Source organism: Anolis sagrei, chromosome 2 (assembly GCF_037176765.1).
Source record: "Anolis sagrei isolate rAnoSag1 chromosome 2, rAnoSag1.mat, whole genome shotgun sequence".
Lineage (NCBI taxonomy): Eukaryota > Metazoa > Chordata > Lepidosauria > Squamata > Dactyloidae > Anolis > Anolis sagrei.
In genome coordinates, this window is record NC_090022.1 from 298,098,506 (window position 1) to 298,152,568 (window position 54,063).

Below are 54,063 nucleotides of genomic sequence, written 5' to 3' on the forward strand. Positions count from 1 at the left end.
CATAAAGAAGGCTAGTGTTGCCTTAGTTCAGAATATAATTCAGACAAGAGTGTGTAAAGCAAGTAACATGTTTGTGAATATGAAACATTGATAGTTTATTCAGAAAAGCTAACCAAGTAAATGACACTGAATGTAAGCCTCAAGATTGCAACAAAATACAAATGTAACCACAAGCGTTAGAGCCAGAAGTTATAAATAAACTGTGTTACTTTGTTATACACAAGAGTGTCTAATTGCCTGTGAAATAAAGTACAAAGGTTTGACAGCACACAGAAAGTCCCAGCCATTATAAAAGAAGAAACTGAATCAGTGTAAGGCAGCAAAGAGTTTTTTAAAAAAAGGAAATAGTCTCTCTCTCTCGCCTCAGCAAGCTATTTAACCTCAGCAGACTTAAAGCCAAAACCAAGGTCACAACAATGTCTGTTATAGAACTCCAGTATGCTGATGAGAACGTAGTCTGTGCGCACTCAGAATAAAACCTACAAGCCACCCTAAATACCTTCACAGTAGCATATGAGAAGCTTGGCCTTTCATTAAACATCGAGAAAACCAAAGTGCTCTTCCAGCAGTCACCAATCAATCCCTCTCCAATGCGAGAAATACAGCTTAATGGTGTAACATTAGAAAATGTTGACCAATTACGCTCCCTTGGCAGCCACGTCTCCACAGAAGTCAACATTGACACTGGGATACAACAATGCCTGAGCTCTGTGAGATTAAATAGAGTATAACATAATAGTATACTATATACTATTTATTTATCGTGTCATCAGCAACCATACCATTGTATTACATTTCTAACAGAACAAATTAACAAACAGATTTAAAAAAACACAGATTTTGCAATCTTGGTAGTTGATTAAATATCCTTTGACCAGTATCTGGCCACCTGGAGTGCCTCTGGTGTTGCCGCAAGAAGGTCCTCCATTGTGCATGTGGCAGGGCTCAGGGTGCATTGCAGCAGGTGGTTAATGGTTTGCTCTTCTCCACACTCGCATGTCGTGGACTCCACTTTGTGGCCCCATTTCTGAAGGTTGGCTCTGCATCTCGTGGTGCCAGAGCGCAGTCTGTTCAGCGCCTTTCAAGTCGCCCAGTCTTCAGTGTGCCCAGGGGGGAGTCTCTCATTTGGTATCAGCCATTGGTTGAGGTTCTGGGTTTGATCCTGCCACTTTTGGACTCTTGCTTGCTGAGGTGTTCCAGCGAGTGTCTCTAGATCTTAGAAAACTATTTCTTGATTTAAGTCGTTGATATGCTGGCTGATACCCAAACAGGGGATGAGCTGGAGATGTCTCTGCCTTGGTCCTTTCACTATTGGCTGCAACTTCCTGGCGGATGTCAGGTGGTGCAATACCGGCTAAGCAGTGTAATTTCTCCAGTGATCCCTAATCCATCTAAAACACAGGCATGTGCCTTTCACCTTAAGAACAGACAAGCATCCTGAGCTTTGAGGATTACCTGGGAAGGGAACCCACTGGAGCATTGCAACACACCCAATTACCTGGGAGTCACTTTGGACCGTGCTCTTACCTACAAGAAGCACTGCCTGAATATCAAGCAAAAAGTGGGTGCTAGAAACAATATATACGAAAGCCCGAGCGCAGCCTGTTCAGCGCCTTCCAAGTTGCCCAGTCTTCTGTGTGCCCAGGGGGGAGTCTCTCATCTGGTATCACCCATGGATTGAGGTGCTGGGTTTGAGCCTGCCACTTTTGGACTCTTGCTTGCTGAGGTGTTCTTGGAAGGCGCTGAACAGACTGCATTCTGGCACCACGAGATGCAGAGCCAACCTTAAGAAATGGGGCCACAAAGTGGAATCCACGACATGCGAGTGCGGAGAAGAGCAAACCACTGACCACCTGCTGCAATGCACCCTGAGCCCTGCCACATGCACAAGGGAGGATCTTCTTGCAGCAACACCAGAAGCACTCCAAGTGTCCAGATACTGGTAAAAGGACATTTAACTAACTACCAAATTTGCAAATTTTGTATTTTGTCTGTTTGTTTGCTTTCTGTTAGAAATGTAATATAATTGACTGTTTGCCCTGACCCGACAAATAAATAAATAAGTTGTATGTATAATATTACAATATTATTACTATTATGGCTGGATGGCCATCTATCAGGGGCTCTGTGAGAGGCGTTCAGCAGTGGACTGACTGTGAGAGCTGTTCAGCAGTGGAACTCTCTGCCCCGGAGTGTGGTGGAGGCTCCTTCTTTGGAAGCTTTTAAACAGAGGCTGGATGGCCATCTGTCAGGGGTGATTTGAATGCAATATTCCTGCTTCTTGGCAGAATGGGGTTGGACTGGATGGCCCATGAGGTCTCTTTGATTCTATGATTCTTTGATTGTGCTTTTCCTGCATGGTAGGGATTGTCGACTAGGTTTCTTCCAACTCTAGAATTCTATGGTTCTAAGTGGAAGCAAAAGGGAACCCGGAAGTCGTGCTTGGTAAGCATGTGGACTGGGCCTCTTTGGGCCTTTGGGGGGCGTGTCCGGCGTGATGACGCAAGACGCCGCCTTCGCCTGAGGAGGGGAGAGAGAGGCGGACAAGATGGCGTCGCCCCGCTGCCGAGGCGGGTCTGGAGTTGGGAAGCGGCCGGTCGCCATGGAAAGCCGCCTGTAGCCCGGCGGAGGACGCGGAGAAGGAGGAGCGGCGGGAGCGGAGGAGAAGGAAGAGCCGCCGGGACGGAAGAGCGGGGCCGCCGCCAGCCGGGTGAGCCAGGAGCGGGGAAGCCAGGCTTTGGAGGCCTGAAGGCCCTCCGCGGCAGGGAGGGGCGTGCCGGTGTGCGCATGCGCAGAGCCTCCTGGGAGAGGAATGCAATAGGAATAATAAGATTCATTAAGAGCCCCCCGGGATTTAGAAACTGAACTGAAGGGGTGGCTCCCCACTTATTTCAAGACCCTAATCCCACATTAATCCCAGTTTCAAAGAGGTATCAATACAACAACAACTGGAATCATAATCTATATAAATACAAATACAGCGTTCGTTTGTGGGATTAACATAACACAAAAACCACTGGGCGAATTGACACCAAATTTGGACACAAGACACCTGACAACCCAATGTATGTCTTTCACTAAAAAAAATATGATTTTTCCATTTGGGAGTAGTAGTTGCTGGGATTTATAGTTCACCTACAATCAAAGATGTAATGGTCGTTTGTGGGATTAACAGAACTCAAAAACCTCTGGGTGAATTGACACCAAATTTGGACACAATACACCTAACCACCCAATGTATGTCCTTCACTCAAAAAATTGATTTTGTCATTTGGGAGTTGTAGCTGCTGGGATTTATAGTTCACCTACAATCAGGGGCGGCTCAACCCATTACTCAAAGTAAACATTTGCAGTATAGTTGATTTTGCCCAGGGGCTCTCTTGAGGTGCTCTTGGGGGAAAATAGACCTTGACAAATGCGAGTTGTAGTTACTGGGATGTATAGTTCACCTACAATCAAAGACTATTCTGTACTCCACCAACGATGGAATTGAACCAAATATGGCACACAGAACTCCCACGACGAACAGAAAATATATATCAGTGATTGGTTGGTGGTGGTGGTGGGGGCACAAATACTCAATACCATTAGGTGGGACCCCAAGGGCCATCTAGACCAACCCCCATGTTCATATTAATATCTATGTATATATCTCTGTCTTATCAGTTTGCTATGCCTGTCTGTCTATCTATCTAAAGTAGAATCCTACAATTAGAGGGGACCCCAAGGGCCATCCAGACCAGCCTATCTCTGTCTATCAATTTTCTATCTATCTATCTATCTATCTATCATAGAATCCTACAATTAGAGGGGACTTCAAGGGCCATCCAGACCAACTCTCATATTCATATTAATATCTATGTATATATCTCTGTCTATCAGTTTGCTATGTCTGTCTATCTATCTAAAGTAGAATCCTACAATTAGAGGGGACCCCAAGGGCCATCCAGACCAGCCTATCTCTGTCTATCAATTTGCTATCTATCTATCAATCAATCAATCAATCTATCATAGGATCCTACAATTAGAGGGGACTCCAAGGGCCATCCAGACCAACTCTCATATTCATATTAATATCTATGTATATATCTCTATCAATTTGCTATCTGTCTGTCTATCTATCTAAAATAGAATCCTACAATTAGAGGGGACCCCAAGGGCCATCCAGACCAGCCCTCATATGTATGTTTTGATCTATGTATGTATGAATCTATCTCTATCAATTTACTATCTATCTATCTATCTATCTATCAATCTATCTATCATAGAATCCTACAATTAGAGGGGACCCCAAGGGTCATCCAGACCAACCCCCATATGTATGTTTATATCTAAGTATGTATCTATCTGTCTACCAGTTTGCTATCTAGCTACTATTTTTTTTGATTATGTGATTTTAATGTTCACATGAATATGTTTTTAACTCCAGTTTTAATTTCCAAATGTTACGTTTTCATGATAACTAATTGATAGTTATATGTTATTGTTGTTTTATGTTAGGTTTCATATGTATGTGAGACATTAAATTTTGGCATAAATATGTTGGAAACCGCTTTGAGTCCCCCCTGGGGTGAGAAAAGCAGTATGCAAGTGAAGTAAATAACTAAATAAACAACAACAAAAATCACAATTAATAATAATGGCCAATAATACTTCCGTTTCCTAAGATACTAGAGTTGAAAGAGATCCCAAAGGCCACTCAGTTTCTGACATAGGCCCCATCTACACTACTACTACAATCAGTGTAGATCAAGCATGAGCAAACTTCAACCTCCTTGCTCCAGGTGTCTTGGACTTCAACTCCCACAATTCCCAGAAGAAACTGGGAGTTGCAGAACACTTGGAGGCCAAAGATGGCCCATGGCTGGTTTAGAGTTATATAAAATAGTTCAGTTGGGTTGAACTGTATTATTTGAGCCCCTACATTGACCATATAAGATAATTCAGACTTCACTTTAATGGCAGTGTAGATGAGACCATACTGGAATACACAATCCAATCCCTCCTGACAGATGACCATCCAACCTCTACTTAAAAACCTTCAGTGAAGGAGACGACCAAGGAAGCATATTTTACTAACAGTGAGTTCTTCCTAATGCTCAGTTGTAGTCTCTTTTCCTGCAGTTTGAATTCATGACTCCGTTGTGTCTTCAGAGCAGTGGAACCTTGCCTTCCTTTCAATGGGACATCTTTTCAAATGTTTAAACCTGGTTCTCATGTCCCCTCCTCTCACGCCCTTTCTACACTGGCCTTATATCCCAGGATCTTCCGGGGATATAAGCACCAGAAGCAACTTGACACGGAAAAAAAATCTGCTAATCCCAGATTATATGGCAATGGAGACTTGGGCCCCTCCCAGACAGGCCCTAGATCCCAGGATCTGATCCCAGGTTTTCTGTTTATCCCAGGCTGTCTGTCAGTGCGAACTCACATAATCCAGTTTAAAGCAGAAAATCTGGGATAAGATCCTGGGATATAGGGCCTCTCTGGAAGGACCCTCTTATAATCCAGTTGAAAGCAGATAACCTGGGATATAAGGATAGTGTAGAAGGGGCCTCAGCCTTCTCTTATCCAGGGTCACATCCTCAGCCACTCCCCATAGGCCTTGGCCTCGAGACCTTTGATCATTTTAGTCGCCCTTCTTTGGACATGTTGTAGCTTGTCCGTATCTATATCTTGGATTGCTTCGCCCAGAACTCTACACACCATTATTCCAGAAAGCAGAACAGAACCTTCGGTTGGGTTGCTGGGAGTGAAAGGCATTCAGGGGCTGTGAGGAAGGCCAAGCTCTGCGGAAAAGCAGCTTCCAGGTTCGTGTCTTAACCTGCCATCCTGCTATTTCCCCTTTTCTGTCTCTTATCTCAGTTTCAGGTGGGAAACGACTCTATACACCAGGCATGGTCCAACTTTGTCCCTCCCTCCTGGTGCCCCAGAATTCCTAATAGCCGCTGTTAGGAATGGTGGGAGTTGAAATCCAAAACACCTGAAGGGCCAAAATTTGCCCATGCCTGCTGTACACCATAGAGGTGTCACTGTTTTAATTTGAGGTGTGAATGGTTTTCTAAGTACACTTACCTGTTTAAATGTGAAGAGTAGGGTTGTCTGCCTTGAGGGGGAATGCAACACAGTTAAAATACAGAGGTAAAACTAAAGACCATAACAATACTTATACTAGCCAACATAGAACAAAGATTAAAACACCAGTTCTAGTGAAATGTAAAGTTAGAATTCATAGTTTTAAAATGACTAGTCAGACCTACAGGAAGAGATACTGGTAAGTTTTACATTTTATCTTATTTCCAAGGGCTTATTTATCTGTCAGATCTCTTCTGGCAAGTCATTCCACAGTCTTTGGTAAGGTGATCTTAAGAAAGTTTCTACATGTGGCGGAAAAGTGATAATGCAGATCTGCTATAGTTGGGGGTGATCATGAAGGTCTGCCTTGCAGGTTTATTCAGTATATTATATCTACTGGGGCTGATAAAGCCAGTTGTGCAACTGGGTGCGCAAGAGTGCTTACAAGGAATTGGGAGGTAATTTCCTTCAGATGATGGACAACAGGCTCCTGCTAGAAAATAAGTATTTGTCACTCTTATATCCAACTCAGAGCAGTGTTTCAGCTTGACAGATAACCGTATGAAATCAGAAAGCAAAAGTAAAAATAATCTTGTATTTTTGAAAGAATGGAAACTTTTTCTCAGTATCTTTTGACTGCTTTTGTTTGGAAAGGATCTATAGAGCCTGTGTTTCTTTGGGGTCCAAAAACTCAACAGTCATCTATATAAATAAAAACGTAATGTTAATTGTGGGATTAACATAACTCAAAAACTACTGTAGTAATTAATAATAATAATAATAACAACAGCACTTTATTTATACCTCGCTACCATCTCCCCAGGGGACTCGGTGTGGCTTACATGAGGCCGAGCCCAAAATACAACAATACAAGCAATAACAACAACAATACAAGCAATTTAAAAACAATAAAACAATAACATAAGCATTATCAATAGGACAACACACTTTAAAATCTATGGGTAGGCCAAATGTAGTTAAAATTAAAAATAATGCTGGACATGGGCGAAAAAGTGATGGGGCGTTTGTGGAAACATACAAGCAGACCTAAAACAATATAAAGTGCTTTGGAGGTCAAAGTGCTATGGGATCATTATTCTGGGAAGGCACACTGGAACAACCACGTCTTCAAGCTCCTCCTAAAGACTGCCAAAGTTGGGGCATGCCTGATGTCCTTAGGGAGTGAGTATCAGAGTCAAGGGGCCACCACTGAAAAGGCCCTCTCTCGTCCCCACCAAATGCGCTTGCGATGCAGGTGGGAGAGTGAGCAGGGCCTCTCCAGATGATCGAAGAGACATCAAATTGACACCAAATTTGGACAAAATACACCTATCAGATCAACAAGTGACCATCACTCATAAAAACACCAAAAATTACAGCGGGAGAGACTTAAAAAGCCAAAAAATTAAAAATACATTACAACACATGTGCAAAACCACATATATACACATACACAAATATATAAACACACACACACACACATATATATACACACACACGTATATACACACACAAAACACATATACACAGACTGGGCCACAGCAACGCATGGCAGGGGACAGCTAGTATATAAACCTCTTGTCAGAATGTGGAATGCTTTTTCATGCTTTGAAAGTCATGCATATCTAATCTGGAGCCTCTCGTGTCATAAATCTCCCAGTTCACTTTATTTATAGGAGGGAAAGCTTGGTTTTTCTGCTTTCTGAAAACAATAATGAAGTGTTTGTGTGTGAACTGAAGCAGAACAGGCTGTGTTTTGGGTTGGGTGGCTGCCCTTCATTCTTTAATGAGGTCTTTCTTTTAGTATCTTTGGTTGTCACATGTCAACTGATCTGATAGCACATTCCCTTCTATGCTTAGGAGTCAAGCAGTGAAGTCAGTGAGATTTATTTCCAAGTAAATATGCCAGGGATCGTGCTTGTACTGATTTTAGTTTTCTGCTCCTCTGGGAATGGGGAGTACTGCTTGACTGGCAAATGTTTGTAGATTTTCCATCCCTCTGCAAAATGTAGACTCCTATTCTCTAGTCTCTATAGCAATTTCCATAGTGTGTAATAATAGATATAGTGACAAGGAAGATCTTCATAGAATGATTGCTTTTCCCATAAGGGAAGTAGAAAACATGTACCTTTCTAGCCTGTGTAGAAAGGTACATGTTTCCTAATCCATATATTTGAATAAAGGGAGGAATTTTGTGTTGTGACTTGCTTCAATGCATTAGCCTGTGCGCCTGTTTGTGTTTAACTTTTGGGCTGGGCCGCTGGTAGGAACTCTGGACTCAGTCAGTGAGGAAGCTGCTGAATAATGTTAGTTTAAAAATTCCTCCTACTGAGTCACAATTAGGTCATTTGTTGTATTGATTTCCAAGTGCTTGTTCATACAGCACAACATTAAAAAAATGTTCTCTGTTCAGTTTTCCAGCAGTCAGCTGATGAATATGAGTTTGCTTGATTCCATTAATGCCTGTGGCAGCTCCATGCTGTGTTGTCTGAGAACTCCCACCACCCCCAGCTAGTTTGGGAAAGGTATACCTGTGGTAATATTTAATAGAAAGGTAGTAGTTACTTTGGAGTATAATGAAGGTGATAAAGTCTGAAATTAAGCCTCTTTAATCTTGCATCTTTTTATACTTCACAATGACAGCATTTTGAAGCTGCTTTCAGTGCCATGTTTATTTATTTATTTATTTATTTATTGTGTCATCGGCAACCATACCATTGTATTACATTTCTAACAGAACAAAACAAACACACAGATCAAAAAGAAAACACAGGTTTAGCAAACTTGGTAGTTGGTTAAATGTCCTTTGACCAGTATCTGGCCACTTGGAGTGCCTCTGGTGTTGCCTCAAGAAGGTCCTCCATTGTGCATGTGGCAGGGCTCAGGGTGCATTGCAGCAGGTGGTCAGTTCTTCTCCGCACTCGCATGCCGTGGATTCCACCCTGTATCCCCATTTCTTAAGATTGGCTCTGGATCTCGTGGTGCCAGAGCGCAGTCTGTTCAGCACCCTCCAAGTTGCCCAGTCTTCTGTGTGCCCAGGGGGGAGTCTCTCATCTGGTATCACCCATGGATTGAGGTGCTGAGTTTGGGCTTGCCACTTTTGGACTCTCGCTTGCTGGGGTGTTCCAGTGAGTGTCTCTGTAGATCTAAGAAAACTATTTATAGATTTAAGTCGTCGACGTGCTGGCTGATACCCAAACAGGGGATGAGCTGGAGATGTCTCTGCCTTGGTCCTTTCACTGTTGGCTGCTACTTCCCGGCAGATGTCAGGTGGTGCAATACCGGCTAAGCAGTGTAATTTCTCCAGTGGTGTGGGGCGCAGACACCCTGTGATAATGCGACATGTCAGGAAGAGCCACATCTACTGTTTTAGTGTGGTGAGATGTGTTCCACACTGGGCATGCACACTCAGCAGCAGAGTAGCATAGCGCAAGGGCAGATGTCTTCACTGTGTCTGGTTGTGATCCCCAGGTTGTGCCAGTCAGCTTTCGTATGATGTTGTTTCTAGCGCCCACTTTTTGCTGTGTGCTTGTCCATTGTGCCATGTTGAATCTTGTTGACACTTGGAATTTGTAGTTTTGTGACGTATTTCCAGTTCTCAAGTTTAGTGCCTCTGGAAACAGCAAACTCCAGGGTTTCATAAGACACAATTATGGCATTTAAAGTGATATCTAAGTGCTCCAATTGTGCAGCGTGAAAGAGACCTTACTCCATAGACCATAAAAGTCAATCCATGGCCTGAAGAATTTTTCAGTTCAGATTTATATAGTCAGCCAGGCGGATAAATAGAGTTTTCACTGTTCTTATGCATGGATTCTTGCAAACTAAGCAATATGCACTGTTTTCAGGGCAGTCACAGTGTGGCCTTTTGTGCAAAGCTAGAGGAATGCGGGATATTTTGGCTTTCTCCCTAGGGCTGGCATGGGGATGGTGTGACATAGTAATCTTAGGCTGTGAATGTTCTTTAACTTCAAATGTCTGCTACCTTGTGACAGATTCTAAAAGAAATGGCATAGTGAGATTTTCAAATGGGGAGAAATGCTGTCACTATTCATCTGCGGGATGACACTTTTAAAGGCACTTATGTGCTACCGAACAGCTCAGGGCATTAAAAATCTTATTTGAAAGTACATCGCGATACTTTTCAGCGAAGCACACTTCATATAAATGTGTTGAGCATTGGATAAGTAAATCTCTTCATAACAGGTACATTCGGCTTAATAGGATACAATGGCAATAGATGTTACTCGGGGGTATGCAGGAAGAAGTTGGAAATAGAGATACAAAATACTTTCTGAACATTAAATCCATGGCACAGTTAAGAAATACTGTATTGATTAAATGAGGTGGAATATATTGGAGTCGAAATGAGATTATAGTAGTTAAGCGAAGTATATTTTTATTATGTTTCCTCCCTATTATAGGAATGGAGAAAAACAAGCTTCTGCAAATGTAGACAAAAGGAAGACATTGCAATAAGTGGAAGCTGTAGTTAAATACCAGTATATCTCAGGTGATGAAATTGATGTGTTCCTGGAAATGAAGCAAGGCACTTTGCAACCTTGAGTAAAGCTGGGACTTGCAGTTCATGGACTACTATGAGGGAAGGAATCTGGTTGTGTTGTTAAAGTGTGAAGTATGGAACCCTGCGCAGATGGTCAGTCAATGCGACTTAAGCAACGTGCAGTCATTGAATTCTTGACAGCAGAAGGTGTCACTCCAAAGGAGATTCCATCTGAACATGAGAACTTCAGATGAACTTCCTGACTGTGAGAGCTGTTCAGCAGTGGAACTCTCTGCCCCAGAGTGTGGTGGAGGCTCCTTCTTAGGAAGCTTTTAAACAGAGGCTGGATGGCCATCTGTCAGGGGTGCTTTGAATGCAATATTCCTGCTTCTTGGCAGAATGGGGTTGGACTGGATGGCCCATGAGGTCTCTTCCAACTCTATGATTCTATGATCAGAGGCTTGTCTGCTAAAGAGCAACATGGTGCCATTTAGGGAAGAGGAGGATAGAGGAGACCAGAAATAGGGGTTTGGAGAGCTGAAAATGTGGAGGGAGGCCAAAGAGAAGGGTTGCTTTGTTTGAAACCAAAGTTTTACAGTGTCCAGACTAGCATAAAGCCAGCTGCTTGTTTTATATGCTTTTACAATAAATCTTGACTGTTTTCATTTTCTGTATCTCTCTCTGTATGTCTTAATTTAATAAATAACCAGAAAACAAGGCTTTGCTGCCTTGAACCTGCTGATCATCACAGCCACTGGTCCAGGAACATGGTCAGCTTGAGGCTGGAGTACCAGATCAAGGATCCTAAAGAGCTAAAGGTGATTGATAGAGGTTCAAGTGTTAGGACAGAGGGGCCAACCTGCAGAGGGATCTGTTACACTGGACATTGCTTCTTCAACACAAAATTTGATACCAGAGGTAGAATTCCATACCTTGTGTGACTGTGGAGCAGAACAGACAACTCTGCATCTGTATGCTTGACCATTGTGCCCTGCCTCATGTACAGAGAAGGAATTGTTGGGGGCTATGGACAATGCTGTTGCAGTTGCAATGCTGTTGCTGTTGCCCGTTTTTGGTGAAAGGATATTTAGCTGCCTGCACACCTTCTATTTTGTCAGTTTTATACTAATTTATGCAATGCTTTTGATACAAAATAAATAATAGAATCATAGAATCAAAGAGTTGGAAGAGACCTCATGGGCCATCCAGTCCAACCCCATTCTGCCAAGAAGCAGGAACATTGCATTCAAATCACCCCTGACAGATGGCCATCCAGCCCCTGTTTAAAAGCTTCCAGAGAAGGAATCATAGAATCATAGAATCAAAGAGTTGGAAGAGACCTCATGGACCATCCAGTCCAACCCCATTCTGCCAAGAAGCAGGAATATTGCATTCAAATCACCCCTGACAGATGGCCATCTAGCCTCTGCTTAAAAGCTTCCAAAGAAGGAGCCTCCACCACACTCCGGGGCAGAGAGTTCCACTGCTGAACGGCTCTCACAGTCAGGAAGTTCTTCCTAATGTTCAGATGGAATCTCCTCTCTTGTAGTTTGAAGCCAGTGTTCCGCGTCCTAGTCTCCAAGGAAGCAGAAAACAAGCTTGCTCCCTCCTCCCTGTGGCTTCCACCACACTCCGGGGCAGAGAGTTCCATTTCTGAACGGCTCTCACAGTTCTTCCTCATGTTCAGATGGAATCTCCTCTCTTGTAGTTTGAAGCCATTGTTCCCTTGCGTCCTAGTCTCCAGAGAAGCAGAAAACAAGCTTGCTCCCTCCTCCCTGTGGCTTCCTCTCACATATTTATACATGGCTATCATATCTCCTCTCAGCCTTCTCTTCTTCAGGCTAAACATGCCCAGCTCCTTAAGCCGCTCCTCATAGGGCTTGTTCTCCAGACCAGACCAATAAATAACCAGAGGTAGAAATAATGTGAAAAGGATAAACATAAGGCCACAAAACTGAAGAACACTTTAGCAAGTCTCATCCAATGTTTTGTTCAAAACTAATCATATGCATACGTAAAATAAAACAGGCAAGTCAAGAAATATTGCTTAAGTAAATAAAACATATTTTAACCGTCAGAGATCACTTTAAGGCTTTTATCAAAATGCATCCCAATATGACCATTGTTCACCAGTTCCTGCTCTAATGATTTCCAGTTTAGGGACCTATGCTCTCTGGATCTATTCTTTCTTTAATGTGCTGAAGGGAGTTCGTGAGACAGGTTTATCTACTTCCCCTTTTTCTCTTTGTTTTACTGTTTGTATATTCCCAGTAAGAGATTATGGAGGGGGCCTACTTGTTTGTCTTGCTGCCTATTGTATGGAAACGCACAGCTCCAGAGGGTCACGTAGAGTAAAATCCAGCTCTTTCCCAACTCAAGCTTTCATTGCATTGTTTACTACAGACAGATTGCTGCAATCTGACACTGAAATTTTGTATTTCTCCACCACTCTTTCACTAATTTCCCATGGCTGATTTGGACAGAGGACATGAAAGAAAAGAGGGGCAAGATAGGCATGGAAAATTATTGTAAAAAGGACCTTCATTGTCAGAGGCTTTTTAAAATTGCAATATGTCTGTTGAAGAAATTAAAAGTCTCTTAAACCATTATGGACATACAAAGCATTTTGTGGAAACTTAGAATAGTTTTTTTTAACTTTTACTTTTGCTTACACAGGTACAGGAGTTATTTTTATAGATTGAAATTTCAATTTTTATATTTTTATTTATTTATTTATTTATGTATTTATTTCCTTCATTTGTATACCGCTCTTCTCAGCCCTCAGGCGACTCAGAGCGGTTAACAACCAATTCGGCAGTACAATGCAGATCATTAGTCAATTAAAACAGCAATATAATTAATTAACATCAAAACAACAATACAACAAAATAACAATCCATCACGTCTCATCGAGACCTTCATCACTGCAGTTCCAAAGGTTACCTTCTAGATTTAATATAGGTGTTGCTGTAAATCTTGAAATATCAACAGCTATTTTATGATTTGTTTATGTTTATGTACCGTAATATATATCCTGCATTTCTCCAGAGTAGAAACAAAGACAGCTTCAAAAAAATTTACAATACAAATTTTAAATCATCACAATAGTTTCCTAATACATTTTAAAATCAAGTATTTTTGCTAGACTTTTATGTAGTTAGTAAAATGGCCTCTCTTAAATTTTACAATATGCTGTTTCTAGCAAAAATATATAGTGAAAATAAGTCTGCATTTCAAATCTCGTTGGCCTTGCTGTTTCAAGTTCTCTAGCCACCCAACTCAAACATGTGTGCATAATTTGTTCATGCATCTCACAAAGTGGAATGTGTTCATCAAAGCCTATGAGCCTGTTAGTTTTTTTAAGATGCCACAGTAAATATTCACTGATTTGTTGAGAGTAGTCTTTGCCCTGTCAGATGGAGAGCCATTTTCCAGTGGCTGTGAACCTAAAAGGGAATTTAGAACAAGGGCATTTGTTAAAGCTTTTTATATACTCTTCATGGATTCCTTCTCAGATTCTGGGGTAAGCCTCTTTGCCCAGAAGCTATACCTGCAATTGAGAGAGCAAAATGATAGCCTGGTGACTGGTCACCATGGGAGCAGAGATGACCAGGAGGTGGCCATAAGAGGTGACTCATCTGAAGTCTGGGCCTCCTCCCTTAGTCTAGTTATTTGTGAAAAAGGAAGACATACTGCAATTTGACAGATAAAGAGCTGAATCTAAGCTATGTAAACATGATAGGGTGGTGACTCTAAGTAAATACTTTTGTGTTCTTTTAGGTTAAGCTGCTACATAATGTAGAGATAATTTGATTGATCATTTTATGTGACAAGGACCTTGCTCTGATATCATTATTTGAATGTAAAATGATCAATCAGGTTAATTCTAAGTGGAGCATACCAATGATGGTAGCTCAGCATAGCAGAAGTCAGTGATAATACAGGTCTGAGAGATCACAAAAAGTTTCTGCTTCATTAGAACATGCTTTTTCAGTATTAAAACTATTCCTTTTCTTTTAAATTACATCGTAGCCTTCACCTCATTACCTCTGAGGATGCTTGCCATAGATGCAGGCAAAATGTCAGGAGAGAATGCCTCTAGAACATGGACATATAGCCCGAAAAAACCTACATCAACCCATCTTAGCCTTGTTCTATGGGATGAGGAAACGGTCAAGTCATCTTTATTTATACCTGGCCGAGTAGGATAGTCTTCCAGGATCAGTGTGCTGGTGGGGCCGTAGGTGACTCTGGAGCCCAGTCTTGATATGCATCTTCTCCCACAGTGAGGGCATTGGTTTCCAGGTGGAAGGCGGTCTCGGTCGGGGTTGGCTTGATGTGCCTTCCTTTTCGCACATTTCTCTCTTTTGCCCTCCATTCGTGCCTCTTCAAATTCTGCAGCACTGCTGGTCACAGCTGACCTCCAGCTGGAGCGCTCACAGGCCAGGGCTTCCCAGTTCTCAGTGTCTATGCCAGAGTTTTTAAGGTTGGCTTTGAGCCCATTTTAGTGTCACATACATAAGAATACTGTCAGTCCTGAGCTACCTCTTTCGATTTAAAGCAGTATTCAAAGGATGGCGTTTTCTGGAACTGCCTCATATCCTTTTTGGGAAGAATCAAGTGTTCAAATGGATTAGATTTTAAGAACTCTGCTTCACACTTTGCCTATTATTCCTGCATTTTCTTTTCCTTAATTCAAAATAGGTTAAGAGAATGTTACTATAATGTCATATGAATTGCTGTGTCTTAAATTGTTTACCTGAAAGGTATAAATTGGACTCCATCTCTCGCTTGCGATAAAGCTACGAATTTCCAGTTGTATTTGTCTCCAGATTTGATCAATCTCATATTCTTTCTCACATCTGTTGTGAAAGTAATTTGGATTGCAGAAAGAAGTCATTGAAAATGTGTTGGTTCTTATTGTTACAAGAGCACATGCATACACTTGGCTGGCAAGAAAGTATATTTCAGGGGTGATCAACTGATTAGCAGTGAAGATTAGTTAAAACGAAGTTGCAGTGTCATGAGTTGTAAATGAGGGACTGTCTAGAAGCACTTCTGCTGACAGATCTAGACTCATCCTTCTTGCCTGTTGTAATGGTGCTGGTTTGCTCATCATAGGTTTTTGTTTTTCAGAAAATAGTGCTGTGAATATGGAGTGCGCCACTGTTAACAAGGTTGTCTTCTGTTACTGCCTGATCCAATAATAAAGTAACTGATCTGAAAAGAAATCTATATTAAGAGAAGATGTCTTCCTGTCCCCTCCTTTTTTGGCCTTTTTGCGCTTGATGGAAGACACGGCATGCCTAGTTTCCAGAAACTCTGGGTTATCCTTAGAGATATTCTTAGGAGGGAGCCTTAACATGCACTTTTGCTTTTTTTGTATGTTCAGGATTTAAATTAGTAATGCACTCACCCCAGCATCACATCCTGAAAGGGATTCGAGGAATGGTGGTGTCACATTGCCTGTTCTCACACCGAGAATAGATATTCAGCCAGCAATGTGTGAGAGAAGCGATGTTCAGCACAATCTTTTCATTAACTCAGAATTAAGCCTGGGTAGTTGCAATTGAACTTGCTCCCAGGGGAGAACAGTTAAAATCATTCCTTATTCCCTGTGGATATCCTTATCTTTTCTGTAAAATGTGTATCTTATGATATGTTTTTTAAGTAGGAGCATGGTGTCTTGATTGAAGGAAATAATAGAACCTATTAACCATAAACCATTTTTAGACTTCACCTGGAATACTAGTGAGATGAGATGATAAACCATTATTAAATATTTGATGTCATATAGAACTTCAGAGACAAAGTTATGAACCAATGGACTCCAGTTACAATGAGGAGAAAGGCAACATACAGATGCAATAAATAAATAATAAACAAAAAAATCATGCTATACATTAGTTTGAATCCTGATGGTAAGAGCTGTTTCACAATGTATGTAGAATCATGGAATCCTAGAGTTGGAAGAGACCTCATGGGCCATCTAGTCCAACCCCATTCTGCCAAGAAGCAAGAATATTGCATTCAAAGCACCCCTGACAGATGGCCATCCAGCCTCTATTTAAAAGCTTCCAAAGAAGAAGCCTCCACCACACTCCGGGGCAGAGAGTTCCACTGCTAAACAGCTTTCACAGTCAGGAAGTTCTTCCTAACGTTCAGATGGAATCTCCTTTCTTGTAGTTTGAAGCCATTGTGTACTTTGTAGGTTGATGGGATCTCCTTTCAAAGACTTTAGAGGGGCTGGATAAGCATTTTTCAGGGATACTTTAGGTATGTAGAGTGGGCCCTTCATATTATTTATTATTATTTATTTATTTCATCTACTTATACCCCGCCCTTCTCACCCCGGGGGGGACTCAGGGCGGCTTACAAAGGAGGCACAATTAGATGCCCAAATCACACAACAAACAATACAAAATATAACAGTTCAACAATTAAAATGAAACATCAATACCTATTAAAATCATAAAAACTATCTCATGTCAGAGTCCATATATCAGAGTCCATATATCCATTCCATTCCATTGTCCTTGTCTATCGATAGGTCCTTTAATCAGTTGTCAGCATGGCCAAAAGCTTGGTCCCACATCCAGGTCTTTAGTTTTTTCCTAAACGCTAGAAGGGAAGTCGTCGATCTGATCTCCCCGGGGAGTGAGTTCCACAGGTGGGGGGCCACCACTGAGTAGGTGGTGGCCTCCAGTCAGTCTGCTCCTCGTCCCCGCCAGTCTCCTCGTCCCCGCCAGTCTCACTTGTGCCACTGGCGGGGTCGAGAGCAGGGCCTCCCCAGAAGATCTTAAACTTCGAGGTAGGATGTAGAGGGAGATCCGTTCGGACAGATACACTGGGCCGGAACCGTATAGGGTTTTGTAGGTCAAAACCAGCACTTTGAATTGTGCTCGGAATTGGATCGGCAGCCCCCCCCCCCCAATGGATACCAAAATCTATGGATCCTTAAGTCTCACTATATATACAGCGGATAGTAAAATTATGACCCTTATATAGATTGACAAAATCAATGTTTGCTTCTTGGATTGAGGGGTTTAAAACATTTTCTGCCTGATCAACAAATCAGTGGAGTTTTGAAATCTTGCACAAGGTACTTTTGTGCTTTTTAGTTTACCTTGAAAGATATTGTTGTTTTGTGGATTCTATATTTTGCTGCATGGGCATTATGGCTATCCTTGAATATGTGGAGTAGTTTACCTAAATGCTCTTCTGTCTCTATGATTCTAGGTAGTGAATCTTCAGGTAGTGCCCTATATACCTTTTCTGAAAACTTGGTTATTCCAATGTGCCTTCAATGATTGAATGTAAGATGCTCCCTGACCAAATTTTGCATAAAATGACCTCAGTAGCACTTTATTTTATGGTTCGTGCAATTAAATCCTACTTCACCCCGGATCCCCTCCCTGATATTTTACAGTGTCCTATCTCCCAGTGTTTTAAAATTTTATCTTTGAATTTGGCCCTGCCCATTGTAATCATTTGTGTTTTAATGTTTGATTTTGTATTGCTGTGTCGCTTATTATATTAATTTTACATCTTATGTATTTTATTTTTTATTTTCTGTTATGCTTTTGTGTTATATTGTGTTTACTGTACTGATGGATGTGGCCTCATGTAAGCCGACCCGAGTCCCCTTGGGGGAGATGGAGGCGGGGTACAAATAAAGTATTATTATTATTATTATTATTATTATTATTATTTCTAGCTACAATTGCTAAATAACAGAAAGTGCATGATATGATTGTAGTATTGGGTACATTTTTGGAATGAGTACCACTGAACTTAGTTATCTGTGCCAGTTTCTTTGCTAGCTAGTTGTTGCAATACAAACTGCATTAACAATTGAGCTTACCTCGAATGCCTACATAATACACATCTCTGTATGTGCTGGGCTTTTGGGGTTGATTCCTGACCTCTTGGTTCACTCCATATATATGTGAATGCATAATGTGTGAACGTGAGAGAGAGAAATAATTTGCGTTCTCAAAAGCAGTTTTCACAGTACTCTGTGCAAGAGAGCCAGCAATTGATATATAAGAGGATGTCATAACTATTTAAGGCTTCAGTGTTAGCCTTTTTTATATGTATAAATGGCAAACCTGCCTGTTAATGATCTCAAAAATATTTGAATGGATGAGAAAATTGACTTTGTTATGGGTGACCTTGCACAGGATGCAAGGCAGTGCCAAGTTCTTCTTGAGGCATTTCTTCATTATTAGGGTAGTGCAAGCAGACTGTAGGAGGGCTCATTGCATCTAATTTCAGGGCAAAATGACACTTGCTTTTGAATATAAGTTTTCCCTTGGGATGCCACTTCTCACCCAGAGTCATTTCTTTCAGCCTTATGTCTCTTTCCATTGATGAAAGCTTTCCATTCCTTGTCTCGGCATATTGCCAATTAGTAGTAGAGACATTATTGGCACTGGGACAATATTATTGGCCATTGCAAAGCTTTCTCTGTAGCCAAATGATTGGATTCTCTGCCAGGTGCTTTAAATCAGGTGAATTATGGCATTTTGGATGATATCTTAAATTAATGTTGCAGTTCCATTTTAAACATAGCTACAATAGGGAGAGTGAGTTTGTCTGCAAGGAATCATTTTCTTGAGGAATAATGGGCTTAAATAGGATAGTGCTATTTGCAAAGACAGGCTTGGTAATGTTGGGGAAATTTGGGATAGTTCTTGGCACTCAGAAAGAGGAGCTGGTTATCATAAATAAGGAAAGTATAGGCAATAGTGGGTTATTGTAGGTTTTTCCGGGCTATATGGCCATGTTCTAGAGGCATTTTCTCCTGATGTTTCGCCTGCATCTATGGCAAGCATCCTCAGAGGCAGTGAGGTCTGTTGGAAGTAGGAAAATGGGTTTATATATCTGTGGAATGACCAGGGTGGGGCAAAGGACTCTTGTCTGCTGGAGCTAGGTGTGAATGTTTCAACTGACCACCTTGATTAGCATTCAATGGCTTGGCAGTGCCTGGGGGAATCTTTTGTTGAGAGGTGATTAGATGTGCCTGATGGTTTACTCTCTGTTGTTTTGCTGTTGTAATTTTAGAGTTTTTAAATATTGGTAGCCAGATTTTGTTCATTTTCATGGTTTCCTCCTTTCTGTTGAAATTGTCCACATGCTTGTGGATTTCAATGGCTTCTCTGTGTAGTCTGACAGGTTCGGCAATGAGTCAACATGGCATAATGGCTTGAATGTTGTACACTGTGTGAACTTGGGTAAGTCACACATTCTTTATCCTTATAGGAAAGACATGTCAGATTTTCTTTCAATGAATCTTGCCACGAAAATCCCATGATATGGTTCATCATAGGGTTGCCACAAGATAGAAACTACTGGAAGGCACACAACATCAACAATACACTTGCTTTTGCCATTCAAAAGGAGCTCAGTTGTGGATGTCCATGTTATCTGATACTTTGCAAAAGTAATGTTTACAAATTTCCTTCCATTAACTTTGGTAGAGAGAAGAAAAAAGCCCTTTGGGATGTGGCAGTGTATACATAAAAGTGGGCTATAGAATAAATACATACAGTCTGAGTCCCTCCACGGAGGTAGAGAAGAACGGGATACAAAAGTTCTAAATAAATACATACATACATACATACATACATAAATGTGTTCAGATCTTGCATGGTTTTTGAACCTTGTACATAGGCAGTTCTCAAGAAAGATGTGATTCCTCACAACAAGGGTTTTCTCTGGCCATTGCATTTGTGAAGTGAGTGTCCCTAAGTGTCAGTTGACAACAAGATGCAACAAGCCCCCCCCCCCCCCATTGAATTTCAGTCTGTAAATGGATTGCAGATTTGTGTTCCCTTAAAATGTAGGAGGGAAAGAACTGGTTTAAGTGGAGGGAATGACTGCATTGTGTTACAAAGGCAACTGTTTGCTTAATCTTTAGAGGTTTGCAGAAGTTGGATTAATACTGGCTTATTGCACAACCCCCAATGAAGATGAAGGTGAACGATGGTAATTAATATGGAATTGGATAGCTGTACCGAGACAGTAGCAAAGTATGACTTAATGTACCCTGAACAGAATCCAATTACAGGTTAAAAGCATAATAGAGAAAGTGAAAATTAAATGCTCAGTTAACGTAGAGGAGAGAACATAAGGAGATACTGCTGGGGCTTGCATTTAGCATCTGTTTTATGTATTTAAAGCCAAGCATGTGATGGAAGGCATGCACAGATTTCTCAATGCAGACCAGGTAGACTAGGGCAGATTTCAATGACAAAACCTTTCTCAATAAATCTTGCCAAGCAAATACTAGGATAAGTCACCATGAGTCAGAGTTGACTAGGAAACAGTTGAATATGTCCTACCTCAAATGCTGGAGAGCAGAGGGTTTTTGTATTTTGATTTTTTTTTAATGTTTCGGGATACCTGTGTGTTTATATATACATGCATACTTAGCTATCTTGGAGAGGGGACCCAACTTTAGACATGAAATTCATTTGTGTTTCATACATACCTTGTATGTATAGCCTGATTGATATTTTATACATTATACTAGCTGTCCCCTGCCATGCGTTGCTGTGGCCCAGTCTGATGATCTGGGAAATAAAGTAATGAGAAAGTGTTGGTTTCTGATATATGTAATTTCTTTATGCTTGTGCATAAACAGTATTTCTTGTTGTTTCTTTGTCAGTGTTGATGTGGAGATTGTCTGGTTTGCCTACTCTGGAACATGTAACACATTGTTGTCCTTCTTTAGAAGTCCCTTTCAAATCTAGGATACTATACCTGTGTGTGTGAATCATATATATCTATCTATATCTGTGAACTGTGGTGTTGGAGGAAAGTTCTGAGAGTGCCTTGGACTGTGAGTAGATCCAACCAGTCTATCCTCCAGGAAATAAAGCCCGACTGCTCACTGGAGGGAAGGAGACTAGAGACAAAGTTGAAGTACTTTGGCCACATCATGAGGAGACAGCAAAGCCTAGAGAAGACTATTATGCTGGGGAAAGTAGAAGGTAAAAGGAAGAGGGGCCAACCAAGGGCAAGATGGATGGAGGGCATCCTTGAAGTGACTGGACTGACCTTGAAGGAGCTGGGGGTGGTGACAGCCGACAGGGAGCTCTGGCATGGGCTGGTCCATGAGGTCACGAAGAGTCGGAGACGACTGAATGAATGAACAACAACATCATCTGTGTCTGGATGGCTCTTTGTCAGGAGGGCTTTGATTACGTTTTCTTGCCCTCGTGAAGGGAGTTGGATGGCTTTAAGTATTTTTTTGTTGGTCGTGTGGGTTCTGTGTGGAAAGTTTGCCCCAATTCTATAGTTTGTGGGGTTCAGCATGCTCTTTGATTGTAGGTGAATTATAAATCCCAGTAACAACAACTCCAAAATGTCAAGGTCTGTTTTCCCCAAACTCCAGCAGTGTTCCTATTTGGGCATATGGAATATTTGTGCCAAATTTGGTCCAGATCCATCATTGTTTGAGACACAGTGCTCTCAGGATGGAGGTGAACTACAACTCCAAAACTCAAGGTCAATGCCCACCAAACCCTTCCAGTGTTTTCTGTTGGTCATGGGAGTCCTATCTGCCAAGATTGGTTCAATTCCATCATTGGTGGAGTTCAAAATGCTCTTTGATTGTAGGTTAACTATAAATCCCAGCAACTACAACTCCCAAATGACAAACTCATTTTTTTGAGTGAAGGACATACATTGAATTGTTAGGTGTGTGCTGTCCAAATTTGGTGTCAATTCCCCCAGTGGTTTTTGAGTTCTGTTAATTCCACAAACGAACATTACATTTTTATTTATATAGATGTATGAAGCAAAGTTTGCATTCGTTGAACCATTAGAAAATGAAGGTGTCACAGTCTCAGCCGCTCACGTGGAATATATCAGAGAAGGGATGCTCAACCTGTACTTGCTTAGGGAAAATGAAAAGAGGGTTTCACTGGCAAATGAAGCCATCCTCTGAATATGGGACGTAATTTTGTACGGTTGGAGAAAGCAATGAAATATTCCTGAAGGCACCACCATTTTCTTTAATAAATTGGCAGCTGTCTCTTCAATGCCTTCAGGCGTTCAGACTAGAGAAGGAACGCAACGCCTTGTTCGAGCACATGCTTCACCCGCAGAAGGTTCCAGGCTCTGCCTGTCATCCCTGATTAAGGATCAGGTGACAGGAAATGCCTCTCTGCCGACACATTGCCAGTCAGAGCAGGAAATGCTGGGCTAAAAGGGCAGTGTGTCTGTCCTGGCATCAGGCAGCTTCCTGGGGCTTTTTTGGCAGCATGGTGTCAAGTATATCGTTGCTGTTGTCGTAGCAGGTTGAACAGAGCTTTTCTTCAGCAACAGAACCATTGTTCTGGCCCATCCCTATCCATGACGCTTTCAGCATCAGTGAGGTATTTGAATATGGGGGAAAGGAACATGCCCAAACCTTGTAGCAGGAGCTGGTGTGACGACATGGGTGTTCTCTCACTGCAACATCCCAGCTACGCAGGGAACACAGAACCTTTGCCGCCCAGTTTGCTTGGAGGAAAAGGATGTTTATAGTTGGATGAGAAGAAGCTAGTCAGGTAATACTTTAGTGTCCATAGGATAGGACTGTTACGGGTGGGTAACTGGTTAGACCAGCAGTGGTCCATGGGCCAGTGCTAGTTAAAAAGACACCAGCTTTCGTTCACACTTTCCAGGAAACAACAGAACAATAATAGCTAATGGGCACAAATACGATATTGCTTCCTGGCACATTGAGGGAAAGATATAGCTGGGCCCTCACAGTATTTATCTTTAGATTATTTAGATTTAATCATTTTTGGAGTGCATTTTCACAGCAGAAGGAGGTAAGGAATGAAGTCTTTGAAGGGTCTATGTTTCGAGGATTAATGCCATAATAAACTTTCTTGGTGAGTAGCCAAGTTGAGAAATTTGCTGGCAACACCAAAATATTCAGTTTGGTAAAAACAGAAAGGGATTGTGAAGAGTTCAAGCAAATTATTTTTCCTGAATGCTTGACCAAGTATTGAAATGGCAAATACTTTTCTATATCAGGATGTGGGGATGTGTAACATCATATCTTGACATACCTTTGGGGCCTAAGCTGGCAGTGACTACCAAAAAATAAATAAATTGTGGGATCCTGGTGGATGATTTGGGGAAAATATTAATCCAGGTGGCAACAGATGCAAAAGCCAAAGTCCACATTAAAGCAGCATTAAGAAAGAGAGAGAAATGTATTGTCGAAGGCTTTCATGGCTGGAATCACTAGGTTCTTGTAGGTTTTTTCGGGCTATAGGGCCATGTTCTAGAGGCATTTCTCCTGATGTTTCGCCTGCATCTATGGCAAGCATCCTCAGAGGTAGTGAGGTCCTCACTACCTCTGAGGATGCTTGCCATAGATGCAGGCAAAACGTCAGGAGAAATGCCTCTAGAACATGGCCCTATAGCCCGAAAAAACCTACAAGAACCAAGAGAGAGAAAAATAAAAGCGCTAGTGCGGTAATGTTTCCTACACAGGTTTGTGATGCACCCACCCCTGACATACTCTATACCAATGATGGGCAACCTTTTGAGTTTGATGTGTCAATACTCGCCAAAAAACCGAGCATAACTCGAGTGGGGTGTCACTTCGAGAAAAACCCATAATTTCATGATATTTATAGTTTAACAACAAAAATATATTATTGTAATATATAACTGTATTTAATAAACCAAAAACTAATTATTTAAGTTACCTGCTTTTTCTATAATGCCATATATCTCGGCATTATAGAAAAATGCTGGTGTAGGAGCCGAGGATGAAATGTCCTTCTTGGGATGCGGCCCCATCTTCTCTGTATGCGGCCGCATGTGGCTGTGTGTCATCGAAAATGGCTATGCGTGTCAGTGCTGACACACGTGTCATAGGTTTGCCATCATGGCTCTATACACTTCTGGGCACCATTGTGTTTATTGAAATGTTATTTTGTTACTGTGTCTATATTTTTTTCTATGTAATTTTGATTGTGTTGTTTGTTGTTTATGTTTTGGTTTTATTTTGCTGTAACATGTTGTCTGGGCTTGGCCCCATGTACACCGCTCCGAGTCCCCATTGGGGAGATTGTATAAATAAAGATTATTATTATTATTATTATTATTATTATTATTATTATTATTATTATCCTAAGCAAAATGATATGGTAAGGCTGGGAAATGGCAACCAAAACGGAATAAAGCAGTAACTTAATGCCAAAAATGGCAAAAAAAGTTACAAAAGTCTTTAAGTTAGTTTATCTGAAGGCACTTAGCAAGATACAACAACAGAGTACCCTTCTTTTGGGGAAGGTGAATTGTTGGAGTGTAATGAATTGGGATGGCATTCTCTCAACTCTGAGAGGCTTACACAAAATTAGGCCATATATTTTCTATCCCTGAACTAGATGCCTATCTTACACTGGCAAACAAAAAAAAATTGGAGTTAGAAGAGTGCATGGTCTGCCTTTCAGTTATCTGCCCTTGTCAGTTTTTATTATATTTGTATATTTTGACTTCTGGAGGGCTAAGTCCACGCTAAGTCTGTTGAAGCGCTAGGGCGAATTCCGTCTTTCTAGGCTGTGTTAAAACACACACACACACAACCCAGCAGTGCATACCTCTGTGATGGCTGTTTTTTCCCCATTTTAAAAATGAAACATGTACAAATCCTTTTAACAATTATTTTGAAATGACATATTATGAACAAGTAGGATGAGCAAAGGAATACAATTTTCAATAAATTGTTCAAACATGCTGTTATACCTAGTTTTACTGGCTATTTTCTTTGTTGTTCCCTAGTTGGATGAAGCAAATATGACTTCCACTTCATGCCTGGAGTAAGATTTCCAAGGGGTGCTTCTCTGTGTCTCATCTCACCCCACAATTAGTGCAATGAGTTGACTGCTCTTTACTGATGTTGACACCAGCTTTGCAATTAGGTTCTAGGAAGGGTTTTATCTGGCAGTTCATTTCCTTGGATGTCTGTTCTGCACAATTCTCTCACAGATGTTTAATGCTTTGCTATTCTCTGGAGTGTCTCAGACCATGGAGGGATTTTTCTGTTGAAAATCTAAGGTTGTAAAAACAGAGCAATGACCTTGCATACAGAGACTGTTAAGAGTTCAGACATAAAATCTATTATTTTGATATAATTTTGAAATCTTTGTGCCTCAGGCTGTCTCATTTTGTTCTGAAATAGTGCTTCAGGTCTGCCCTGTACGAACACATTCCCTTTTGGTAAATTACAGCTTATTTTAGTTTATGGTCCTTCTCCCACCTACACAAATAGAGCACTATGTTTCCACATTAGAATTAGATTGACTGCCTCACCAGGCTACAAGCCACAGGAGTTAAAATGGAATTACGGTGCTATACTTGTGTAATACTTTGAACAGACTCAGAAGTGAAGTGGGCCGATCAAAAGACAACCTGGCAAAATGGCAATGCCTAAAAGAATCCCACACCTTATGTGACTGTGGAGCAGAACAGAAAACTCCGCATCTGTACGCTTGTCCGCTATGCCCTGCCTCATGTACAGAAGAAGAATTGTTCGAGGCTACAGACAGTGCTGTTGCTAGGTTGTTGTAGGTTTTTCCGGGCTATATGGCCATGTTCTAGAGGCATTCTCTCCTGACGTTTCGCCTGCATCTATGGCAAGCATCCTTAGAGGTAGTGAGGTCTGTTGGAAGTAGGAAAATGGGTTTATATATCTGAGGAATGACCAGGGTGGGACAAAGGACCTTTGTCTGCTGGGGCTAGGTGTGAATGTTTCAACTGACCACCTTGATTAGCATTTAATGGCTTGGAAGTGCCTAGGGGGGAATCTTTTGTTGAGAGTGATTTGATGTGCCTGATTGTTTACTCTCTGTTGTTTTGCTGTTGTAATTTTTGAGTTTTTTTTAATACTGGTAGCCAGATTTTGTTCATTTTCATGGTTTCTTTCTTTCTGTTGAAATTGTCCACATGCTTGTGGATTTCAGTGGCTTCTCTGTGCAGGCAAAACGTCAGGAGAAAATGCCTCTAGAATATGGCCATACACAACCCAGTGATTCCAGCCATGAAAGTCTTCGACAATACAGTGCTGTTGCTGTTGCCCGTTTTTGGTCAAAAGCTATTTAGCCACCTGCGCTCCTTCTATTTTTATTGGTTTTAGACTAATTTATGCAATGCTTTTGATACTAAATAAATAAATAAATAACTTGTATAATGTGACAAAGCCCTATGGCTTTGTGTTAAACAAGACCCACTGCCCTGAGATAGATGGTTATGTATTTCTTGCCCTGATCCATGCACTAAAAGTCCATTAAAAGATTGGGTGAGCATGTTTGTGACCAGGTAATACTACTAATACTCAGTATAATACTTCTAATACTCAAAAGTTGTACCCCGCCTCAAGCTGAGAGAAGTAATATATTAATAATAATAATAATAATAATAATATCAACAACAACAACAACAACAATAATAATAATAATAATAATAATAATGTTGTATATAGTTTAGGCCATAAGCGGCAATAATAGTTTGGAAGGAGATGTTCTTGGCCAGACAACTAGAATAAAAGTCATCCTAACTATAATATCTTGTATACTTTTTTGTTTTTAAAGGCACGATTATGCAAGTATTATGTGAATTTTTGTATAATGCTACGAATACGCAGATGCAGTATTACTCAGGCACAAATCTAAGGATACATTACTCATATATCCCCAACCATCATATTAGTTGAGCTTGGCTTGTGGAAGAAATTACTTTTAAAACTATTTCCAGAATCAGATGGATTTGTGGCTCTGTAGATAGTTTTACGCACAATTTCTGTTTAGTTTTCTGTGTACCTTTTGCAGAACTGAGAAACTCTTGTACTAAGTAGAAATGTTAGTAATAGATGTGTATATGCTGTTGGAGTTTATTTCCGTAGACCCCTGTTTTGAGTAGATCTGGCTTCTCAGTTTTGACACCCCCATTTTACATAGAATCACAGAGGTCAAAGGCACTCCATGGGCTATGTAGTACAACCTCTTGCCATGCAGGGATGCATAACTAAAATACTGGCAAGAGATAGCAATCTATCCACTGTTGTTGTAGGTTTTTTCGGGCCATATAGCCTGAAAAAAAACCTACAACAACCCAGTGATCCTGGCCTTGAAAGCCTTTGACAATCTATCCTCTGTATTGTCGAAGGCTTTCATGGCTGGAATCACTAAGTTCTTGTGGGTTTTTTCGGGCTATATGGCCATGTTCTAGAGGCATTTCTCCTGATATAGATGCAGACGAAACGTCAGGAGAAATGCCTCTAGAACATGGTCATATAGCCTGAAAAAACCTACAAGAACTTAATCTATCCTCTGTTTAAACATCTCTAACAAAAGAGATTCCTCCACACTCTGTTCCACTATCGGAAGAGCTCTCATAGTAAAGAAATTCTTCCTAATGTTTAGTTGGAATCTCTTGTATGTTTTGCATTCATTAGTTCTTCTTATCTCTAGAGTGGCAGGCAGAAAACAATCTTGCCCATCTTTTGCAATTTTTTTGGTGTTAGGAGTGACTTGAGAAACTGCAAGTCGCTTCTGGTGTAAGAGAATTGGCCATCTGTAAGGATGTTGCCCAAAGGACATCGAGATGTTTTACCATCCTGTGGGAGGCTCCCTTCTGTCCCCGCAAGCTGGAACTGACAGACAGGAGCTCACCGCGCTCTTGAGATTTGAACTGCTGACCATTCGGTCAGCAGTTGTGCTGGCACAAGGGTTTAATCCATTGTGCCACCAGGAGCTATCTTCTGCATGACATCTGTTCATATTTGAATGCAATTTTCCTGCTTCTTTGCAGGGGGTTGGACTGGATGGCCCACGAGGTCTCTTCCAACTCTATGATTCTATATATTTATAGATGACAGAAATGAACTTCCTTGTAGTTGTACAGTGAGCTTATAATGGAGGAAAAAATTGGAGTCATTCCACTCTCTTGTTTCTTGGATGGTCAAATAATTGCATTGAAGTATTGCCCTGGATTTACAACCTGAAAGTGATCGTGACCACCTCTTTTCCTTGAGAAACATTTTATAAATGTTGCTTTGACTACTGGTATGATGCCAAAGATAATATGGAAGAATTATCTAGTTCTTTCAGTTTTTTTATGTCTGACTAATCTTCTCTCTCTCACAATAGAGAAGAGCATATCTCTTTCAAACTCCTTTTCAACAGTATCAGCATTCTTAAGAACAAAATCTACTGTCTGTGTCGCAGATAATGCATCTCCCTTGACAAAAAGTGTGAGATATTCAACACAATCAGTGTGATGCCTTTTTACCTTTGTATTCTACTTCTGTGCAGAATTGAAATTAGTTTACATTCCTAAGCAATGCTCCTCTGCTAAAGCCAGTGGAGATAATTATATGGGGTGTGTCATGGAATTGAAGAAACACTGTAGATTGTATCATGTTTCCTGGCCTCTTTTAGTTTTTGGCAGGAGTGGCTGCTTAGGACATGATAGGATAAATGATTTTGAAACTTTTATCTAGAAAGCAAGCAAACCAGAAACAGGCTTCTCATGCTCATTGGCATGACAGAGGCAATTTGGCACTACTTCACATGACACATTCTTCCTTTAGCTTCAGGCTAAATGGTTATGTTTTGATCGCTTCCCTAAAAGCCTCATTGTTGAGAAAAGTTTTCCTTTTTGTTGGCCCAGTTTCGCTTTTCGAATAGCCTGTGATGCTTCAGTCTTGAGTCTCCCGCTTTGATCTCCTTGGTTCTGCCTCAAGGGCAGGGAGGGGCCATGTTTCCCCAAAACACTTGGTCTTGCGTCATCCTCGAGTGGCAGCCCCTTTCCTTTCATTGCGAGAATTTTTCAGACTGATCAAGAATCGAGGAAGGTTTGTTTTGCCTCAGGAGTGGGTTGAACTAGAGTTGCTCTCTTGTTACCCAAACAGATGCGGCTGTCTGCTCAAGGTAGGCATCCAGTATCCATGGATAACTGATACATGGCCATCATAACAACATGCTAACGACATGGCTCATTCAAGTTGGCCTCATCATTTGAAGTAGGGAATGGGGTGTTGTGTGGTTTCCAGGTGTGTGGCCGTCTAGCAGCATTTCTCCTGATATTGAAGAACAATAATTTTTGGAATATTTAGTCAGTCGCAGCTCATTTTACAGCTTCTGAGGGCACTTCCCCAAAATCGTCCTAATATAGTCTGTTTTCTACTGGTTCTGACAGCTGGATTAATGAAAGTCTAGATTGCGTATTAAAATTGTGCTAGTTTGAATATAAAAGGAATTAGAAGCAGCTTATTGTTTACTAGCCATCCCCTGCCAGGCGTTGCTGTGGCCCAGTCTTTTGATCTGGAAAATAAAGTAATGAGAAAGCGTTGGTTTCTAATATATGTAATTTATGTTTCTGAGTAAACAGTATTTTTTGTTGTTTCTTTGTCAGTGTTCATGTGCAGATTGTCTGGTTTGCCTACTCTGGAACATGTAACATGTTGTCCTTCTTTAGGGGTCCCTTTCAAATCTATGATACTGTATCTCTGTGTGTGTGAATCCTATATATCTATCTATATCTATGGCTGGATGCCTCTTTGTCAGGAGGGCTTTGATTAAGTTTTCTTGCCCTGGTGAAGGGAGTTGGACTGGGTGGCCTTGAGTATGTTCTGTTGGTCATGGGGGGGTTCTGTGTGGGAAGTTTGCCCCAATTCTGTCATTGGTGAAGGTCAGAACACTCTTTGATTGTAGGTGAACTATAAATCCCAGCAACTACAAATCCCAAATGTCAAGGTCTGTTTCCCCCCCAAACTCCATCTGTGTTCATATTGGGGCATATGGAATATTTGTGCCAAGTTTGGTCCAGATCCATCATTGTTTGAGTCCACGGTGCTCTCTGGATGTAGGTGAACTACAAGTCCCAAACTCAAGATCAATGCGCACCAAACCCTTCCAATGACTTGTTGGTCATGTGAGTCCTGTGTGCCACATTTGGTTCAATGCCATTACTGGTGGAGTTCAGAATGCTCTTTGATTGTAGGTGAACTATAAATCCCAGCAACTACAACTCCCAAATGACAAAATCTATTTTTTTTGAGTGAAGGACATACATTGGGTTGTTAGGTGTATGCTGCCCAAATTTGGTGTCAATTGGCCCACTGGTTTTTGAGTTCTGTTAATCCCACAAACGAACATTACATTTTTATTTATATAGATGACCAATTTATTCTCAAGTTCAGGATAATATTGAAATTTCCACCACGTGCCCACCTCTCGTATGTTCTTACTTTTTGAGAGGGCTTTTGGGAAGAGGTCATATTCAGATGGCATTAACTATCCCTACTGGCCATATTAGGGTCAAAGACTGTAGATATCTACCTATCATTGGTGGAATGATTCCGTCCAGTAGAAAGTATGTCCTTCAGGCATGCAGTGTGAATGCATGGAATCACTGATGCTTTTCTCTTTAAATGTCTTGCAGATTCTAAATGGCTTCTGGGAAGTCGGGGTCTGACTTTCATGGTAAGTGAATATCCTAGTTTTCTGTTTTGGATGCACTAGAAGGTAGATATTTTGACTATATGAATGTTTTTTGCTGAGGAATAGCTTGTTAGTTTCTTTGTATTTATATTTAAGGTGACAAATTGAATGGCATTGGGTTTCAATAATGCCTTGGTCATACAGTATACTCCTCCTTGCACAACAAGTGCATTTCTCTGAATGTAGTTCAAACATCATCATGGGGGGGGGGGGGGGGGGGGAATGGGAGCATGGATATCTTTCCTCCTCACGGAAATGCCAATCCCTTCGAAAGATGTGAGGCCGTACCAAATCAGGAAGAAATGCAGCCTGCCTTGGCATTGTGTGCTTAGTGTGTGATTTGCTTGGTGCTTAACTTCATAATCTGTCAGATTACTTCAGATCCGCTTTAGCTCGCTGTTTGAACATAGGATCCTGTACATGGAAACCGTGCGTGCCACCACTAAATGAAGCAAAACTGGCCTCAAGAGTGGGGCACCCCTTGTCACAGGGGTGAATCTATGGTGCTTTTTAAGGGCAAAGTTTGGGAAGTGTCAGTAGGGATGTTTGTAGCTGCAAATACCTTGGAAAAAGCACAATCCTTTTGCTCTTTATTCCATGGTCTAGAAGGCCTCCCATGGCAGCAGTCAGGTCAGACTGTTGTCTCTACAGCGTGTAGTGAGCTGGTACTGAGACAGGGCTGGAAATATCTAATACTCTGGGCAGTTCCAGTAAATTGGCTCCTGCTCTCTGTTTTCTTTACAGTTGAAATGGAAAGTGCATTTTCACATGTTAAGAACTCGAGATCTTGACTCTAGTTTTGCTCAAAACTCCCTGGGCAGAATAGGTACTCGGATATACTCTGTTCATCCATTCTCAGCAGAGGCCTGACCACTTGAGCCATGATTTTGCACTTTGCATCTAGTCAGTGGATCTCAGGATAGAAACGAAAGTAGATCTGTGAGCTTAAAATCTTAACTCTTTGTATTGTGGAAGTATGGGAAGTTGATCTGCCCTCTGTGTTTGTGGGTTTGACCTTGCCGGATTTGATTATTCAGGGATGGGATTAATATGGCAAAACTCAACCATAGATTTGAAAAAGTGGTTTTTCTTGTGTGTGTGTGTTTCTACTTTCATGGGGTGATGCACCCCAACCCCAGTAGAGTTACATTTGAACCAAGAACAAAGGCTTTGCATTTCCATTTTCTTCAGATTTTTGAACTTTGCTCTTGAGTGTTGCAAAATCACCCTATTTATGAGTTTTTTCCCCCCTTTAGGGATCTTCAGTTACATTGACGATGTCCCGTTCAAGATAGGAGACAAGTTCAAGGCACCAGCTAAAGTTGGCTTGCCCATTGGATTCTGCCTGCCCGACTCTCCACAGCTTATCAGGGAAGCTCAGGTGAGTATTATGGTTGCTCTTGCACATCACAGCAAAAGAATCAGGCTTAAAACATCAGCCACATGACTCTTGCTAGGACTTGTTTCTGTTGGCCTCAGGTTGTGCTGCAGGTGGACAGATGGGTCCATAATAATTGAATCAGTTACGATTAAGTGTGCTCGAATCTAAGCATGGAAAGCTGGCCTTTTCTGTAACTGCTTATGATCCTCTTAAATAGAATTACTTCCGTTTATCACTTTTTGTTTTGTGCTTGCTGATTTGTATCTGTTTACACAAACTCATACAGCAGGAAAAAAAGATGCTAATACTAGGCTTGGTAGCTCGGGTGATAAATACAATATCTGTCTTTGGTAGTGAGAAAGCAGAAGCACTTTCTGTAGTAACAATAGTAATTGTTGAGGGCAAGAAGTGGGAAGCTTCTTTGTTTTTTTGTTTATAAGATTACTCTAGCATTGAGGAGTAAGGCCTTCGATTTCTACCTTCAGAGATGTGTCATGACTTTCCTTAACCTTTTCCAAATGTAAAACTTGTGCGTCTTGGAAAGTCTGACTTGGCCACGATAGTCAACGCTCTGGTTACATCCCGTATAGACTACTGCAATGCTCTCTATGTGGGGTTGCCTTTGAAGACTGTTCGGAAGCTTCAGATGGTCCAACAGCCGGCGGCCAGGTTGTTAACATTGTTAACCAACAATGTGATGCAGCAGTTTTAAAAGCCAATGGGATTTTGGCCTGCATCAATAGGAATCTAGTGTCTAGATTGAGGGAAGTCATGCTACCCCTCTATTCTGCCTTGGTTAGACCACACCTGGAATCACCCTGTGTCTATTTCTGGGCACCACAATTGAAGCGAGATGTTGCCTCTAATCTGGAATGTGTCCAGAGGAGGATGACTCAAAGGATCAAGGGTCAGGAGAACAAGCTCTATGAGGAGCTGCTGAAAGAGCTGGGCATGTTTAGCCTGCAGAAGAGAAAGCTGAGAGGAGACATGATGAGGACCATGGATCAAGAGGTGAGGGGAAGTCCTAGGGAGGAGGGAGCAGGCTTCTTTTCAGCTATCCTGGAGACTTGGACGTGGAAGAATGGCTTCAAACTACAGTAAAAGAGATTCCACATGAACATTAGGAAGAACTTCCTAACTGTAAGGACAACTGTTTAGCAGTGGAACTCTCTGTCCTGGAGTGTGGTGGAGGCTTCTTCTTTGGAGGCTTTTAAGTAGAGGCTGGATGGCCATCTGTCAGGGGTACTTAGAATGTGATTTTCTTCCTTCTTGGCAGAATGGGGTTGGACTGGATGGCCCATGTGGTCTCTTCCAACTCTAGGATTCTATGATTTTGGAAGCCGCCTTGCATCCTTGTATAGTAAGCTGGGGCAAATTTTGGTCCTTCGGATGTTTTGGACTTCAACTCCCACAATTCCTAACAGCCAGTAAGCTGTTAGGAATTGTGGGAGTTGAAGTCCAAAACACCTGGACGGCCAGAGTTTGCCTATACCTGTTTTATGGGGAGAAAGAAGAGGTAAAAATAAAAGAAATCAATCAATAAAGGGATCTTGGCTGCACCAGAATCAAGATTTAGACTTCCTTAATCTCTGCATAATGTATATATCTTTGAAATTGTGTTCTGTGTACACAGTTGAAAGTGAAAGGCTGCGGAGCAGGACTCTGCCTGCCAGATGCAGCCTTTGAGGCCAAATTATTACTTTTCTTTGCTTCAAGGGCCTACAGTCTTTGACTGCTATAGATTGTCCTGTTTGTGTGCTGCTGTCATCGTCAGATGAGTGGAATGTATTAGCAGTAGCAACAGTAATCATCATAATTTGTAGAGTTCTTGCTTTTGTTATTAACAGCTTTATTTATATCATTTCTTTTTGTTTTCAAACTGCAGCTGAAGATGGCTTACAAATTAAACAACATTCTGGTTAAAATCATTTTCTTTCAGAACATTCAGATCTCAAAAGCCTTTTGGAATAATAAGTGTGCTGATCATAGAATCATAGAGTTGGAAGAGACCTCCTGGGCCATCCAGTCCAACCCCATTCTGCCAAGAAGCAGGAATGTTGCATTCAAATCACCCTTGACAGATGGCCATCAAGCCTCTGTTTAAAAGCTTCCAAAGAAGGAGCCCCCACCACACTCCAGGGCAGAGAGTTCCACTGCTGAACGGCTCTCACAGTCAGGAAGTTCTTCCTCATGTTCAGATGGAATCTCCTCTCTTGTAGTTTGAAGCCATTGTTCCACGTCCTAGTCTCCAAGGAAGCAGAAAACAAGCTTGCTCCCTCCTCCCTGTGGCTTCCTCTCACATATTTATACATGGCTATCATATCTCCTCTCAGCCTTCTCTTCTTCAGGCTAAACATGCCTAGCTCCTTAAGCGGCTCCTCATAGGGCTTGTTCTCCAGACCCTTGTTCATTTTAGTCGCCCTCCTCTGGACACATTCCAGCTTGTCAATAGACTGCAACTGGGGGTGTCGGTGGGTGGGTTTCTAACCTTCATAAGAAGGTTAGGGGCAACCACTTAGTGCTTAGGGGCAACCACTTAGGAGGTCTTGTCTTGCATCTTCACCAGTTCTGCCTGATGGGACTAAGGCCCCTTCCACAGCTGAATAAATTTCCACATTATCTGCTTTGAACTGAAATATATGGCAGTGTGTGTCGAGCAAGTGGGCTTATTAACAAAAAAAACCCCTCCTCATAAATGTACAGCAGAGTAATTTATTAGCAGCAGCACGACTCATCACCAGCAGCCAAAAGTGTTAAAAAGTACAAAAACACAGACCAATGTTATCTCTTCCATAGGAGGCTTTTCATTGCAATAAAATAATACGGTTGCACTATTTGCAAGAATAAAGTTTCCATGACAGATAAAGTTCTACCTTCACACTGGAGTTTCACACACAAGGCCTTCTCATCATGAGGACTACCTCACACTCTGAGGCCTTTCTCCCACAGTGACGCCTACTACCACTGAGACCTATTTTTTATTTTCCGGTCCCAATTCAAGGTACAGGTTATCACCTATAAAGCCCTAAACGGTTTGGGACCCGCCTACCTTTGTGACTGTATCTCGCTCCACATACCAACCCGGGCCCTTCGTTCCTCAGGGGAGGTCCTCCTTTTGCCTCTGCCAGTCTCACAAGCTCGTCTTGTGGGCACAAGGGGGAGAGACTTCTCTTCTGTGGCCCCCTGACTTTGGAACTCTTTACCGGGGAGACTAGGAAAGCCATTTCACAGGAAACATTTAAAAAGAACCTCAAAACCTGGCTTTGACGAGTAGGTGCTCAGCATGATATTTTATGCCCCCTCAACATTTTCGGCTAATGGAGTTCGTGCCTCCCCAATTGGATGTTCTGCCCCACAACTCTTGTGTGTTTTATGAGTTTGATTTAAACTTCCTGCTCCTATTTTATCTCATCATAGTCTGTTAATTTTTTTTAAATTCGGAATATGTGGCCCACCCATTGTCATTTCTATTGTGAATGTGTCGATTGGAATTTTATTTTATTTTAATTTATTATTACTATTATTATTTTAATGTCATTTTGATAATGTTGTTGTTGTCTGATGTAGATGCTTTGATTTTATTGCTGTATTATGTTGTCCAGACTTGGCCCCATGTAAGCTGCTCTGTGTCCCCATTGGGGAGATGGTGGCGGTGTAGAAATAAAGATTATTATTATTATTATTATTATTATTATTATTATTCTCCCACTGAGGTGTTCTCTCAAACAGAGAGGCTTCTCTCACACTGAGAGCTCTCTCAGACTGAGACGTTACTAAGCAACAAGCAAACCTGCTTATATTTGAACTACATCTTTTGCTGAGTCATTGCATCCATTTAACCCTTTCAGCGCTTGACTCACATTTTTGTAATTAAAAATACCTAGTTAATTTTTCATATTTCTGACAGTCTGGACTCAGATAACCCAGTTCAAAGCAGATATTGTGGGATTTTCTGCCTTGATATCCTGGTTATATGGCTGGATAGGCTCATATGCAGAGAAGAGTCTGGACAGGCTCATATACAGAGATGTGGTCTCTCAGATGGCTGAGACGTAATGCCATATTGGGCCAATGTCTGTCAGATGAACAGAATTGGATTATTTTAGAGTTTCTCAGCTTCTTGGGGCAATGAGAAGAAAGGCCTTTCTAGATTGTGCCACCTCAATTAGGGAAATTCCTCCCTAAGGATACCTACCTAGTACGTATTTTGTGGAAGCAGATTGAAACAAGTAGTTATGCCCGTGCCTGGATTAGTAGCAACTAGTTTGCCCTATCAACCAGTTTGCCCGAAAGGGTGAAAGATGGTTTTGACCTATAAAGCTCTATAAGGTTCTGGCCCAGCTTACTTGTCCGAATGCATCTGCCTCTACGTCCCACCTCGTAACTTAAGATCATCCGGGGAGGCCCTGCTCTCGCTCCCACCAACATCACAAATGCGGCTGGTGGAGATGAGAGACAGGGTTTTCTCGGTGGTGGCCCCCCGCCTGTGGAACGCGCTTCCGAGCGAGATACGATCAATCCCATTCCTCCTGGCTTTCAGGAAGAAAGTAAAATCGTGGCTATGGGACCAGGCTTTCGGTCAGCAGACATAAATTAGCACTTTAGTGGAAATGGATTGGAAAGGCAATTTACACGAGGATACGATTCTATTTGGTAACAAATGTTTTTATATTGTTTAATTAATGGCTAATGTATTTTATGTATTTTAATGGTTTGATGGTTTGTTTAATGGTTATTGTATTAATTGTTCATGTAACGGCATCGAATTGCTGCCTATGTAAGCCGTCCTGAGTCCTCCTTTTGGGGTAGAGAAGAGATGGGATATAAATACCATAAATTAGATAGATAGATAGATAGATAGATAGTAGGGCTGAGCGGTTTCGTTTCGTAATTTCGTAATTTGTTAAAAATTTGTTATTTTTTTTATAACGAAGCGATAACGAACCATTCAGGAGCAACTAAAAAACGAAACGAATTTTTAAATTCGTTTCGTAATTGCTTCGGATTCGTTTTGCATTCGTTTCGTTATCGTTTTGAAATAGTTTCGTTATTATTTCCGCATGTCTGGGGCAGGTTTTATAGTTGTTGTTTGTTTAATCAGTGAAAAAAATATATAAATATCACACCAACAGTCAACAACAGAGGGAGAGGGAAGCTTCAGAAGTTCCACCTCTCCCATTTGGAGGTTTTTTAGTGTATTGCGCGGTCGCGTCCGCCATTAACAAATCGATTCGTAATTGTTTCGTAATTGTTTTGTAATTTACGAAATTTCATAAATAATGAACTTTTTAAAAGAAAAATTTCGGAATTCTTTTAAAAACCGAAACGCAACCCCCCCCCCCCCAAAAAACGAATCGATTTTAGAAACAATTTTTTCCGTGGTTGCCCAGCCCTAATAGATAGATAGATAGATAGATAGATAGATAGATGGATGATAGATAGATAAATAAAATGTGCCTAATGAAATCCTACTGTCTTACCTCTGTGTGTCTTGTTATTCTTTCAGTATGACTTTTCCCTGGAAAAGAGGACTATTGAATGGGCCGAGAACATTAAGAGGATCCAGGCCGCCCAGCAAGAGGCCGAGCGGAAGGCGGAGGAGGCTGTAGCCAGCAGCAAGGCTGCCTTGGAGGAGGAGATCCAAGGGGGCTGCCCCACGGGCACCGTCATGCCGCCTCCCATCAACCCCATTCTTGCGAGCCTGCAGCACGACTGTATTCTGACCCCGACTCCAGCCAGCAGCAGCTCCTTAAAGCAAAAGGTCCTGAGTCCTCCCCACACGAAGGCCGATTTCAACCCGGCAGACTTCGAGTGCGAAGAAGACCCCTTTGATAAACTGGAATTAAAAACGCTGGATGACAGAGAGGAACTGAAAAATATTCTGCAGATCCATGTTGGTACCACGGGGCCCATCGTGGCCCAGCTTCTAGACAGTAACTTGCCCAAAGTGGCGGCCGAGTCTGTGTTGCAAGACCAGGAGGTCTTGGCCTCCCTAGAAAGGGCGACTTTGGACCTCAAGCCCCTTCACAAACCGAACGGCCTGATCGCGTTGCCTCAGCTGGGAGGCTGTGAAAAGATGGCCCTGTCTTCCAAAGTGTCTCTTTCGCCGGTGACTTCCGTGAGCAATATCAAGTCTCTCTCCTTCCCGAAGCTCGACTCGGACGAGAGCGACTTGCAAGCGGCCAAACTGGCAAACGCCTCCCGCCTCCACAACGGCACTTTCCTCAGCTCCTTGCAGAGCAAAAGCGGAGAACTGAATGGGCATCCCAGGACTGGGCTTTCCAACCTCACTGTGGACGGAGGCCTCGAGGCTCAAACGTTGTCCTCCGCCACGTCCAGACTGCCTTCTTTGCCCACCTCCGTAGCGTGTACAGAAGAAACCCCGGCTCTCACCACAGCCACGGCGGTAAGCCCTGCGCAGGCGGGAATCCTTCTTTGCCGTAGTGTGCTTGACCTTCGCAGGGGAAAAACCAGGGGAGTGAGTTTGGGGTGGACAGTGACTGGTTAAAATAGTTAAAAGGAAAAGAGAAAAAAAGAATAGGTAAAAGTAATTTTTTTCCCCCTGACATTAAGTCCAGTCGTGTCCAACTCTAGAGGTTGGTGCTCATTTCCATTTCTAAGTTGAAGAGCCGCCGTTGTCCATAGACACCTCCTAGGTCATGTGGCCGGCATGACTGTGCTCCAAAACTCTGTCTGAAGTCCCAGGGTAGCTTGACGTGTTCATTCTCTGTAACCTTTTCAGGCTTGTGATCCTACCAGTTCTTTGTCGCAGGCAGATGGTATTTGTGGCACAAGTTCCCATGAATCATTTGAGCAACGGTGTTGTGCCTCTGCTTGTAGTCTGTCTGTGCGATCTTGCAGCAGCTGAGGATGGGATCTATTGTTTCATCTGCTTCTTTGCAGAGTCTACACCTGGGATCTGTTGTCGAATTTTCAATTCTGGCTTTGATGGCATCATTATTATTATTATTATTATTATTATTATTGTTATTATTATTTTACTGACACAAAAGCACAGTATGTCACAGCAGATGAGATCTATATGCTGGATTTTGTGTCACAAAATCACAAGTCGAACACTTCCGAAGCGTCTAGGACTGTGTGATGTATTTTCGAATTATGCGCGCAGATCCAAGTCAGGTGGCCTTTTGCAGTTGACAGATCGTGATTTTGTCGTGTTTCCAAATGCCGGCTGAGATCTTTTGGCACGGCACCCAGTGTGCCAATGACCATTGGGACCACCTGTGTTGGTTTATGCCAGAGCCTTTGCAGTTCGATTTTGAGGTCTTGATAGCGGCTGAGTTTTTCCTGTTGTTTTTCCTCAAAGCGACTTATTATTTTTATCATCATCAGAGTATCCTGTGTCTTTCCTTTCCCATTTCCTACCATAAGTTCATATATACCCAATGTGCCAATGACCACTGGGACCACCTGTACTGGTTTATGCCAGAGCATTTGCAGTTCGATTTTGAGGTCTTGATAATGGCTGAGTTTTTCCTCTTGTTTTTCCTCAATTCGACTTATTATTATTATTATCATCAGAGCATCCTGTGTCTTTTCTCTCCCATTTCCTACCATACGTTCATATATAGCACTGACTACACTGCATTCTGCTGTATATGCCAGGCATTCCTACAATATTAATAACACTGCTCTTTAGGACGAAACTGATTTTTAAAACCACCTTAGAAGTGGGATGCATATCTTATGAAAGATGTCCTCTGCTTTGGCGCATCTGGATCCAGAGATGCTGAGTGGCTTGGTTGTATCACCTGTTTCCCCGAGAGAGGATCACCACCTGGCTTCCTGCTCTTTCCTCTCAGGGTTGTTGTAGCAGAGATTGACCCAAACAGGCATGCTGTAGATTATGTTTCTGCCGCAGTCCTCTCTTGCAAGAGAAAGAAGTCTGCCATCCCGCTAATGAGATTACAGACTAAATCCTGTTTTCCACTGTGGTCACAGCAGAACTTTTCTCTTCCTCTTTGGCCCACAACATTTTCTAGAAACAGGTTTTCCCAGCCCCTCAACACTTGTTTAAGGGTTTTCTGGGGAGAGAGGAATTTTGTGATGCAGCTGTTATGCAAATATTCAGATATTACCAACATGGGAATAATAACTATCCCATTGTTCACTTTCCATATGGGATGCTGCGTGATAGAATCATAGAATCAAAGAGTTGGAAGAGACTTCATGGGCCATCCAGTCCAACCCCCTGCCAAGAAGCAGGAATATTGCATTCAAATCACCCCTAACAGATGGCCATCCAGCCTCTGTGATGCACTTGCATACTTGATTTCAATATACAAACATAGCAGAAATCTATATAAATAAAAATGTAATGTTCTGGGTTGTTGTAGGTTTTTTCAGGCTATATGACCATGGTCTAGAGGCATTCTCTCCTGACGTTTCGCCTGCATCTATGGCAAGCATCCTCAGAGGTAGTGAGGTCTGTTGGAACTAGGAAAATGGATTTATATATCTGTGGAATGACCAGGGTGAGACAAAGGACTCTTGTCTGCTGGAGCTAGGTGTGAATGTTTCAACTGACCACCTTGATTAGCATATAATGGCCTGACAGTGCCTAGAGCAAACTTTTGTTGAGAGGTGATTAGATGTCCTTGTTTGTTTCCTCTCTGTTGTTGTGCTGTTGTAATTTTAGAGTTTTTTAATACTGGTAGCCAGATTTTGTTCATTTTCATGGTCTCTTCCTTTCTGTTGAAATTGTCCACATGCTTGTGGATTTCAGTGGCTTATCTGTGTAGTCTGACATGGTGGTTGTGAGAGTGGTCCAGCATTTCTGTGTTCTCAAATAATCTGCTGTGTCCAGGTTGGTTCCTCAGGTGCTCTGCTATGGCTGACTTCTCTGGTTGAAGTAGTCTGCAATGCCTTTCATGTTCCTTGATGCGTGTGTTGGGCAATGCTGCTTCGTTTGGTGATCCCTATCTATGTAGACTTGTATGGCAAGAACACTTTTCTTCTGGGTGGATCTTCGTTTTTATTCTCGTGGTTTGAGTGTAATGTTCGTTTGTGGGATTAACATAACTCAAAAAGCACTGGGCAAATTGACACCAAATTTGGACACAAGACACCTATCAGGCCAATGAGTGACCATCACTCATAAAAACATTGAAAAACACAGCAGAAGAGACTTAAAAATCCAAAAAACCAAAAAATACGTTACAACGCATGCGCAAAACCACATACGTACACAAACACACATATATACACATATACACAAACATATACAGAAATACACACACACACACACACATATGCACTCCCAAAATGCATACACAGAAAGGGGGAAGGAAGGCGAGAAGGAGGGATAGGAAGGAGAGAAGGGAAGAAAGAAAGGTAGAGAAGGAAGGAATGAGAGAAGGAAATAAAAAAGTGGAAATGTCAAGGAAGGAGAGAAGGAACGAAAGAGAGAAAGAGCGAGGGAAGGTAGGAAAGAGACAAGGAAGGATGGAACCAAAGAGCAAAGAAGCGAGAAAAGAAACAGGTAGAGAAAGAAAAGAAAAAGAGGGAGGGAGGGAGGGAGGGAGGGAGGGAGGGAGGAAAGAAGGAAGGAAGGAAGGAAGGAAGGAAGGAAGGAAAGAAGGAAGGAAGGAAGGAAGGAGAAAGAGGGAGGGGAAGTTTGACCGCAGCAACATGTGGCGAGTACAGCTAATTTAAAAATAAAATGTCAGTGTAAATATGTCACAAATAATTGTTTTTATTCATCATTTTGCGTAGAGATGTCAAAATATAGTTAACCAACTTTTCCCCATTCTTTTGGAATGATACAAGTTTCAAGACAAGGCCTTTATCTATTTGCTTCCCAAAATTATTTCTCAAAACTATGCAACAGGAAGGCTTTTTGTGTAAGACTGCGTGCAGGAGCAGATCATTGCAACTCCAGACCCTGTTCCCTTTTCTGTCTTTTTATCAGAATGGCTGCTTTATGTCTAGTTAACACTCTAGAAGCCAAGGAGAGGACAAAATAGCTTATTGTTGTTTTTGTCCAATTCTCATAGTTGTCAAAACCAAAGGGACCTCTTCCAGTTTAGCTGCAAAAACATAACAGCTTTTAAAAGTCTAATAATTGTGTCAAACCGTGCATTTAATATGCCAAATGTGCTGGTTATATGCCTACTCAAATTAGACGTAATGGATTTTCTGTTCCTGGAATGACAAATTGACTTCCAACCTATGAAAAGTACCGGAATTGCATTTCCCCCAGTTTTTCCAAATGTTTCTGCTTCCCTGACCCCTTTCCCCATAGATAGTTTCAAGATTTCTGAAATGTTGACATTTCTGGTTTTGAGAACAGTCTTCTTGAATGTAGCTCTGAAGATGAAGGTGCAACTAGGATTCTTAGTCAACTTCTTACTCAAGTTTGTTTTTGGAGAAGCTGTGATTTAACCTCTGTCAGAAATATTTAAAATTAACTGAGTATTTTTGATTACAGATGTGTGAGACAAGCTCTGAAAGAGTTAGTAGGCCGAAGCCTGTTAGAGTTAGTGGGACAAAGCTAGTGTTGTCCTGAGGAGTGTGAGGTAAATCTCTGTGTGAGAGAAGCCTCCTGTGAGAAAGCTACAGTGTGAAGGCTACTGCATGTAAAACTACTATGTATCTGCTTATTTGTGCTATTTAGTTCTTGTAAATAGTGCAACCATAGTCAAGCACTAGATGCAATTACTCAGCAAAAACTGCAGTTCTATATAAACAGGTGTGCCTGTAGCTTAGTAGGCGTCTGTGATAGTTTGCCCCAGTGGGAGAAAGGTCTCAGTCTGTGAAAAGGCCTACAGTGTGTGGTAGGTCTGTGAGAAGGCCTCAGAGTGGGTTAGTAGGACTTGAGTTAGTAGGCCTGGTGCGAGAAGCTTCGGTGAGAGAAGCCCAAGGTTGAAGGTGTTGTGTATAAAACCTCATGTGTAATGCACCAGTATAAAGGCTGTTGTGTGTAAAAGGCTACCCTGTGAAGCTCCAGTGTAAGTTCTGTGTGAGAGGAGGCTTTGTGAGAATGAAGCTATTTATCTGCATGAGGAAGAAGCCCAGCGTGGAAGCAAAGAAGGATGTATAAAGAACTTTATTTGTGTTATGAAAGCCTTGTTCTTGTAAATAGTGCAACCATATTATTTTACTACAAAGAAAAGCCTCCTAGGGAAGAGATAACACTGGCCTGTGTGTTTTTGTTCTGTTTATCACTTTGGGCTACTGTTTCTGGGTCACGCTGCTACTAATGATTTACTCTGCGGTACATTTATGAGGAGGGTCTTTTGTTAATAAGCCCACTTGCCCAACAACCTCTGCTCTGAGCACATCTCAGTCCACGGTGCTTAGAGGTTGATACTCTTATGTTTTTATTTCACTCTGATGGTTTGTTTTGCTGTTCTGTATTCATTTTGCTGTTATGTATTACCGGGCTTGGCCTCATTCATGTAAGCCACCCCTTTGGGGAGATGGTGGCGGGATATAAATAAAGCTTGTTGTTGTTGTTGTTATAATTATTATAAACACAACAAGATGAGTCCACAGCAGACACTCTGCTGGCTGTTGAGTTGGATCACACGTCGGACCCTTCCCAAGTGTCTAGGACTGTGTGATGTATTGGCGAATAATGCGTGCAGATTCCAGTAAGGTGCCTTCTGCAGCTGATAGATGGTCATTTTGTCAGCGCCGATTGTGTTTAAGTGCAGGCCCAGGTCTTTAGGCACTGCATCCAGTGTGCCGATCACCACTGGGACCACCTTTACTGATTTGTGCCACAGCCTTTGCAGTTCAGTTTTTAAATCCTCATATTGTGTCAGCTTTTCCAGTTGTTTCTCTGCAATCCTGCTGTCACCTGGGATTGCGACATCGACGATCCGTACTGTTTTTTAACATGATTGTGAGGTCAGGAGTATTATGCTCCAAAACTCTGTCTGTCTGAATCTGGAAGTCCCAGGGTAACTTGACGTGTTCATTCTCTGTAACTTTTTCCGGCTTGTGATCCCACCAGTTGCAGGCAGATATTATATTATATTATATTATATTATATTATATTATATTTATTATTATTATTATTATTATTATTATTAGACCGATATGCTTCTGCCTTGACTTAACTTGGTACAACTGCACTCCACCTTTGTCTTTTTCCTTCTATGAAAGTTTCCGTTTATTGCTTCCAGGCGACTCACCAAAGTTTCCCGACATCCCAAGTGCCCAGGGCCCCTGACTGTGCAAAATGGCCCTACGCAGAGGCATTGCAGGCCCTTTCCTCCAGCGAGCGGCAGTGCGCCGAGACCGTGGTCAACATGGGCTACTCCTACGAGGACGTCCTGAAGGCGATGAAGAAGAAGGGGCAGAACATAGAACAGGCAAGTCAGGCTGCTTTGGCTTCTGCAAGGAAGGGAGGGGAAGCCGGCAAGACCTTTCATGCAAAACCCAGTAAGAAAACCTCACTACCTCTGAGGATGCTTGCCATAGATGCAGGCGAAATGTCAGGAGAGAATGCCTCTAGACCAGTGGTTCTCAACCTGGGGTTCTCAACCTTTTTTCTACAATTCCCAGAAATCCTAACAGCTGGTAAACTGGCTGGGATTTCTGGGAGTTGTAGGCCAAAAACATCTGGGGACCCAAGGTTGAGAACCACTGCTCTAGACCATGGCCATATAGCCCGAAAAAACCTACAGCAACCCAGTGATTCCGGCCATGAAAGCCTTCGACAATACCAGTAAGAAAAGTTAGAACAGAAACCTTGAATCAGCTGGCATTTGGTCACAAGGAAGGAAGCCTGCTGGTTTGAGAAAGAGTATGAAGTATTTTGATAACAGTTCTCAGGTGTTTTTAGCGGCTGATAGATTCCCTTTCATGTAACACAGAGTGCCTGCAGTCAAAACTAACCAAGAGAACAACAACAACAACAAAAAAAGTCAAGAGCACAAGGCTGCCATTGATAAATAAATATTGTATAATATGTGAAAATATTTAGTAGACATATTGTCATAATATTTCTTCCTCCGTTGCAGTCATGTACATTTTAATACTTTTTTTTCTGTTACAGTTTTGTAATTATTTCTTTGTTGGTTGATATATTAAAATCATAGAGTTGGAAGCAAGTCCAGTCCCCTGCTATGCAAGTATAGACAAGCAAAGCACCATGGTTAACACTAATTCATATTTTGGAGCCCCCACTGTGCTGTTGTGACTGGGGGCTAAATAAAGGAGGGATGGACGTGGCATCTTTCCCCCAGGGGATTGCTTCTTGCCCTCCTATAGGAAACTGGAACTCCCAAAAACCCAAAACGCTGTAAATAGCTCAAAATAAGTTTTATTTATCACAAAGTCATTTCTTCAAAGCAATGAGCTGGAAAACTTTAGAGGGGAGAAGGAAAACATACATTACAGTCTCAATTAGCCCTGGGTCCAAGGGGTTTGAAGCTGGGAAGCCTCACCAAGTTTCCTCTTTCCTCAATGGCTGTGAATGCCGGAGCAAACCACAACCCCAGTTCAGATGGCCTATGTCTTGAAGATTCAGGATCTTCCTTTGGTGCCAAAAGAACCGGCTTGAAGGCACCTGGGTCTCCTCAATAATTGTTCAGGACGATCTGAACATAAAGCATGAGTCCCAGGGGTAAAAGACCTCAGAACTGGTGCTAAGAGGTAACTTAAATCAGGGTCTTTTAGAATCAAGTCTCTTACTGACGTCCATCTGGTACGAACTCTGAAGGCAGAATGAAGAGAAAAAGGAAGTTCTCCCCTCTTGCAGGAAGAGGTGGAGCCAAACAGTACTGATTGACAGCTACAAGCAGCCAATCCACACAATTATACATAAGCAGTGTAAAAAGGGGCAGGATTAAGCATGATACAACAGTTTAAGTCTAACAACTAACAGTTCTATACATAGGTGTCGCCACTCGCGCCGTCACACCCACATAGCCCAATAAAACCTAAAATTCATCCTGGTCTCATTGTTGGATGATAGTTTATCTATGACACGATGCACTGGAGATGCCTAGTTTAATATTTGTCCATTACCTGGTGCTCTATAAATTTGTAGTATTTTCATGCTAGCAGTGTATTCATCAGCTTTATCACATCAGGATGCTTTTCCAACTCAAAGGAATTCTTGTGTTGGGCATGAAATGTTCTCCCTGACTTTTCCTGTGGAGGATTTGTCAACAAGAAGCTCCTGATAGGCTTAGTTCGGGCAGATTAGCCAAGGAAATGCATGCCTGACTGGATTATCCCTACAGAGCGAGTGCCTCGGTTCATCTCCGGCCTGTTCCTCCTCATAGGTTCTAGACTACCTTTTTGTCCATGGGCAGTTCTGCGAGAAAGGCTTCGATCCGCTCCTTGTGGAGGCTGCGCTCGAAATGTATCAGTGTTCGGAAGAGAAGGTGAGTACCCAGTGTTTTATATGAGCTTATGGTGGGAAATGGGAAGGAACAATACTTAAGATGGCAAGGTTTTAAAAAGGTGCATCTGAGATAAGAGCAGACAGACAAAAGTTACTTAACTTTCCCTAATCCTGGCTCTCATGTCTCTGTATCAGGTGTCTTGAGGCAGAGAGAAGCCTCATAGTTTGCTTCCTTCTCAAACTAAAAGGGAACAAAACACTAAGCCTTTGGGAAGAAAAGGGAAATGGTCTCTTCATGCAGCCAGGAAGCAAAACATCTTGAATTACATCAGTGTTTCTCAACCTGGGGGTCGAGACCCCTGGGGGGGGTCAAGAGAGGGTGTCAGAGGGGTCACCAAAGACCATCACAGTATTTTCTTTTGGTCATGGGGATTCTGTGTGGGAAGTTTGGCCAATTCTATTGTTGGTACGGTTCAGAATAATCTTTGATTATAGATGAACTATAAATCCCAGCAACTACAACTCCTAAATGTCAAGACCTGTTTTCCTCTAACTCCACCAGTGTTCACGTTTGTTCATATTGAGTACTTGTGCCAAGTTTGGTCCAGATCCGTCATTGTCTGAGTCCACAATGCTCTCTGGATGTAGGTGAACTGCAACTCCCAAACTCAAAGTCAATGCCCACTAAACTCTTCCAGTATTTTCTGTTGCTCATGGGAGTCATGTGTGCCAAGATTGGTTCAATTCCATCATTGTTGGAGTACCGAATGCTCTTTGATTGTAAGTGAACTATAAATCCCAGCAACTACAACTCCCAAATTTGGATGTATCGGGTATTTGTGCCCAATTTGGTCCAGTGAATGATAATCCATCCTGCATATCAGATACTGACATTAGAATTCAGAACAGTAGCAAAATCACAGTTATGAAGTAGTAATGAAAATAATGTTATGGTTGGGGGTCAACACAACCTGAGGAACTCTATTAAGGGGTCGCGGCATTCGGAAGGTTGAGAAACACTGAATTACATAGATCTAGGAAACAGAAGTGAAGGCAAGACAACAGGATCCCATCTGTCTCTAACTGCTTCACTTCCACTGCTTAAGGCAGAACTTTCCAAAATATTACGTACATGTTTGGTGTCACACTTTTTAAGCATGCATAATTCATAAGAATATTTATTGATTGATTTTCCGCCCTATCTCCCTGGAGGGACGCAGGGTGGATTCCAAACATAAAAGGCAAGCATTCAATGCCCAGACACAACAAGCAATACACCCATAGGTAATTCATGACATGGTAATTCCATTTTACTGGCAAACTGGAGATTAAGCCAACCCCTTCTAAGAGAGATGGACACATACATCTATATGAATAAAAATGTAATGTTCGTTTGTGGGTTTAACATAATGCAAAAAACACTGGACGAATTCACACCAAATTTGGACACAATACACCTATCGGGCCAACGAGTGACCATCACTCACAAAAATACTGAAAAGCAGAGCAGAAGAGACTTAAAAAGCCAAAAAATATTTAAAAAATACATTACAACGCATGCACAAAACCACATATATACACAAACATACATATATACACATATACACAAATACACACAAACATATATGCATATATACACACACAAAACACATACACAGAAAGGGGGAAGGAAGGGAGGAGAGAAGGAGGGAGAGAAAGAGGGAAAGAAGGTGGAATGGAGAGAAGGAAGGAAAGAGTGGCTTCAAACTACAAGAGAGGAGATTCCATCTGAACATTAGGAAGAACTTCCTGACTGTGAGAGCCGTTCAGCAGTGGAACTCTCTGCCCCGGAGTGTGGTGGAGGCTCCTTCTTTGGAAGCTTTTAAACAGATGCTGGATGGCCATCTGTCAGGGGTGATTTGAATGCAATATTCCTGCTTCTTGGCAGAATGGGGTTGGACTGGATGGCCCAGGAGGTCTCTTCCAACGTTTTGATTCTATGATTCTATGAAAGGTAGAGAAGGAAAGAAGGAAATAAAAAAGTGAAAGAAGGAAAGAAAGAGGGAGGGAGGGAAGGAACCAAAGAGCAAAGGAAGGGAGGAAAGAAAAAGGTAGAGAAGGAAGAAAGAAGAAGGGAAAGAAAAAGAGGGGGAAGGAAGGAAAGAGGGAGGGAAGGAAGGAGAGAAAGAGGGAGGGAAGCTTGGCCACAGCAACGCGTGGCGGGTACAGCTAGTAAATTATAATAACATGCATGGGGACAGCATGTCTCATGAAAACATTTCATTTATATATATTTTAAAATACTTGATATGTTGCTTATTTCTCATACGCTCATGGGTGTCACTCTGCAGCTGACACACTAAAGCAGTGCTTCTCAACCCTTTTTTGACCAGGGGCCACTCTCCAAAATTGAGTCCCCCTAGGGGTGAGAAAAGCAGTATAGAAATATTGAAAAATAAATAAATAGTACCAAAAGGGTTACAAATCCGTGGTTGTTGTAGGTTTTTTCGGGCTATATGGCCATGGTCTAGAGGCATTCTGTCCTGATGTTTCGCCTACATCTATGGCAAGCATCCTCAGAGGATGCTTGCCATAGATGCAGGCGAAACATCAGGAGAGAATGCCTCTAGACCATGGCCATATAGCCCGAAAAAACCTACAACAACCCAGTGATTCCGGCCATGAAAGCCTTCGACAATACAATGGTTACGAATCCGGTTTTGGTCAACTTTAGTTTCAGTTTGGTTATTTGGGGCGTTCATTCACAAAACTGCATTGGATAGACCACATCAGCTGTAGTTTCTGATACAGAACATGTGCCATCCAGTGGTTACAATCTGCTCACCCATAGAAAAACCATATTGAATAAGCCTCGGAACTATAAGAGGGTTTTGCGAAACCAATAGCTCTTGTTGCAACGGTGTAGTAACAGTCAGTCTGCGGACCATATTTTAGTTCTTGGGGACCACTGGTAGTCCACGGACCACAGGTTGGGAACCACTGCACTAAAGAGTCACAGCACAGAGTTTGGAAAGCTCTGATTTAATGCTTTCCTTTTGTGCAGAGGGGAAGAATATAAATTCTTACATAAACTTGGCTTGAAAGCTCCGAAGTGGCTCTCATTGTAAAGGAAGGCCTAACTTGGCTTTGCAGAAACCTGGGCCACCTTTCTTCTTAATCGAGTCTCCACTTGGAATTCTTCTAATAGGCCGTGACTGGAGGTTGAGGGTGAATCCAGCAAAGACGGAGGTCCTATGGCTGGGTCGATTGGGCAGTGGGGACATCCAGCTGCCCACCCTGGATGGTGAGGCGCTACGCCCGACATCGTTGACAAATAGTCTGGGAGTCCTTTCGGACCCTCTGCTGATGATGGAGGCCCAGGTCTCCGCCGTCAGCAGAACCGCCTTCTTTCACCTGCGGCAGGCTAGACAGCTGGCCCCCTCCCTGTCCAGGGACGATCTCGCTACGGTGATCCAGGCCACAGTCATCTCCAGACTGGACTACTGTAACGCCCTCTACATTGGCCTTCCTCTGTCGGTGATCCGGAAGCTCAAGTTGGTACAAAATGCAGCTGCTCGGCTTCTTGCGGGAATTCCGATGAGATGCCACATAACACCAATCTTACTACAGCTGCATTGGTTACCAATTGAGCACCGGATCACTTTCAAAGGGATGGTACTCACCTTGAAGGCCTGGCATGGTCTGGGGCTGATGTACCTGAGGGAACGCCTCACCCCCTCCCAACCCCAGAGATCCCTCCGTTCTGAGGACCAAGATCTATTGGAAATTCCCAGTGTGAAGAGCTTGCGTCTAACAGCAACGAGACGCAGAGCCTTCACAGCAGTGGCACCATCGCTCTGGAATACTCTGCCACCTGAAGTCCGTGCCTTGCGGGACTTGTCAGCTTTCCGCAGGGCATGTAAGACATATCTGTTTTGACAGGTTTTTCATGTTTGATATTGCTCTTTTTAAATTGTTTTAAATTGTTTTTAAATTGTGTTAGATTTCAGCCTGTTCTTGTAAGCCGCTCCGAGCCCCAGGGGAGTGGCGGCAGATAAGTTCCTGACTGTGAGAGCCGTTCAGCAGTGGAACTCTCTGCCCTGGAGTGTGGTGGAGGCTCCTTCTTTGGAATCTTTTAAGCAGAGGCTGGATGGCCATCTGTCAGGGGTGATTTGAATGCAATATTCCTGCTTATTGGCAGAATGGGGTTGGACTGGATGGCCCATGAGGTCTCTTCCAACTCTTTGATTCTATGATTCTATGATAAGTTCAAATAATAAATAAATAAATAAAAAATAATAAATTCTTGTTTAATGATTTATGTTACAATTGTTTTTAATTGCCCTATGCTTGTCTCGTGATGTTTTGTATTGTTGTTGTTCACCGCTTTGAGTCGCCTGAGGGCTGAGAAAAGCGGTATATAAATAAAGTAAGTAAATAAATAAATTCTCTTTGTTTCTCTCTCTCTCTCTCTCGCAGACAACAGAACTTCTCCAGCTCATGAGTAAATTTAAAGAAATGGGCTTTGAACTGAAAGACATTAAAGAGGTATTGCTATTACACAACAATGACCAGGACAATGCACTGGAAGACCTCATGACCCGGGCGGGGGCCAGTTGAAGAAGGCTGAAGGGAGCCCGCTCCTCGCCCGGCCATCCGGACCCTGGCCCTCCTCGCCGTGGGGCTCTCTGTCTCTCTGTAGCCATTTGGGGAGGGGCAGCAGACCCCCAGGTGACCAACAAAGGTGGGAGGCACTCCATTGGCGTCTCTCCGTTCTGCCATTCCCCCGGAGAGAGTCCCATCTGCTTTCTTCAATTACAATTTAAGTGTCCTTTCCTCCCCCCCTTCCCTCTTTTGATTTCGACTAGGCCACGGGAAATCTTGACTGGAGCTGTACATAGTCAGGCCAAGGCTAGTGGTCTCCTCCCTCTCCCCCCAAATCTTGCACTGGACTTGCCCCGTTTTGGAAATGAACTACGCTTTGGTTCTTTGAAGCTGCTTTCGTTTGTGTGTGTCTGCCTGGACTGAAAACGTGGGACTTCCTGGTTGAGAGCAACAGGAATCTGGAAGTGTTTATGGGGCGGATGGGGAAAAAGTAGGGGGGCGTCTCTGGTCGAAGGGTAGTGCGCAATATAGTGCAACACTGGTTCCGAAACTGCCGCTATGCATATTAAGAGAGAAGCCTTACGGTGGACCCTTTTCTCCCTGATGTTAGTTCTGGTCTGGGCTGCCCCACACTCCTCTGAGTAGGTGAACCCAGGTGTCAGAACAGGTAAGCTGTGAACCCTGTTTAGATCCCCTCAAACACTGATTTTGAAACCCTGGGGAGTATGCTTTCTTTCTATCGCAGGCTTGGGCAAACTTGGGCCCTCCAGGTGTTTTGGACTTCAACTCCCACAATTCCTAACAGCCGGTAGGCTGTTAGGAATTGTGGGAGTTGAAGTCCAAAACACCTGGAGGGCCCAAGTTTGCCCAGGCCTGAATTATAAACAGAGACCCTTCTGAAAAACCAGCCAATCATACAGTGTGAAATTGGAAATCGTTATCTTTCAAAACACTTTCTTTTCATTGCATTGGTTCCATCTTTTTTTCCCCCACACTGCTATAGTTACATTAATCTATTAACATCTAGCGATAGGAATCAAGACTTTTTTTTGGTTTGGTTTTGATAGTAAAAAAAAATTGTATTATGTTGTACATGGTTAAAGATGTAAATACATAAAAAAATTATAAGCAGTCCTGATGATCTTTGGAGTAATTTGCTAAGTATTTTGGTTCTGCAGAAGGAGACTAATAAAAACTTTAAAACGTTTCTCGGTTTCCTGCTCTGGGGCTTAATAGCGAAAAGAAATGCCTGAGTATTTTATTTATCGTGTCAGGGGCAACCAGACCATTGTATTACATTTCTAACATAACAAAACAAACAAACAGATAAACAAAGCACAAAGCGTGTAAACTTGGTAGGTTATTAAATGTCCATTGACCAGTATCTGGCCCCTTGGAGTGCCTCTGGTGTTGCTGCAAGAAGGTCCTCCCTTGTGCATGTGGCGGGCTCAGGGTGCATTGCAGCAGGTGGTCAGTGGTTTGCTCCTCTCCACACTCGCATGTCGAGGATTCCACTTTGTGGCCCCATTTCTTGAGGTTGGCTCTGCATCTCGTGGTGCCAGAGCGCAGTCTGTTCAGCGCCTTCCAAGTTGTCCTGTCTTCTGTGTGCCCGGGGGGGGGGGGGGGGTGGGGGGGTGGGAGTCTCTCGTTTCGTATCAACTATTGGTTGAGGTTCTGGGTTTGAGCCTGCCACTTTTGGACTCTCGCTTGCTGAGGTGTTCCGGCAAGCGTCTCTGTAGATCTTAGAAAACTATTTCTAGATTTAAGTCGTTGACATCCCGGCTGATACCCAAACAGGGGATGAGCTGGAGATATCACTGCTACTTCCCGGCGGATGTCAAGTGGTGCAATACCAGCGAAACAGTGTCATTTCTCCAGTGGTGTAGGGTGCAGACTCCCTGTGATAATGCGGCATGTCTCATTAAGAGCCACATCCACTGTTTTAGTGTGGTGAGATGTGTTCCACACTGGGCATGCGTACTCTGCAGCAAAGTAGCATAGCGCCAGGGCAGATGTCTTCACTGTGTCTGGTTGTGATTCCCAGGTTGTGCCAGTCAGCTTTCGTATGATATTGTTTCTAGCGCCCACTTTTTGCTTGATGTTCAGGCAGTGCTTCTTGTAGGTCCAGAGTGACTCCCAGGTACTTGGGTGTGCTGCAATGCTCCAGTGGGATTCCTTCCCAGGTAATCCTCAGAGCTTGGGATGCTTGTTTGTTCTTAAGGTGAAATGCACATGTCCGTGTTTTAGGTGGGTTAGGGATCAGCTGGTTTTCCCTGTAATAGGCAGTAAGAGCACCTAGAGTATGAAATAGAGTGAATTAAATCCATCATAGCCAAAGTATTTTCTGTAAGTGTCCCAATGCTAGGTTCGGTGGTCGTTTTTCGAGCTCCCATTGGCATGTTGAAAATGCTATTTCTGGGGGTCTTGCATGGTTCTCTACAGACTTTATCTGAGAACAGCTACTCAAAATCCTAATCCATTTGGGCAGAACATCCCCAAAGTGTGTCAACATCCAGTTTGCTTTAATCTTCAGACTCCAGACTCTAGCAAAACTATCACTTCTCCTCTTCATCGTAAAGCAAGAGATTGTGAGTTGGTTGACAATTCCCTTCAGAATCATGCAGACCAGTTAAAGGTCCAAGACCGGCACCCAAATTTTGTGAATCGGGCTTGAGTTGCG

The 54,063-nt window shown here is 42.3% G+C and overlaps 1 protein-coding gene across 1 annotated transcript; it reads left to right on the plus strand.

Moving 5' to 3' along the window:
• The first annotated feature begins 2,501 nt into the window (after positions 1-2,501).
• Positions 2,502-52,590, plus strand: UBAP1 (ubiquitin associated protein 1). Its single transcript, XM_060761172.2, has 7 exons — positions 2,502-2,710; positions 31,037-31,077; positions 32,352-32,476; positions 37,983-38,882; positions 44,629-44,817; positions 46,738-46,839; positions 51,258-52,590. The coding sequence occupies exons 2-7, from the start codon at positions 31,044-31,046 to the stop codon at positions 51,396-51,398; spliced, it is 1,491 nt and encodes a 496-aa protein (XP_060617155.2). The 5' UTR covers positions 2,502-2,710; positions 31,037-31,043; the 3' UTR covers positions 51,399-52,590.
• The last annotated feature ends 1,473 nt before the right edge of the window (positions 52,591-54,063 follow it).

Excerpts from the sequence above, each read along its gene's own strand:
- UBAP1 (XM_060761172.2), top strand. The coding sequence starts at position 31,044 with ATGGCTTCTGGGAAGTCGGGGTCTGACTTTCATG. Across the intron at positions 31,078-32,351 it reads GTCGGGGTCTGACTTTCATG|GGATCTTCAGTTACATTGAC; the intron begins GTAAGTGAATAT and ends TCCCCCCTTTAG. Across the intron at positions 46,840-51,257 it reads ATCAGTGTTCGGAAGAGAAG|ACAACAGAACTTCTCCAGCT; the intron begins GTGAGTACCCAG and ends TCTCTCTCGCAG.